Here is a 72,089-nt window from a genome sequence, read left to right as displayed (position 1 = left end):
AGACCCTGGTTTGATTCCAGGCTGTATCACAACCGGCAGTGATTGGGAGTCCCATAGAGCGGTGCTATCATAACTCAAGGCGAGACCTAGATGCAGACACAGGAAGCAAGGTTGGAGTCTTAAATGTTTAATAATCCAAAAAGAAGTAGGCAAGAGAATGGTCGTGGACAGGCAAAAGGTCAAAACCAGATCAGGGTACAGAGTGGCATGCAGGCTCGAGGTCAAGGCAGGCAGAATGGTCAGGCAGGCGGGTACAGAGTCGAGAAACAGGCAAGTGTAAAAACTGGGAGGACTAGAAAAAGGAGAAATAGCAAAGCAGAAGAACGGGAAAAAACACTGGTTGACTTGGACATACAAGACAAACTGGCACAGAGAGACAGGAAACACAGGGATAAATACACTGGGGAAAACAAGCGACACCTGGAGGGGGTGGAGACAATAACAAGGACAGGTGAAACAGATCAGGGTGTGACAGGCGCACAATTGGCCCAGCATCGTCCGGGTTAGGGTTTGGCTGGGATAGGCCGTCATTGTAAATAAGAATTTGTTCTTAACTGACTTGCCTAGTTATATAAAGGTTAAATAAAAAATAAAAAAAACTGTAACTTAAAGCGGGTACAGCCTCAGTGTTCACAGTAAATGAGCGCTGGAAGTTGCACAGAATTTTCACAATGTTCAAGTTTGCACTTAGTGGACCTAAAATTTGCTCTGCGCGAAAAATTTGAGGGAACATTGACCCCTAGTCAGAGTGTCAGAGTTATGATAGTGTCACACCCTGATCTGTTTCACCTGTCTTTGTGATTTTCTCCACCCCCCTCCAGGTGTTGCCCATCTTCCCCATCATCCCCTGTGTATTTATACCTGTGTTTTCTGTTTGTCTGTTGACAGTTTGTCTTGTTTGTTCAAGTTAACCAGCGTTTTGTGTCTCAGCTCCTGCTTTTTCCAGTCTGTCTTTTCTCTCCCTCCTGGTTTTGACCTTTGCCTGTCCTGACTCCGAGCCCGCCTGCCTGACCACTCTGCCTGTCCCTGATCCTGAGCCTGCCTGCCTACCTGCACCTTTGCCCCACCTCTGGTTTACTGACCCCTGCCTGCTTTGACCTGTCTATTGCCTGTCTTTGTTGGAATATTAAACTATTGTTAATTTGACATGGTCTGCATCTGGGTCTTACCTTCATACCTGATAGTACGAACTGGCCATGAATGACCCAGCAGACCCGGACCAGCTGCGCAACGCCAACTCCTCCCAAGGAGCGTCCATTGTTAGGCACGAGGAATTGCTTCGTGGGTTGATGGAGGGGGTCCAAACATTGGCTGAGCACCATGACCGGGCGTTGGTCATGCTGCTGGAGCAATTCCGCAGGTTGTCTGAGGGGCAGCCTGCCATTGTGGTAACCCCACCGCTCCTCAGCAACTTGGCGGTTAGCAGCGTCGCTCACCTGCCACTCCACCTTCCCGGAGCCCCAGTTACCTCCTCCGGAACGCTTTAATGGAGAGCCGAGCACCTATTGTCACGATCGTCGTACAGAGCGGACCAAGGCGCAGCGTGATTTGAGTTCCACATATTTTTAATCCAAAGTGAAACTACAACAAACAATAAACAAACACCGACCGTGAACAAACAGAGCGCACATCAGCACTCAACAAAACAATATCCCACAAAGCAGGGGGGAGAAAGTGCTTCCTAAATATAATCCCCAATTAAAGGCAACAATTACCAGCTGCCTCTAATTGGGAACCATACAACTCACCAACATAGAAATATAATGACTAGAACACCCCCCTAGTCACGCTCTGACCTCAACACCATAGAGAACCAAGGGCTCTCTATGGTCAGGGTGTGACACCTATCAAGTGTATCCAGCTCAGTGTGCCCTCATTTTCGAGCTTCAGCCCTCCTCCTTCCCCTCGGATTACTCCAAAATAGCCTACCTCATCAGCTGATGTCTGGAAGGGCTCTCACCTGGGCTAACGCCGTATGGGAACAGCAGCCGGCCATATGCGCGAGCCTGGAGGGGTTCGTGGGAGAGGTGAGGAAGGTCTTTGATACCCCGTTCTCCGGGAGAGAAGCTGCCCGAAAGCTAATCTATGCCCGCACTGTGGCCGACTATGCAGTGGATTTCCGTACGTTGGCAGCGGAGAGTGCTTGGAAACCTGAAGCACTGTTCGACATGTTCCTGTACGCCATCTCGGAGGAGGTTAAGGACGAGCTTTCGGCTCGGGAATTACCCACAGATGTTGACTCCCTCATCGCTTTGGCCATCCGCATCGATGGGCGATTGCGGGAATGATGGATGGAGAGGAAATTCAATTTCACTCGCACGTCCAGGGATTCCATATCGCTTCCGAGTCATCCCGGAAGTCCCCGACAGTCCCGTGGCCAAGAGCACCCGAGATTTCCCGACCTTCCTCGAGAGTCACCGATGAGGGCCGAGGCACTGTTTCCCGAGCCCATGCAACTAGGCAGGGCTGGGCTGTCGCCAGTGGGCCGGCAATACCGGATCAGCACAAGGAGCTGTCTGTATTGCGGGTCTTTTGGTCATTTTGTGTCCTCATGCCCAGTAAAAGACCAGGCTTACCGGTAGGAGCAAGTACTGCTTTTCTGCTTCCCTTACTCGCACCCCTTTTCATGTCATTCTGCTGTGGGGAAACCAGTCCAAATCTCTCCGGGTCCTCATTGACTCTGGGGCTGATGAGAGCTTTTTGAACGCCACACTGGCTTCCGAGCTGAACATCCCCACTCAGCCCCTCTCCATTCCCGTGGATGTTAGAGCGTTGGACGGGAGCTCTATAGGTCGGGTCACCCATTACACCCCTCCAATCAACCTACGTGTGTCAGGGAATCACAGCGAGAACATTCAGTTCTTGCTCATCAAGTCCCCCCAGATTCCCGTGGTTTTGGGATTCTCCTGGCTCCAGCGACACAACCCACTCATCAACTGGTACGGGTGCCACCATGGGCTGGAGTCCATTCTGCCACGTCCATTGTCTGAAGTCGGCGCAATCTGCCCTGGGACGTCTTCCTGGGTACTCTGAGGTTGTTCCGGATCTCTCCGCCATATTACTAAAAATATTTATAATCCTGCAATCACAAGTGAAATATACCAAAACACAGCTTAGCTTGTTGTTAATCCACCTATCATGTCAGATTTTGAAAATATGCTTTACAGCGAAAGAAATCCAAGCTTTTGTGAGTGTATCAATCAATGCTAGAACAGTTAGCCTTATATTAGCTTGGTTAGCTTGGTCACGAAAGTCAGAAAAGCAATAAAATTAATCGCTTACCTTTGATAATCTTCGGATGTTTGCACTCAAGAGACTCCCAGTTACACAACAAATGTTATTTTTGTTCGATAAATATTACTTTTATAACAAAAAACGCCATTTCGGTTGCACGTTATGTTCAGAAAACCAAAGCCTCGTTCCGTTCGACGAAAATTCCAAAAAGTATCCGTAATGGTCGTAGAAACATGTCAGGAGGACGGCCCCGAGGGTGAGGAGCGGGTCGGTCCGGACGGCAAATGGGAATTCTTGGATGATGTTGGGATCTAGAGTGTCGTCCAACGGAACCCAGCACCGCTCCTCTGGACCGTACCCCTCCCAGTCCACCAGGTACTGGAGTTGACCCCCACAACGTCGGGAGTCCAGGAGAGATCTAACGGCATAGGCGAGGCTCCCCTCAATGCCCAAGGGAGGCGGAGGGGTGTCGTGTGGGACTGCATCAGCCAGGGGACCAGGAACCACCGGCCTGAGGAGGGAAACATGAAGGATGGTGAGATCCGGTAGTTAGTGGGGAATTGTCGTTGACCCTCCGGAGGACCTTGAACGGCCCCACAAACCGGGGACTCTTCTTACAGGGCAGGCGGAGCAGAGGTTCCTGGTGGAGAGCTAGATGCAATCACCAGTATAGAACATGGGAGCCTCACTGCGGTGGTGATCCGCCTGCTCTTTCTGACGGTGGATGCCTGAGTCACTCATCCACCACAGGGCAGGGCCAGTATAGTTAGGCCCTGTCCAAAAGCAAACCCTAACCTCTTCCCCCTATGCACTTGTGTAAAATTGAACCAACTGTATAGGTGTAAGCAATAGGGTGAATGCACTTCGAAGTAAATCTCAGCTCTGTTAAAAGTACAATCAAGAAAAACTATTTTATATCGTGATTCAGGAGTAATATTAAAACAGGGTAAAATGCCCCACCAACATTAGATCACTATACAGAAAGCCCTAAAATTGCTGAAATGAGTAAATCAAATCAATGATGAGAGAAAAGTCAGATTAATTGATGACTGACACAGACATGGTGGCGTAGCAGTAAGATCGGAATGCCATGAACCAAGAGGTTGTGAGTTCAAATTCCAGGTGAGGACATGATGAAAAATAATTACTGTATAATTGAACATGCACAACATAATCATGTCAAAGTGTGTCAAATATGTAAATTGAAAACACTATGTTAAATGTACTGTGTGTGTGTCCCTAACCTTGCCAAAAGACAAAGAGTTGTGAATGGATTAGTGGTTCACCAATCAGGGCCTTGATGGGCTCAGTAATAAGGTGTGATGTGTAAGGGGAAATATTTATGGGGGAGGGGGGAATGTTTCTTTGGGACCATCAGGTGACGTCCTGACAACTGATATACAGAAATGTTCCTGCAACGTTCCCATGAAAAGTGTCTAGAACATTAATATCTTATATTCTGAGAACATGTTAACCATGTTCTGTGTGTGTGTGTTTGGTGGGACATTGATGGAATATTCTCCTAACCTTCAGAAAACTGGGCACAGGAATGTTCTTGCAACATTCCCATGAAGCGTGTCTCAAACATTAATGTTAGATATTATGAGAACATGGCAACCATGTTCTGGGTAAGTTCTGTTTGACATTTAGGGAATGTTCCCCTAACTCTAATGACAAAACATGCTTAATAGGTTCTCAGGAGGTTTTTGCTAACATACATAGAAAGTTCCCCAAACTAACGGAAAACTGAACACTCAAACATCTGGGGAACATTACGGATAACATTACAAAAACTTTCTCTCTCCCTAGAATTGTTAGCTGGGAGTCCAGCCGTCCACATTATAATGAAAGGAGGGATGTTGTGAGAGAGGGAGGAGGGAGACTGTTCTATTTCTCATTCGAATAATGATGTTGAGGAGAGCATTTGAGGCCCACACGACTAGCAAGCTTGCCTCCCTCCACTGTGTTGCTCTGACACACCGCAGGCTCAAGTAATACACTAGTCTCATATGCCTTGTCAAACCGCCTAGAGATGTGTCTCTTATCATCCTACAGCATAACTAATCCACAGCATAGCATCGCTCCAACAGGGTGACACAACACAGGCAGCCAGATATCACCCAGGCATGGTGTGCTGCAGATGAGCGTAGTGTGGTGTTTCACTGTGTGTGTAGGTGTGAAGGTGGGAGCGGTATCTATTCAGTAGCTCAGTGCAACCTATAACCTCCGCCATTATAATTTGAGTCAGTGCTGTTCCTGTGGGATTGTGCTACTCCTGCAGGAGCTGTGATATCCACGTGACTCACAAATTACAGTTCAGACACTTATCCTTAAAGCTGTGAGGAGACACAAAACCATCATAATGACACATACAGTGCCTTGCAAAAGTATTCACCCCCTTGGCATTTTTCCTATTTTGTTGCATTACAACCTGTAATTTAAATAGATTTTTATTGGATTTCATGTAATGGACCTACACAAAATAGTCCAAATTGGTGAAGTGAAACGCAAAAGAAATTACTTCTTTAAAAAATAAATAAATAAACGGAAAAGTGGTGCGTGCATATGTATTCACCCCCTTTGCTATGAAGCCCCTAAATAATATCACAATCACAAAAAATATACAATTACCTTCAGAAGTTAGATAATTAGTTAAATGAAGTACACCTGTGTGCAATCCAAGTGTCACATGATCTGTCACATGATCTCAGTATATATACACCTGTTCTGAAAGGCCTCAGAGTCTGCAACACCACTAAGCAATGGGCACCACCAAGCAAGCGGCAATATGAAGACCATGGAGCTCTCCAAACAGGTCAGAGACAAAGTTGTGGAGAAGTACAGATCAGGGTTGGGTTATAAAAAGATATCTGAAACTTTGAACATCCCACAGAGCACCATTAAATCCATTATTTAAAAAATTGAAAGAATATGGCACCACAACAAACCTGCCAAGAGAAGGCCGCCCACCAAAACTCACGTCCCAGGCAAGGAGGGCATTAATCAGAAAGGCAACAAAGAGACCAAAGATAACCCTGAAGGAGCTGCAAAGCTCCACAGCGGAGATTAGAGTATCTGTCCATAGGACCACTTTAAGCCGTACACTCCACAGAGCTGGGCTTTACGAAAGAGTGGCCAGAAAAAAGCCATTGCTTAAAGAAACAAATAAGCAAACACGTTTGGTGTTCGCCAAAAGGTATGTGAGAGACTCCCCAAAGATATGGAAGAAGGTACTCTGGTTAGATGAGACTAAAATTGGGGCCATCAAGGAAAGCACTATGTCTGGTGCAAACCCAACACCTCGCATCACCCCGAGAATACCATCCCCACAGTGAAGCATGGTGGTGGCAGCATCACGCTGTGGGTATGTTTTTCATCGGCAGGAACTGGGAAACTGGTCAGAATTGAAGGAATGATGGATGGCGCTAAATACAGGGAAATTCTTGAGGGAAACCTGTTTCAGTCTTCAAGATATTTGAGACTGGGACGGCGGTCCACCTTCCAGCAGGACAATGACCCTAAGCATACTCTACAAAGTATTGACTTTGGGGAGAGTGAATAGTTATGCACACTCAAGTTTTCATTTTTTTTGTCTTATTTGTTGTTTGTTTCACAATAAAAAATATTTTGCATTTTCAAAGTGGTAGGCATGTTGTGTAAATCAAATGATACAAACCCCCCAAAAATCTATTTTAATTCCAGGTTGTAAGGCAACAAAATAGGAAAAATGCCAAGTGGGGTGAATACTTTCGCAAGACACTGTAAGTTTACAAAAAAAATAACTTTTTGTTCATGATTAATCAAACTCATGAAAATATAATTTATCATTAGACTTTATTGATATAAAGATGGGGTTACTTGTCTAATAAATAATTACATAAAGCATTGTTGTAGTACTCGAGTCCGGTCTCGACCACATATTGTCTTGGACTTCTCTCTGTGTCGGATACATTTGTACTCGGTCTTGACTCGGTCTCGGACAGTGAGGACTCATCATTTCTTCCCAAGACCAGCAGAGTAAAACAACTCATTGTCAGCTTCTATTCAGTCAGCGTATAAAAACGCTTCGCCAGGCCAAATATCTACACTCCTTTCATGACACATAAATATGTATTGCCTATTGAGAGTGGTGCAGCAGTCTAAGGCACTGCATCTCAGTTCTAGAGGCGTCACTACAGACCCTGGTTCGATTCCAGGCTGTATCACAACCGGCCGTGATTGGTAGTCCCATAGGGCAGCGCACAATTGGCCAGCGTCGTCCTGGTTAGGGTTTGGCCGGGGTAGGCCATCATTGTACATAAGAATTTGTTCTTAACTGACTTGTCTAGTTAAATAAAGGTTAAATAAATAAATAAAAATAAATATTTTACTTGGGCTTCCTACTTTAATCGTAACATCAACAAAATTGAGCTTATGGCCGCCAACAGGCTAGGGTTGGCTCTGTTAAGGATGTGGGTAAGCAGACCCGCGAGCCACTGTGGCCCCCCATGATGAGTTCAGATGTTTTGTGCAGCCCCCATCAATGTTGCCCATCTCTGATCTAAACAATCCATATATTCTTCTGAAATATGAACACAGAAATACACAACATTTTGAACTCTCATTATGGTGGCGATTTGACACAATTACAATCATGGTCTTGAAGTGGACTCACATTTTTCTGGTCTCGGTCTTAGACCCCACGCCCCCCTCGCAGTCTCGGTCTTGACTTGATCTCGATTTGCTCTGGCCTCCAAGTAGCAGAGTTTACTTTCTCCCCAACAACCAGGATGGCAGAACAAAATGTCTTCATCTGCAGAGAATGTCTTGACTTGGTTACTGTGGGAGAGAGGGCCACGTTTTCAGCTTCCCCCCGAGGCAATGCCAAACCCAATCTGAGGGATTGCAATGAACAGAAAGCTTAGAGCCATATACTGTTGCACGGATTTATATTCATCTGGAAAAGCATCACTTTCAATGTAAAAAAAAGCAACCTACAGTTGTAGTTGGAATCAAGCACACGGATCCCGGATCCACCTATTTGCCCAGGACTGTTCTGTTTTGTCCATGAGAGGTGCAAGTGCCTTTCCAACAGCCTTGCCTTCGCTGCCTCTCTGTCTTGATTAGATGTGTGTGGGTAGACTGGGCTCTATTCATCAAGTGTGATGACCGAAATGAGGATTTGTCATCTCGAACGCTCCCCCAAAACTCCTCTCAACCTCAATTTAATTCCCTTACAAACCCTCCAGACCTGCCCGAGTGGCTGGCCCGCCTAATTACCTGATGTCTATTCAATTGTGAAAAAATTAAGCCTAGATTACATCAACAATTACTGTGGTCCCGGTAGCAATGATGGATGCCACACTGTGTATGAGTTGGAGGAGTATTTCTTCAACAGATCCGCCATGTGATAATCATAATGTTATTCAGCCTACAGACCTCATAATACTACAGTGTGCCTGCCTGATATAACTGCACCTGCCAGCTTTTTTTATTTTATTTAACCTTTATTTACAATGGGAAGAAATATCAAGAATTGTCTTTCGGGAACAATAAAGATCTATTGAATTGAATTAAACTGCCGCACTGAGCACAAACTGGTTGAATCAATGTTGTTTCAGCGTAATTTGTCAACGTATTGCGACATGGAATCTATGTAGAAAATATATTGGAATTGAAAAAAGTAATCGACGTAAACTGTTGTTTTAAGGGTGAAATTTCAACCACAGGATTATGTCATCATGGTAACCTAATTTCAACATAGAAAAACCTTGTATAAAATATGTTGAATTTGTACCTTTAAAACAACGTCAGATCTTCAACATTACAGTATATACACTATCAGAAAATAGCTATCATGAGAATGATTGTTGACAAATCTCCACCTAAAAACAAAATAAATCTATTTACTTGCTATCGGAGTCATTCCAAAGGGTAGGTTTAACAGAAAAAATGAAAAGTGACCACTCATATACAGTAACATCAATGATGCTATTTAGGCCTATATAGCATTTGCAAAGTCATCAACAGCTATTGTTTCAATTCAACCCAGAAAAAAAATAGACAATACAGTAAGAATAGGGTTTCAAGCTCTGGTTGATTTAAAATGTAAGTATATTTAGTGATATTGAATTGTGTTTGTCTTTAATTCCAGTTTGTCTACAAATGAATGCCAGGACAACAACCTCTCCCTCAACGTGATCTAGACAAAGGAGATGATTGTGGACTACACGAAAAAGAGGACCGAGGACGCTCCCATTCTCATCGACGAGGCCGCAGTGGAGCAGGTTGAGAGTTTCAAGTTCCTTGGTGTCCACACCACCAACAAACTAACATGGTCCAAGCACACCAAGACAGTCGTGAAGAGGGCCCTTTAAGACTGTTTAATGCACAGTCTCTAACACATAAGACTACTATTACAAGAGTTAATCAGTAACAATTGCCAGAAATTGTGATTTCTATCTACTCAATGAAACAGCTCCACCTGGTTATAAATATCTGGAAAATGGCAAGGGTGGCGGTCTTTCTGTTTTCCACAAAGACTGTTTTGAACTGAAAATGTTGCTTGTCCATGCTGGCTTATCATTTGAGTGCATGGCTTTTAAAATGAAGTCTCCCAGTCCCATCACTGTGATACTTATCTACAACAAACACAGTCTCTTTTACTACAGAGTTTTCTAAGCTGATCACCTCTCTGTGTCCTACCCTCTCCAATGTTGTTATCCTAGGTGATTTCAACATTCACATTGATTCAACAAAATGTTCTTCTGCCACTGACTTCCTGAATCTGCTTGACTGTCTCAACCTGGTACAGCAAGTCAACGTCCCCACACACAATCGTGGACATACACTAGACCTCATCATCACTGGAGAAGTTGCTGCCTCTGACCTGTATGTACATGAGATAGGTGTATCTGACCATAGGGCCGTAACAATGTCTGTGAGTACGCCTGCACTTCAGCCCCGCTCCAAGCGCGCAATTCAATTCAGAAACATCAAGTCCCTTGACACAACCGTCTCAAAGGAGTCTGTTTGCCCTACAAGCTGACTGTCACGAGTCCACCCCTGATGAGGTGGTTGACCTGTATAAAAGCGCTCTAAGGAACACCTTAAACAGCCTTGACCCTGAAAAAAACACGCAAAGTATCCTTCCAATGGTCCTCCCCATGGTTCACAAAGAAGCGGCGCAGCATGAAGACACATGATCGCAAGCTAGAGCATCTGTGGAGAAGTACTGGCCTAACTGTCCACCTGCAGGCGTATAAAGACCACCAGGCTTTAAAAGCAAAGCATTAAAAGCAGCCCGCTCCACCTTCTAATCTGCCATTATAGACAACGACCGAGGAAATCCCAGGCCCTTGTTTTCCACCATCAGTCGTCTCCTCCACCCTACAGACTCTGGCCCTCCCACAGCAACTACTGAACAATGCAAAAGATCTGCTGAGTCTACAAATTAATATTTAAAAAACCCCGGATAAAACAACACATCAAGGAACAACGCTGACTGTGAAGACACACACACACACACACACACACACACACACACACACACACACACACACACACACACACACACACACACACACACACTGCAACAGCCTAAAGTGTCAACATATCAAAGCACTTTAATCTTTGAGAATAGTGTTCTAAATTTTTCTTTGTTTACTCTCTCTTGTGGTTATTTTTTTAAGTAGTCCTGTTGTTTTTGGTCGTGGTGTTCTTAGTTTGAATTTGTGTTGCGGTTCTTGTCCACTAGTGTTCTGTATTTTGTCATGTTCTATGTTTTGTGTGGATCCCAGGAAGAATAGCTGCTGCGTCTTCAACAGCTTCTTCAACAGCTAATTGTCTCTGTTAAGGGGAGTGATGAGCTTGACAGCAGTCTCACAACTCAATCGCTTGTTGAAAACTGTTTTCTGCCCCTCCCAAAATATATAATTTATAGATAATTGGCCCTCTTTCTGGGACTCATACACAAATAAGACCAAGCATGGCCTTCTGAGGAGTGACGGACTCATCGTATCAAATAAAATACAATTTTATTTGTCACATGCGCCGAATACAACAGGTGTAGGCCTTACAGTGAAATGCTTACGTACAAGCCCTTAACCAACAGCGCAGTTGAAAAAAAATGTAAGAGATAAGAATAACAAATAATTAAAGAGCAGCAGTAAATAACAATAGTGGGGCTATATACTGTACAGGGGGTACCGGTACAGAGTCAGTGTGCGGGGGCACCGGTGTCGAGGTAATTGAGGTAATATGTACAAAAAAAGAAACATCTAATTTTCAGGACCCTGTCTTTCCAAGATAATTCGTAAAAATCCAAATGACTTCACAGATCTTCATTGTAAAGGGTTTAAACACTGTTTGCCATGCTTGTTCAATGAACCATAAACAATTAATGAACATGCACCTGTGGAACGGTTGTTTAGACACAAACAGCTTACAGACGGTAGGAAATTAAGTTATGAAAACTTAGGACACTAAAGAGACCTTTCTACTGACTCTGAAAAACACCAAAAGAAAGATGCCCAGGGTCCCTGCTCATCTGCATGAACGTGCCTTAGGCATGCTGCAAGGAGGCATGAGGACTGCAGATGTGGCCAGGGCAATAAATTGCAATGTTCGTACTGTGACACACCTAAGACAGCGCTACAGGGAGACAGGAAGGACAGGTGATCGTCCTCGCAGTGGCAGACCATGTGTAACAACACCTGCACAGGGTCGGTACATCCGAACATCACACCTGTGGGACAGGTACAGGATGGCAACAACAACTGCCCGAGTTATACCAGGAACGCACAATCCCTCCATCAGTGCTCAGACTGTCCGCAATAGGCTGAGAGAGGCTGGACTTGTAGGCTTGTAGGCCTGTTGTAGGGCAGGTCCTCACCAGTTTATGTCTCAGTTGTTGAATCTTGTTATGTTCATCCAAATATTTACACATGTTAAGTTTGCTGAAAATAAAGGCAGTTGACAGTGAGAGGACGTTTCTTTTTTTGCTGAGCTTAGGTAGAGTTATTAAAGTGACTATGCATAGATAATAACAGAGAGTAGCAGCAGCGTAGAGGGGGATAGCCAATTGATTAGCTGTTCAGGAGTCTTATGGCTTGGGGGTAAAAGCTGTTTAGAAGCCTCTTGGGCCTAGACTTGATGCTCCGGGTCCCGCTTGCTGTGCGGTAGCAGAGAGAACAGTCTATAACTAGGGTGGCTGGAGTCTTTGACAAGTTTTAGGGTCTTCCTCTGACACCGCTGGTATAGAGGTCCTGGATGACAGGAACCTTGGCCCCGGTGATGTACTGGGCCGTCAGCACTACCCTCTGTAGTGCCTTGCAGTCGGAGGCCGAGCAGTTGCCATACCAGACAGTGATGCAACCCGTCAGGATGCTCTCAATGGTCCACTGTAAAACCTTTTGAGGATCTGAGGACCCATTCTTTTCAGTCTCCTGAGGGGGAATAGGTTTTGTCGTGCCCTCTTTATGACTGTCTTGGTGGGCTTGGACCATGGTAGTTTGTTGGTGATGTGGACGCCAAGGAACTTGATGCTCTCAACCTGCTCCACTGCAGCTTTGTCGAGAATGGGGGCGTGCCCCGGTCCTCCTTTGCCTGTAGTCCACAATCATCTCCTTTGTCTTGATCACGTTGAGGGAGTGGTGTTGTCCTTGCACCACACAGTCAGGTCTCTGACCTCCTCTCTATAGGCTGTCTCATCATTGTTGTTAATCAGGCCTACCACTGCTGTGTCATCAGTAAACTTAATGATGGTGTTGCTTGGCCGTGCAGTCATGAGTGAACAGGGAGTGCAGGAGGGGACTGAGCACGCACCCCTGAGGGGGCCCCGTGTTGAGGATCAGCGTTGCGGATGTGTTGTTAGCCACCCTTACCACCTGGGGCGGCCCATCAGGAAGTCCAGGATCCAGTTGCAGAGGGAGGTGTTTAGTCACAGGGTCCTTAGCTTATTGATGAGCTTTTAGGGCAGTATGGTGTTGAACACTGAGCTGTAGTCAATGAATAGCATTCTCACATAGGTGTTCCTTTTGTCCAGGTGTGAAAAGGCAGTGTGGAGTGCAATAGAGATTGCATCATCTGTGGAACTACTCGTGCGGTATGCGAATTGGAGTGGGTCTAGTGTTTCTGGGATAATGGTGTTGATGTGAACCATGCCAGCCTTTCAAAGCATTTCATGGCTACAGACATGAGTGCTATGGGTCTGTAGTCATTTAGGCAGGTTACCTTAGTGTTCTTGGGCACAGGGACTATGGTGTTCTGCTTGAAACATGTTGGTATTACAGACTCAGACAGAGAGAGGTTGCCAGTTGGTCAGCGCATGCTCTGAGTACACGTCCTGGTAATCCGTCTGGCCCTGCGGCCTTGTGAATGTTGACCTGTTTAAAGGTCTTACTTACATCAGCTGCGGAGAGCGTGATCACACAGTCGTCTGGAAAAGCTGATGCTCTCATGCATGTTTTAGTGTTACTTGCCTCAAAGCGAACACAGAAGTTATTTAGCTAGGCTGATAGGCTCGTGTCACTGGGCAGCTCTCGGCTGTGCTTCCCTTTGACGAGCGTCGGATGCCGGTGTAGTACGATTCGATCTTAGTCCTGTATTGACGCTTTGCCTGTTTGATGGTTCGTCGGAGGGCTTAGCGGGATTTCTTATAAGCTTCCGGATTAGTCCCGCTCCTTGAACGCGGCAGCTCTACCCTTTATCTATCAACATAAACAGGGCTCTAACTCCTCTAGCTGCACAATGAGATAGGGTGCAGGCCAGGCAGCAGGCTGTTAGCCAGCCTGCCAGCTTAGTGGAGTCTGCCACTAGCACGGTCAGTGTAGTCAGCTTAGCTATCCTCATTGAGACCGTGTCTGTGCTTTGATCTAGGTTGGGCAAAACTAAACATGGCGGTGTTCACTTTAGCAATCTCACTGGAATAAAAACCTCTTCCATTCCTGTCATTATTGAAAGAGATTGTGATATCTCACATCTCAAAATAGGGCTACTTAATGTTAAATCCCTCACTTCCAAGGCAGTTCTAGTCAATGAACTAACCACTGATCATAATCTTGATGTGATTGGCCTGACTGAAACATGGCTTAAGCCTGATGAATTTACTGTGTTAAATGAGGCCTCTCCTCCTGGTTACACAAGTGATCATATCTCTCGCGCATCCCGCAAATGCAGAGGTTTTGCTAACATTTCCGATAGCAAATGTAAAAAAAAATGTAATGACTGCGTTTCGTCTTTTGATCTTCTAGTCATGAGATCTATGCAGCCTACTCAATCACTTTTTATATCCACTGTTTACAGGCCTCCTGGGCCATATACAGCATTCCTCACTGAGTTCCCTCACTGAGTTCCTATCAGGCCTTGGAGTCATGGCAGATAATATTCAAATTTTTGGTGACTTTAATATTCACAAGTCCACAGACCCACTCCAAAAGGCTTTCAGAGCCATCATCGACTCAGTGGGTTTTGTCCAACATGTCTCCGTACCTACTCACTGCCACAGTCATACCCTGGACCTAGTTTTGTCCCGTGGAATAAATATTGTGTATCTTAATGTTTTTCTTCATAATCCTAGACTATCGGACCACCATCTTATTACGTTTGCAATCGCAACAAATAATCTGGAGGGGGGAGAGAGAGAGAGAGAGAGAGAGAGAGAGAGAGAGAGAGAGAGAGAGAGAGAGAGAGAGAGAGAGAGAGAGAGAGAGAGAGAGAGAGAGAGAGAGAGAGAGAGAGAGAGAGAGAGAGAGAGAGAGAGAGAGAGAGAGAGAGAGAGAGAGAGAGAGAGAGAGAGAGAGAGAGAGAGAGAGAGAGAGAGAGAGAGAGAGAGAGAGAGAGAGAGAGAGAGAGAGAGAGAGAGAGAGACTTTTTGACTTTTTGTCTTTCTTTATTGAAACATTCTCATTTCATTTAAAACTCACCCCCCCCTAAAATAAAAAAACAAAAATATATCCTGTACTGCATACATGTACCATACTCACCTTTCCATCTACCACATGATACAAACCACCATCACCATACACAAAAACAATACCCTCTCCTACAACCGTATATCCAAAACATCTTCCCCAGCAATACAGACAGCCCCCCCAACACACCATATCTCCTCAAACATCTCCACACATTTGATCAGTTTATAGAACTCAAACTCAACCCTAAGGCGCGCAGAGACCATCCCATTAAACAGTAGTAAAGGGTCTGTTATCCCCCCACCTTTGACCCTGTTTCTCCTTGTTAGCCAAATAGCTAATTTTGCCTGAGCAAACAGAAAATTCAACAAAACACATTTTTCTTTCTCCTTACTCGAATACCTGTATCCCATTATAAACATCCCAACAGCAAAAACCACCCCCAACCTGTCACACAGACATTCCAACAGAGACATTAAAGGCATTAACCTGGTGCACACAGAAAACACATGAATCACAGTTTCTTTCATTTGACAGAAAGGACACCCCTGCCCAATTCCCGGATCAACCCGTGCCAACCAGCTGTTAGTGGCCAGGGCTCCATGAAGAACCCTCCACTGGAGGTCCCCTGACCTCTTTGGTACTGGGGGTTTGTAGAGCGCCCTCCATCTAAAACCCACCATACTCTCCGCCCCACATACCCCCTGCCACTGATGTGCCTTCACTCCTGTTAGGCTTCTAATGTTCCTAACCTTAACGCAGAGGTTGTAGAGGGCTTTACCTCCCACCCCCTCAAACTCCCCCAGGCTCGGAGTGTTAAAATCTAACAAGTCCTCCAGACCCCCTTGCCAGTCTCCAGTCTCTGCCGTCACCTGCAGTGGCGGAAACATTGGTGGCCCCTCTCCCTTTGGCCTCTCAAACACCCCCCTTACCGGCTCAGACAGTGCCTCCTGGACCTCCTCCAGGAATCTCTCCAGCAGCCTAAGAGACGTTATTCCTGTTTGTTGCGCCAAGACCTCCGGGGTTTTCCACCCCTCCTCTCCCAGCAGTCTCAGGTCACCTAGCCTTTGTAAACCCCCTGCCATCAGTTGCCTCTGCAGGGTGGCCGACTGAACCGATCTCAAAGGAATGGCTGGGTTGTGGAAAATAGGCTCCTCCCACACCCACTGCCCAGGCTCCACACCCCCTTCTCGTGTGGGCCTTAGCAGCTGCCAGGCCCTCAGCACCGCAGAGTAAAACTCTGAGAGACCTGCTGTACTCAGCCTCTCCAGCTTCATGAGGAACAGCTGCCGGTCCAACCCTAATCCGCCAGCTCTCCTCAGCAGCGCGCATGCTGGTTCCCTCCAGCCAACATCAGTATGGTACAGCAGTCTCTGCACCGCCTTTAGCCGGAAAGCAGCCATCCTGCTCTCCAGTTCCACCAGGCCCTGTCCTCCTTCGTGGACGGTCATGTACAACACTGCTGCCTTCAGCCAGTGATGGCCCGACCAAAAGAAGTCCACCAGCTTGCGTTGCAGGTCTGCAAGCAGACCGGCGGGGGGGTTGAGGACAGCCAGTTTATGCCACAAGGAAGATGCCACCAGGTTGTTGATTATCAGCACCCTCCCTCTATATGACACTTGGGACAGGAGCCACCTCCACCTGGCCAGTCTTGACACCACTGCCTGTGACAGCCCCTCCCAGTTCTTGCTGACCCACCTCTCCGAGCCCAGGTACACCCCCAACACTTTAAGCCCTTCACAACCCCACTGCAAACCCCCTGGAAGCAGAGGAGGAGCCCTATCCCCCCATGCCCCACATAACAGAGCTTTGCTCTTTCCCCAGTTTACCTTAGCTGATGAAGCTCCCTCGTACACCTTCAGACTGGTCTCTAGCTCCTGCATATCTTGCCCATCCCTGACCATCACAGAAACATCATCTGCATATGCTGAGACTGCTATTCCTGTCACCACCTCCATGCCTGTCCAGCACACTCCCCGCAGTTTCCTGCGTAGCAGTCCTAAAAAAGGCTCAATGGCTAGTGTGTACAGCTGCCCAGATAGAGGGCATCCTTGTCTAATGCCCCGTCTCACCCAGACAGGCCTACTGAGCGCCCCTCCCACCTTAACCATACATGAGGAACAGCTGCCGGTCCAACCCTAATCCGCCAGCTCTCCTCAGCAGCGCGCAATACAACAGCTTCACACAGTTCACAAAGCTCTTCCCAAACCCAAACACAGACATCACATTAAACAGATACTCATGATCCACTCTATCAAAAGCCTTCTCTTGATCTAAAGAGACCAGTCCAAAGTTCACATTAGAACCTCTCGACAAGTCCAACATGTCCCTAATCAAGAACAAGTTGTCCGTGATTGAGCGTCCCGGTACACAATATGTCTGGTCCTTGTGTATTATAGAGTCCAGATGGGACTTCAGTCTGTTAGAGAGGACCTTGGCAAATATCTTATAGTCCGCACAGAGTAATGCCACAGGCCTCCAGTTCTTAAGTTCACACAAGTCCCCTTTTTTGGGCAGGAGAGTCAGTGCCGCCCGACGGCAGCTCATCGGCAACTCTCCTACCTCGACGCATTCACGCAACACGCAAAAGAAATCCTGTCCAATAGTTCCCCAGAATTTTTTGTAAAACTCCACTGGAAGTCCATCGACCCCGGGTGCACGACCGGGGGACATCTGGGTTACGGCCTCTGCCAGTTCATGTGACAACAGAGGAATGTCCATTTCATCCCTCTGTGCCCGAGAGAGCTTAGGGAGTCCTGCGAACAAGACCTGAGCACACATAGGATCACACATTTCTGCCCTATACAATTCAGTATAAAACTCCACAGTCCGCTCCCGCATCTCCCCCACCACAGAGGTCACCCGCCCATCAGACAGCCGTAGACAATGCATACCCTTGGCTTCACTGCTCTGTCTTTCCAAACCAAAGAAGAAGGAGCTGGGAGCATCCATCTCCTTGAGCATGGAGAACCTAGCTCTTACAAGTGCTCCCTTTGCTTTAACCTGGAAAAAACTACCCAGGTCCCTACGTAATTCGGCTAAGTTAGCCTGGAGGCCTACATTGCCTTGCCCCACCATCTCTACCTCCATCTCACTAATACACCGCTCTAGTTCCCCCAATACTCTCCTAGCCTCTGAGGATGAGAGAGCTGTGTACTGTTGACAGAAAAGCCGAATTTGCACTTTCCCCACATCCCACCATTGACTCAGAGACTCATACTCCTCTCTTCGCTGCCCCCATCTTTCCCAAAAAGTCTGGAAACCTGAGCAAAAAGTGGCATCTTGTAAGAGCTTTACATTGAACTTCCAATAAGATGCCTGCCGGGGCCCTGGTGAAATAGACAGCCGAGCCATGGTTATGTGGTGATCCGAAAACCCCACTGGGAGAATGGTAGCACCCAGCAGCCTATTGCTCTGATTCCTGGACATGTAAAAACGATCAAGTCGAGCTGCACTCACCCTAGCCCCAAAAACCTTCACCCACGTATACTGTCTTGTGTTTGGATGTTTAGTTCTCCAAACATCCACTAGGTCAAACTGATTAAAGATGTCCCTTAACACTCCCACTGACACTGAATGAGGCTCTTCCCCATTTCTGTCTTTTGTAAAATCCATTGTACAGTTCCAGTCACCTCCGATCACCAGCGTCTCCTCAGGCGCTACTTGTGAGAGTTCCTGTCTAAGACTCCCAAATAGAACCCCTCTTTCTCTCCCTGTGTTAGGCGCATACACATTTATAAAGACAAAACCCATGTTGTTAATCTCTGCTTTAACAACAAGCAACCTGCCCCTACACACCTCCTTTGAGGAGCAAATTTTTACAGCCAGACCCGGTGCAAAAAGGACTGCCACCCCTGCACTAAGATTTGTCCCATGGCTCAACACACTTGCCCCTTTCCACCAGAGCCCCCAATCAACTTCATTCACCACATCACTATGCGTCTCCTGCAGAAACAACACCTGTACTTTCTTTTGTTTTACATATTCACCCAACACACTCCTCTTTCCCGCATCTCTGGCACCATTTATATTAAGCGAGCCTACCCAAAGAGTCTCCATAAGAAGTGGGAGAAAAGCCAGCAGAGAAATAGACCAATAGGAAAGCTCAAAAAGCCCCAGTGTCAGTAAGAAATTAAACATTTAAACAGTGTCTGAAGGTAAACCTTTACGCACTGTTGTGACCCACTTCCTCAACCTAAACCGTTTCTTGGGTGAGAGGACACCATGCCCCTCATTTCTCATAGCATGTTGTACTGATCTTACAAACTTTCTAGAATCAGGAACCTTGTCAGTTCTCTCAACGTGTACTTAGACCCCTCTGGTTGACTGGCTGTCAGCTCCGGGCCAATTGAAGAGGAGTCTGAAAAAAATAACTCCTCATCCTCTTCCTCAGACTCACTTTCCTCCTCTTCTCTATCTCCAAGAGAAGAGTGGCTCCAAGGTGGCTTAGCAGTTCAGACGTCTTTTTCTGTTCCGTATTGTTCGTGTCCTGTATATATATATATTTACACCTTTCTTCGCATATCTTTTATCTATTTTATTATCCAAGAACTCAACTACAAAAGCTTTCCTGCAAAAGCTTTCCTGCAACCCGCTTCACCAATTACAAAAAGTATTATTTACCTCAATCTGAAAATCCATCGTGGAAGCTAGCCAGGGGCTAATTCAGAAGCTAGCCTGAAAGCTAACCAGAAGCTACTCCGATAGCTAGCCAGAAGCTAATCTGTAGCTGCCCCGAAATTAGCCGGTTTGCTGGCTAGCGTTGGTGTTTCAGCTGCCCACGTTTAGTGGTCATCAGCTATTCCTTTAGCTCGATAATCTACCGGCACTTTTGTGCAACGCGACTCGGACCGGAGCATTCCGGGACTCTTTTTCTCTCAGTTTCCCCGGATTCCAGCCGCAGGCTCTGGACACTTGTACCTTGATTTCGCAGCTAGCTAGCTGCAAACCGTGTGACTATTGGCTTACGTCGACCCCGGAGCAAACTCTAATCATTCTGGAGCTAGCCAGCTGAGGAGTTCCATCACCATCCGGACCCGTTTCTTTTGTTGCTGCTGCAGATACGGAACCCCACCGGGCCTTCACGACTGACTGCCGCGACTGACTGCCGACGTTATCTGCCCGAGGGATTTATCCAACTGGCACCTCCGTCCCGACGTTACCTGAACGCTCATCTGAGGCCCGCTAATCGTTAGCTGTCTTATCGGCTGCTATTTGAACAAGTATATTGGACAACTATTATTATTATTATTATTTATTTATTTAATTTTTTCCTTGGGTCACTATATCTATTTTGCCAATTTGGATTGATCCCCTCTACCACACGGAACCCCACTACACGGAACCCCACTAACCTACCGACGGAAACGCACGAGGTATCTACAAACAGACCTCCATCCTATGCTGCTACCGATAGCCATATACCCGGCCAGCTGTCTGGATCGCCACGACCCCAACCAACCTCTACTCACTGGACCCTTATTGATCACTCGATTAGCATGCCTCTCCTTAATGTAAATATGCCTTGTCCATTGCTGTTCTGGTTAGTGTTTATTGGCTTATTTCACTGTAGAGATTCTAGCCCTGCTCTCTATACCATATCCAACCTCTCAGTTCCACCACCCACATATGCGATGCGAAACCATCACCTGGTTTCAATGATGTTTCTAGAGACAATATCTCTCTCATCATCACTCAATACCTAGGTTTACCTCCACTGTATTCACATCCTACCATACCTTTGTCTGTACATTATTCCTTTAAACTATTTTATCGCCCCCAGAAACCTCCTTTTACTCTCTGCTCTAGTAGCTCTAGGCGACCAATTCTCATAGCTTTTAGCCGTACCCTTATCCTACTCCTCCTCTGTTCCTCTGGTGATGTAGAGGTGAATCCAGGCCCTGCAGTACCTGGCTCCACTCCTATTCCCCAGGCGCTCTCTTTTGATGACTTCTGTAACCGTAATAGCCTTGGCTTCATGCATGTTAACATTAGAAGCCTCCTCCCTAAGTTTGTTTTGTTCACTGCTTTAGCACACTCTGCCAACCCGGATGTTTTAGCCGTGTCTGAATCCTGGCTTAGAAAGACCACCAAAAATTCAGACATTTTCATCCCCAATTACAAGATTTTCAGACAAGATAGAACGGCCAAAGGGGGCGGTGTTGCAATCTACTGCAAAGACTGCCTGCAGAGTTCTGTTATACTATCCAGGTCTGTTCCCAAACAATTTGAACTTCTACTTTTAAAAATCCACCTCTCTAAAAACAAGTCTCTCACCGTTGCCGCCTGCTATAGACCACCCTCTGCCCCCAGCTGTGCTCTGGACACTATATGTGAACTGATTGCCCCCCATCTATCTTCAGAGCTCGTGCTGCTAGGCGACCTAAATTTGAACATGCTCAACACCCCAGCCACCCTACAATCTAAGCTTGATGCCCTCAATCTCACACAAATTATAAATGAACCTACCAGGTACCACCCCAATTCCGTAAACACGGGTACCCTCATAGATATCATCCTAACAAACTTGCCCTCCAAATACACCTCTGCTGTTTTCAACCAAGATCTCAGCGATCACTGCCTCATTGCCTGCATCCGTAATGGGTCAGCGGTCAAACGACCTCCACTCATCACTGTCAAACGCTCCCTGAAACACTTCAGCGAGCAGGCCTTTCTAATCGACCTGGCCGGGGTATCCTGGAAGGATATTGATCTCATCCCGTCAGTAGAGGATGCCTGGTCATTTTTTAAAAATGCCTTCCTCACCATCTTGAATAAGCATGCCCCATTCAAGAAATTTAGAACCAGGAACAGATATAGCCCTTGGTTCTCTCCTGACCTGACTGCCCTTAACCAACAGAAAAACATCCTATGGCGTTCTGCATTAGCATCGAACAGCCCCCGTGATATGCAACTTTTCAGGGAAGCCAGAAACCAATATACACAGGCAGTTAGAACAGCCAAGGCTAGCTTTTTCAAGCAGAAATTTGCTTCCTGCAACACAAATTCAAAAAAGTTCTGGGACACCGTAAAGTCCATGGAGAATAAGAACACCTCCTCCCAGCTTCCAACCGCTCTGAAGATAGGAAACACTGTCACCACCGACAAATCCACTATAATTGAGAATTTCAATAAGCATTTTTCTACGGCTGGCCATGCTTTCCACCTGGCTACCCCTACCCCGGACAACAGCACTGCCCTCCCCTCTGCTACTCGCCCAAGCCTTCCCCATTTCTCTTTCTCCCAAATACAGTCAGCTGATGTTCTAAATGAGCTGCAAAATCTGGACCCTTACAAATCAGCCGGGCTAGATAATCTGGACCCTTTCTTTCTAAAACTATCTGCTGAAATTGTTGCCACCCCTATTACTAGCCTCTTCAACCTCTCTTTCGTGTCGTCTGAGATCCCCAAAGATTGGAAAGCAGCTGCGGTTATCCCCCTCTTCAAAGGGGGGGACACCCTTGACCCTAACTGCTACAGACCTATATCTATCCTACCCTGCCTTTCTAAGGTCTTCGAAAGCCAAGTCAACAAACAGATTACCGACCATTTCGAATCCCACCACACCTTCTCCGCAATGCAATCTGGTTTCAGAGCTGGTCATGGGTGCACCTCAGCCACGCTCAAGGTCATAAACGATATCGTAACCGCCATCGATAGGAAACAATACTGTGCAGCCGTATTCATTGACCTGGCCAAGGCCTTTGACTCTGTCAATCACCACATCCTCATTGGCAGACTCGACAGCCTTGGTTTCTCTAATGATTGCCTCGCCTGGTTCACCAACTACTTCTCTGATCGAGTTCAGTGTGTCAAATCGGAGGGTCTGTTGTCCGGGCCTCTGGCAGTCTCTATGGGGGTGCCACAGGGTTCAATTCTTGGACCGACTCTCTTCTCTGTTTACATCAATGATGTCGCTCTTGCTGCTGGTGATTCTCTGATCCACCTCTACGCAGACGACACTATTCTGTATACTTCTGGCCCTTCTTTTGACACTGTGTTAACAACCCTCCAGGCGAGCTTCAATGCCATACAACTCTCCTTCCGTGGCCTCCAACTGCTCTTAAATACAAGTAAAACCAAATGCATGCTCTTCAACCGATCACTGCCTGCTCCTGCCCGCCTGTCCAACATCACTACTTTGGACGGCTCTGACTTAGAATATGTGAACACCTACAAATACCTAGGTGTCTGGTTAGACTGTAAACTCTCCTTCCAGACTCACATCAAACATCTCCAATCCAAAGTCAAATCTAGAATTGGCTTCCTATTCCGCAACAAAGCATCCTTTACTCATGCTGCCAAACATACCCTTGTAAAACTGACCATCCTACCAATCCTCGACTTCGGTGATGTCATTTACAAAATAGCCTCCAAAACCCTACTCAATAAATTGGATGCAGTCTATCACAGTGCCAGCCGTTTTGTCACCAAATCCCCATATACTACCCACCACTGCGACCTGTACACTCTCGTTGGCTGGCCCTCGCTTCATACTCGTCGCCAAACCCACTGGTTCCAGGTCATCTACAAGACCCTGCTAGGTAAAGTCCCCCCTTATCTCAGCTCGCTGGTCACCATAGCAGCACCTACCTGTAGCACGCGCTCCAGCAGGTATATCTCTCTAGTCACCCCCAAAACCAATTCTTCCTTTGGACGCCTCTCCTTCCAGTTCTCTGCTGCCAATGACTGGAACGAACTACAAAAATCTCTGAAACTGGAAACACCTATCTCCCTCACTAGCTTTAAGCACCAGCTGTCAGAGCAGCTCATAGATTACTGCACCTGTACATAACCCATCTCCAATTTAGCCCAAACAACTACCTCTTTACCTACTGTATTTATTTATTAATTTATTTTGCTCCTTTGCACCCCATTATTTCTGTCTCTACTTTGCACTTTCTTCCACTGCAAACCAACCATTCCATTGTTTTTTTATTTTTTTTTATTTTACTTGCTGTGTTGTACTCACTTCGCCTCCATGGCCTTTTATATTTTTATTTATTTATACATATATTTGTTTGCCTTCACCTCCCTTATCTCACCTCACTTGCTCACATTGTATATAGACTTATTTTTTTATTTTTTCACTGTATTATTGACTATATGTTTGTTTTACTCCATGTGTAACTATGTGTTGTTGTATGTGTCGAACTGCTTTGCTTTATCTTGGCCAGGTCGCAATTGTAAATGAGAACGTGTTCTCAATTTGCCTACCTGGTTAAATAAAGGTTAAATAAAATAAATAAATAAATAAAAATATCTCCCACCCTGACCACCTGCCCTTTCTCTCTGGTTAGGGCCTCACCCACAGCAACAGGCAACATTTCCATGGTGCCTTTGTCCACACCCTTTTTCCTTTTCCTCTTGACACCCTCCTCCTCCCCCCCTAATCTCTTACACTTCCCCACTATACTCTCCTCATCCACTAGAATAACCTGACTAGACCCAGTATCATCTACACCACCCTCCATAGCATGACTCGGCCCAGCATCATCTGCACCACCCTCCATAGCATGACTCGGCCCAGCATCATCTACACCACCCTCCATAGCATGACTTGGGCCAGCCTCAGCTACCCCACCATCCATAGCTTGACTAGACTCAGCCTCTGCTATACCACCATCCATAGCCTGCCTAGACCCAGCACCCTCTACACCACCCTCCATAGCATAACTAGGCCCAGCCTCAGCTACCCCACCATCTCTAGCCTGACTAGACCCAGCCTGTGCTTCCCCACCATCTCTAGCCTGACTAGACCCAGCCTCTGCTTCTCCACCATCTCTAGCCTGACTAGACCCAGCCTCCACTACCCTACCATCTCTAGACTGACTAGGCCCAGCCTCTGCTGTCTGCATCTCCTTACCCCCTGCATTTTGACCTCGATTTCCCCCATTTGCGCTTGTATCCTCACCTTGTCTACGGCCTTTATGTGGGCACGCAAAGCTCTTGTGCCCCAAATCCCCACATTCAAAACACCGTAGACTATCTGTGCTGGCAAAACCTGCATAGAGACCCTCCCCATGCCTCACTTTAAAATGCACATTTAGCTGTTGCTCGTTGTTGTTCAGAAACATAAACACTTGCCTCCGGAACGAAACAACGTGTTTAACGGCATCTGCCTGAAACCCTGCTGACAGTACACGGAAACCGCTAGCAAACTTACCAAAACGACTCAGCTCTTTCCTAATTTGATCATCCGTGATAAACGGAGGCAAATTTGCCACTACAACTCTTGTTGAAGGGGTAGAGAGAGGTGAAATTGACACCAACACATCCCTTACAAATATTCCGCTAGCAATTAGCCTACCGACCAAATTAGCCCTTTTCATGAACACAACCACAGCTTTGTTCATTCTAGAAGCAGAATGTATAAACTCAGCTCCTACCTGTTCACCGACCGCGAGCAGAACCTCCTCCACCTTAACTCCGTTCTCAGGAACACACCTGAATCCATGCTGTATAGACAGCGTCTCCTCCGCGCTAGGCTGAGAAGCCATTGCGCACACTACACCTTCCAACCCCCAGGAAAGTTACTCTGTCCTCTTCCACCCTAACTTTGAAAAAAAAACTTTGGATACCGCCAAAAACAAATATTGCATTAACCCTCCACCATAGAAAATAACATGTAAAGAAAAGAATCAAGAAAGTTAGTTAGGATAGAGCTTTCCACACCAAACACTCAGACTCCAAAAACACCCAGCATGCACCGAGAGAGAGAGAGAGAGAGATGGAGAGAGACAGAGAGAGACAGAGAGAGAGAGAGAGAGAGAGAGAGAGAGAGAGAGAGAGAGTTTTCCTACATATGCATTGCTTGCAGTTTGGGGTTTTAGGTTGGGTTTCTGATGTAAAATTGGCTTCATAAATGCATTTGATTGATAATGGGGATCCAAATATAAAATATATATCCAGTACCAGTCAAATGTTTGGAGACACCTACTCATTCAAGGGGTTTTCTTAATTTTTTTACTATTTTTGACATTGTAGAATAATAGTGAAGACATCAAAACTATGAAATAACACATATGGAATCATTTAGTAACCAAAAAAGTGTTATCAGCATGGTATGGATATCTGTTCATCCAGGGTTTTTGGTTGGGCTTTGTTCGGATTGTTATTGTGGGTATAACATCAACACATTTCCAAATGAAGCCTGACCGACGATATACACTGCTCAAAAAAATAAAGGGAACACTTAAACAACACAATGTAACTCCAAGTCAATCACACTTCTGTGAAATCAAACTGTCCACTTAGGAAGCAACACTGATTGACAATACATTTCACATGCTGTTGTGCAAATGGAATAGACAAAAGGTGGAAAATATAGGCAATTAGCAAGACACCCCCAATAAAGGAGTGGTTCTGCAGGTGGTGACCACAGACCACTTCTCAGTTCCTATGCTTCCTGGCTGATGTTTTGGTCACTTTTGAATGCTGGCGGTGCTTTCACTCTAGTGGTAGCATGAGACGGAGTCTACAACCCACACAAGTGGCTCAGGTAGTGCAGCTCATCCAGGATGGCACATCAATGCGAGCTGTGGCAAGAAGGTTTGCTGTGTCTGTCAGCATAGTGTCCAGAGCATGGAGGCGCTACCAGGAGACAGGCCAGTACATCAGGAGACGTGGAGGAGGCCGTAGGAGGGCAACAACCCAGCAGCAGGACCGCTACCTCCGCCTTTGTGCAAGGTGGTGGAGCACTGCCAGAGCCCTGCAAAATGACTTCCAGCAGGCCACAAATGTGCATGTGTCTGCTCAAACGGTCAGAAACAGACTCCATGAGGGTGGTATGAGGGCCCGACGTCCACAGGTGGGGGTTGTGCTTACAGCCCAACACCGTGCAGGATGTTTAGCATTTGCCAGAGAACACCAAGATTGGCAAATTCGCCACTGGCGCCCTGTGCTCTTCACAGATGAAAGCAGGTTCACACTGAGCACATGAGCACATGTGACAGAGTCTGGAGACGCCGTGGAGAACGTTCTGCTGCCTGCAACATCCTCCAGCATGACCGGTTTGGCGGTGGGTCAGTCATGGTGTGGGGTGGCATTTCTTTGTGGGGCCGCACAGCCCTCCATGTGCTCGCCAGAGGTAGCCTGACTGCCATTAGGTACCGAGATGAGATCCTCAGACCCCTTGTGAGACCATATGCTGGTGCGGTTGGCCCTGGGTTCCTCCTAATGCAAGACAATGCTAGACCTCATGTGGCTGGAGTGTGTCTGTCCAGGAGTTGGCGGATGCTTTAGTCCAGGTCTGGGAGGAGATCCCTCAGGAGACCATTCGCCACCTCATCAGGAGCATGCCCAGGCGTTGTAGGTAGTCATACAGGCACGTGGAGGCCACACACACTACTGAGCCTAATTTTGACTTGTTTTAAGGACATTACATCAAAGTTGGATCAGCCTGTAGTGTGGTTTTCCACTTTAATTTTGAGTGTGACTCCAAATCCAGACCTCCATGGGTTGATAAATTTGATTTACATTGATCATTTTTGTGTGATTTTGTTGTCAGCACATTCAACTATGTAAAGAAAAAAGTATTTAATAAGAATATTTCATTCATTCAGATCTAGGATGTGTTATTTTAGTGTTCCCTTTATTTTTTTGAGCAGTGTATATTTGTCAATGTTGATGGAGTCCTGGGTGGACGATTCTTTGAACATAATGCAATCAATATTCTCAAAAGTCCTGCAGCATTGAGTCAGTCTCCTTTGTCCAGGCCTCATTGTGTTGGTGGCTTCCTCTTGAGTTGCTGCTTGTAGCCGGGGAGTAGGAACAGAGAGACGTGATCTGATAGTGATAACACATTGGAAATCCAGCTATCACAAACTTTTTGTTGGGTGAATATAGGTTCATGTCATTGATCAACATCTCAACCAATTATTACCAACTTATCCACGTTGAATTGACGTGGTGTGCCCAGACCGTCTGACTTTGGTGACCATTCTGAAGGCTGAACTCAGTTTGCTCTGGCTTTGTTTCTATCTCTTGTCCACATTACACTGTCCCCACTGTGGACTGAACTATGTCATTGTTCATGAGATACTGCATTGTCTCGCTCTCTCTTATCTTTCTCTCTTAGACACACACAAGCACTCACACGTGGACAAGTACACACTCCCCCAAACACAATATCTCTAGACAGCAGCCCACATCTCCAGGCCAAGGCTGCTCTTTGGGGAGAGAGTGAGGGAGGCTGGGAGAGATGAAGGCTCTTGTTGCTGGACTGAAGAAGCCTGCGGTTGGCGAGAGGGGTCTCGTCTGTCTCCTTCTCGTTCTCAGGAGGCTGATGTGAGTGCTTGTAACAGAAGTAATGAAAAGCGAATGAGGCAGTTTAACAAGGCACACGGTAGGGGCAGATTAGGCGGGGCGGGGGGGAGGGGCAATGGTAGACAGACAAACAACAGGTAGACACCATCTTCCCCTGATGCACCCTGTTACCATGGAAACCATGGCTGGCAGTGAGAAAATAGAGCACTAAGGATTTAGGCATAAATATGCAGTTTCCTATTCAGCTGCACATGACTGGAGTTAACTAGAGGCCAAAGACATGTGTGGATGGATTTACAATGCCTTCAGAAAGTATTCACACACGTTGACTTTTTCCACATTTTGTTGTGTTACAAAGTAGGATTAAAATGGATTTAACCGTAATTTCAGAAAGAAAACGCCATGGGGAAATACAGTACGTTTAACCATTAATTAGGCAATGAATAATGCAAGTCTTGGCGCTATAGGCTCTGCTCCTACAGGTGGAGGCTAGGGTGAAGCAAGAACTCAGCGCATAGTAGCAGCAGGATGAGTGAGCAGACCCGCGCAGTTTAAATAGACCACCAAATAAGGTAGGCGTGGTTGATATTAGCCTCTTAATTGATGCCATCTCAGCTGATGCGTCAGCCTGAGGCAGGGCATTTGGGTTTCGTTTCTGAACTGGCTGTACTTCATTTTTGGTCAACGATCTAAACAAAATTCTCAGTAATGTTACAATTATTGAAAATAAAATAAAACACTAATATATCTTGATTAGATAAGTATTTACCTTTCTCAATAAAATAGCGAACTGTATTCTGGCACTGGATGCGGGGAAGGCAAATCTGTTCCTCGGGAGAGGCAAATGTTCCGTCAGGTTAAGTAGAAATTGGTTACCTCAGTTCACAATATCAAAAAGAGACAAAAGTGAACGAGTTGTGGGTTTGCTTTAAAAGGTATGCAGTTCCTACTCCCTAAGTGTTTATACAGTACAGTCACAAGGCCAGGCAGGGAGATGGAATCAGGTCGACGGCTCGGTCATTATGGCTAAAGCTATTCAGACAGAATACAAATCGACGCAGCTCTCTTTTTTTTCTGAGACAGAGATGACCATGAAACCTTGAGGTTGCGACAGTGTAAAGGCTACTTTTAAGACCATCATAAAAATGTATACAACTATGACTCAGTGTGTGAACTTTCATGAACTTACATGATCCTAAAAAGGAAATAGTTACTGTTGAATTGTGAGGGCATGAATTCTCTGACAAAGGCTGAATCTGGCTTCTCAGGGTGCAGTCTACATTTACGTTGCCAGGTAACACAGGAACAGCAATCCGAGACAACCCACTAATGTGCAACGACTAGGCAGGCACCTCTGAATCACTGAGACACACAGTAGCCTCAGAGAGCAGAATCTTGCGACATCACGCACTCAGACACTATTCATCTCAGTCTGTCCCAAAACATTCAATTGTTCACATCATATGTGTCTCTTTCTGTTATTGTAATGTCATCAGCAGGGGAGATTATAAGACATCAGTTTAAAACGTGACAACTGTGCCTCTCTTGCAGAGGCTTAATCATTTAATAAAGTCTAGACTCTATTCCAAGTAGCGACTGCATATCAACTATCTATATCAAGTCAACTTGGTAAATACATGCGCCTATTACATTCATTGAGATTGGTATGGTCGGGAAAAAAACATGACGAATATGGAAATTGCATTAATTGAACACAGCAGGAAAAAGCCCTAGCCATTAAACATCGATCTGCTGACGCACCCTGGAAAACATTTCATGCATATTTCCCTGGCGTCCGTCTCACATCCGCAGCTCATTGACTTGTGCCTTTCATGACTGTGAGGTGCTGAGGTTTTCCGTGTCACATAGTTAATGGCTGCTCCCCTGTCATCCGGAGCAGGGCTGTTATTTGTTCACTGCTCTGAAAATGCCATGCGTTCTCGGTCCTTGTTGTTCTCCCAGCAGGGTACAACAAGCCCTCTAAATGCCACGCTCACTGGTCTAAGAATGAATTATACAGACCTGTTGGTAATCTGCTCAGATGGTGGTGGGGCATCTGTGACAGACTGACTGAAGAGACTTCAGTTTTAATGACAGCTCTGGCTTGATTACTCTTCATTAGGAGTCCCAGGGGCAGAACGCTAGGCACAGCGGATGAGGAGGCTGGGGCTGAGGCTGGGACTGAGAGGTTGGAGGAACAGAGAGGCTGAGAGGGCTGAGGGACTGAGAGACAGGGGAGTGGACGTTCTGGGGGGCTGGGAAGAGACTGACAAGTCAGTCTGTCACAGATGCCCCACCACCATCTGAGCCGATTACCAACAGGTCTGTATAATTCATTCTTAGACCAGTGAGCGTGGCATTTAGAGGGCTTGTTGTACCCTGCTGGGAGAAAAGGACAAGTATATTTGACTGAGAACGCATGGCATTTTCAGAGCAGTGAACAAATAAATCCACTTGAGAATAAAAGTGGCATATTGCAAGGGAAATAATGTAGCTGTTAACAGAAACTGAGTAAGTGGGTGGAATAGCAGCAATTACAGTGCAACCTACAATCAAACGTCAGACACAGCATGCATTTCCAGAAATGCAAATGTTCGTGTTGCATTTTGGATTCAAAAATGTAAAAAACGATCCTATATGTTCAGCCTGTTCCCTTCAACAGAACAGAAACGTTCAACCCTTGTACAAGGGGCATCACTTGTTTTAATGGAATGTCTGGACTTGAACCAGGGATTACTGAAAGCAATCATGCTTAATGTAGCGGCCATGCAACCCTACTGAGAGGGCCTGATCCTCTGGACACAGGAAGCAGGAAAGCGCCTTACCCAGACAGTCCACACCTCCCCCCTCTCTATCCCTATCTTTGCCTTTCCCCTGCCCACTCCCCCAGGTCCCCTGGAGTCACATTCTATCTCTGGTCTGGGAGGTCTGGATGGTCACAGTGACCATGGCAACCGCATCATCAGCGGACCACAGATTGCAGGTCCTTGGGACTGTTAACGGTTAGTAGAGGTGAGGTGGGTTTCTCAAAAATTGTAGTGGGAGATGAAGACTTGGCCCTGTCTCTCCACAGTAACAAAGTCATGACTCTCTGTAAAGTAATAGATTTGTTCTGGAGACTTGGTTGTGTAGGAGAGTAAGGGCTGCTTCTGGAAGCCTTTGTGTAATTCTTTATTAGACAAGTGACACTCTTTACATAAACCCATAAAGTTGAACTCTGAACCGAACATAAACTCTATTCTCATTCTATTTGATCTACGGCCTGTGTTGCCTTTACCATGCATTTCTGTATTGTATTAAATCATACTGAGAATACCTCCTATCAATGTCACCCAGCAGATTCATCTTACTGAGCTTCAGCATCAGCAACTACTTGATTCATTTCAAGCGTTATTATTGAGTCAATTTCCCACATTTCCTAAATCTATGACAGATGAAGGCTGTGGAGATGAATGTCTGGAGCTGAGCAGCAGCCCAAATGTCAAATAGAATCACCTCTCTGGCCCCTATCTTCCAGTCTGAAAAGTCCACATGGTCTAGGCTAATGTAATTCTCTAGTGAAAAAAATGAATAGATGGGAGAGAATTTTTTTTAACGTATATGTTCAGCTAAATTTATACCAACAATATTGCTAGAGGTATGACAGCAAATACACTGCCCCAGTTTTTCATCAAGCACATTTCTGAATTAGTGTGTCATTGCCTGCACACTCCACCAGAATTACCATTACTGTACATTATAAACTGGGTGGTTCGAGCCCTGAATGCTGATTGGCTGATGACAAAACACTTACTTTTACTGCACTAATTACGTTGGTAACCAGTTTATAATAGCATTAAGGCCCGAGGGGGTGTGGTATATGGCCAATATACCATAGCAAAGGGCTGTTCCTCTGCACGACAACAAGGAGTGCCTGGATACAGCCCTTAGCCATGGTATATTGGTCATATACCACAAACACCCGAGGTGCCTTATAACTATTATAAACTGGTTACCAACGTAATTAGAACAGTAAAAATAAATGTTTTGTCATCAGCATTCTGATTTTCCTGTCCTGCTCGTTACATTCAAATTGTAACGAGTACTTTTGGTTGTCAGCGAAAATGTATGTAGTAAATACTACAATATTTTCTTTAGGAATGTAGTGAAGTAAAAGTTGTCAAAAATAGAAATAGTAAAGTACAGATAGCCCAAAAAACGACTTAAGTAGTACTTTAAAGTATTTTTAACTTTACAACACTGCCAGTTAGCACAAGGCTTGCATCATTGCCGACATGAAATCACCCATTCCCACACTGATTACTAGTGCTGACATGCTCTGTTTGCCAGAGACCACTCTACAACTTGGTAATTTCTTAAGAGACTGCTTTACCAGCAACACCTAATTTACTGTTGATATCTGAAAAATAGTTGAATGCTGCCGGCACTGAAGGCAGCAGGGAATAATTGATAATGAAGGCATGATTGACTCAGTCCTTTATAGCCAAATTATACTTGAATTTATGGGAGATATGAAGGCATGTGCTTTGCATAATAATAACACAAATTACATAACTAAAGGACTCTACTGATTTAGCCACTTATCATAACAGGTAAATAAAAAAACAAACACTGGCAGTCATCCCCTAGCAACACTACAGTATGTTTTATATTCATAAGGGAGAATACTAAGGACAAGAGAAGGGAATCCACAAGAGGGTAAATATAAGAATTAATTCATATCCACTTCAGTGGTTCTTATTCTGCTTGAGGAGTTCTAGAGGGTCCTCTGAGCCCAAACTAAGTCCTGCCCCCCAGTGCACACTTTGGTTTTTCCCCTTGCACTACACAGCTGATTCAGATTACCAACTCATCAAGCTTTGCTTATTTGAATCAGTTGTGTAGTGCTAGGGCAAAAAAACTAAACGTGAACCGGGGGGGGGGGGGGGGGCAGGACCAAGTTTAGGAAACGCTGCTCTGAGCCTGTCAATCCATCCTCATTAAAAATCCATGCTCATTTTTTCACACATCTTCACTATGGAACAAGTCCACTCCAACCATGTAGAGATAGTGTTTTAGGCACCGTACGCAGCTCCAGTCCAGTTTGAGTTAAAAGAGAGTTGGAGTTGTTGACCCTGCTCTGACCGTAGTGTTTGTGCGGCCATAACAACATCCAGAAACCTGGCGGAGGTCCTGAGCTGACAGAATACAGGTCCTCTCTGCAGAGCAGAATAGCAGGGGATCAGACAAGACGACAATCCAACACAGAATACTAAAGACGTTTTATTGTTTCTTTACTTTGTGTGAAAAACACAACATAAATCGCCTCTCATGATTAAGTGGGGAGTCACAAGGCACTGGACCATCTCATGTTATTACAAAGGGAGAGCAAAATAATGAGCCGCCACCAACTCGTCTTTTATATACATACTCTAGCAGACCAATGATTGCAGAAACACTTGTCTTTTCCCAACACACTCAACAATAAAAAGCACTATAAAGCTAAAGTTCATAAAAAGGTAATGTCTGTTGTGTAACAGTTCATGTCTGTTTTCTTCTATGCTGATTTTCGGACTGAATGGCTGTTTAAAGCTTTGGAACACACCACAGCACTGGGGCGTTGCATGGTCAGCCTCAAGAGACCAGACTCTCAGGGTCATCTTGTCCGTCTCAACCCTGACCTAAACATTTGTGGAGTGTGTCCATCTCAATACTCCAACTGGTGACAGTGGGACCACAGCCATGGAGCTGACAGCCTCCTTCCTTGGTGTGTGTGTTTTACTGGGCCACAGACAAGGGGAGGTTGGAGGGGCCGGGGTTGCTCTGTGGGGCGGGTGAGGACACAGAGGAGGAGGGCTGGGGAACGCTGGCGGCTGCAGGCTCCATCTTGCTAGTGTGGGTGATGAAACGCAGACGGAGCTTCATGGCCGGACGCAGGGTCAGGATGATTTTCTCCACCTGGGAATACACACACACACACCATTAGACACAACACTAGGAGAGACAAGGGATAAGCTGGGAGGAGAATTCAACTAATCTATTCTGTACTAATACTGAGGAGAGAAGCCAACTTCAGCCTCAGACCCTGAAATGAAGTGGGACGTGCAGCAAGTGACTTCAAAGTAAAATACAAGTGGGAATGTTTGGAGGACAAACAAATTAGAATTTCAAATTCAGGGTGTGTTGATATAAATTAGAGGAGGAGGGGAGAGGAGGCGCAGAATACCAATGCAGGACATGACAGAAAACTAAGTGAGCAAACATTGAGGTCAAGGAAAGGCATAAAGTACACATTATTTAGGGGCTAAAGCAACAACAAAAAATCCCACAACTGAAACTTAAGTCAATCTCAGATCGATTGTCTGGGGCTAAGTTAACCTCCCCTTTCATGTAAGAAAGTCATGACCAACATGCTTTTAGGGAAAGAGGATCATTTAGTACATTTATTAAACTGCGAGTTTGACCAATTCCAGTCGCATGGCTTATGGGGTCCGGGATCCTTTAATTGTAGAAAGACTGAGAAGCTCAGTTCTGGTGACCTTTTAAAAGGACATGAAAAAGGACTTAAATATAATTTCCACCTCCAGAAATGGACCCAGTAACACATTTGTAATAATTCAGCAAAAAATATTAACACATTGGAACATTCTTATAGCCTACGCATGCTCTATATTATCAGATGTGCTATTAGCAATAAGCATTATCACCTGTAGCCCAACTGATGAAGCATAGCAACTATAAAATGTACAGTGCCTTCAGAAAGTATTCACACCCCTTGACTTTTTGTTGAGGTACAGCCTGAACTTAAAATAGATTACATTGAGATTGTGTCACTGGCCTACACATAATACCCCATCATGTCAAAGTGGAATTATGTTTAAAGAAATGTTGACAAATTAATAAAAAACGAAAAGCTGAAATGTCATGAGTCAATAGGTACTCCACCCCTTTGTTATGGCAAGCCTATATAAGTTCAGGACTAAAAATGTGCTTAACAAGTTGCATAATACGTTGCATGTACTCGTGTGCAAAAATAGTGTTTAACATGATTTTTTTCATGACAACCTCATCTCTGTACCCCACACACACTATCTGTAAGGCCCCTTAGTCGAGCAGTGAATTCCAAACACAGATTCAACCACAAAGACCAGGGCGGTTTTCCAATGCCTCGCAAAGAAGGGCATCTATTGATAAAGAAGAAAAAAATTATCCAAAACATGCATTCTGTTTGCAAAAAGCCTCTAAAGTAAAGCAGCAAAAAATGTGGCAAAGAACTGTACTTTATGTCCTGAACACAAAACGTTGTTTGTGGCAAATCCAACGCTTTATCTTTTTAGGATAAAAGAAACAGAATAGAGCTAAGCACAGGCAAAATCCTAAAGAAAAACCTGGTTCAGTCTGCTTTCCAACAGACGTTGGGAGACAAATTCACCTTTCAGCAGGAAACACAAGGCCAAACATACACTGGAGTTGCTTACTAAGTTAACACTGAATGTTCCTGAGTGGCCTAGTTACAGTTTTGACTTAAATCGCCTTGAAAATCTATGGCAAGACTTGGCTGTCTATATGAACAACAACCAACTTGACAGAGCTTGAAGAATTTAAAAAATAATGTGCAAACATTTCAAAAACATGTTTTCTCTGTCATCAATTTAATCAATGTTGAATTCAGGCTGTAACACAACAAAATGTGGAATAAGTCAAGGGGTAGGGATACTTTCTGAAGGCACTTGAAGAATGTCCATCTGCATTTACCCCATAGGACAACATCCTGATTGTTGTTGTTATTATTATTAATAATTAATATTTTATTATAAATACATAAATCATTATTCACTCGAAAAATACGTTTATTTTACAAAGTATTTAATTGTTCTTTTAAGATGACACCGCACCTTTAAAAGCTCTGTTGCGCAGCTGCGCCTAAACCATGCTCAAAACTCCGGTTGTAAAACTGCATTTGTAAACGATGCCACACGCTCAATTGAAGGAGTAGAGAAATAAACGTGGCAGCAGTGGAAAACTGGGAGCCCGCCCTTTCTTAGCAAAGGACAAAACTGTTTTCAAAACATATTTGCCAAAACCGCTTTCAAAAGTGTTTCCCCATGATTGCATAAAGAATTGTTGTGCTTTGACTGCTTATCAGAATACATGTTTCCCTCCTATGGCCCTCGCAACTTGAATGTGCCTCGAGGGGAATATTTATCTAGCATAGAACACACAAGCCGACTAGGTAAATAGGTGAACTATTCTACTATGGGGTTGTCCGATTTTTGGTTTAAATAACATTACATGGCAAAAATTGTTGAAGTGGAAAGTTACATCCTGAGTGATAAAGTATACGCTTTGAATGACTTTGCCAGCAGCTAAAGTAAGCTACACACAGCTGACTGACTGAAGCGCTGCAGTGGCGCGCATTACAGACTGTTTCAATCCCTTCATCTGAACATCACAGTGGCGAAGAACATTAACCGCAGAGTATTTCTCGAACCTGGTCTTTGACGCTGTCCCCGGTGAACATGTATTTGATGTGGTAGAGGAAGTCACAGATGGGGTCCATGTAGGACAGGTGTTGACTGTGCTGGTCCACAGCCTGTAGCATCTCATAGAACGCCACTCCAATCTGCAGTTCACGACACACACATAAATGCGTAGATCGTTAAGAAAGGCACAGACAAAATCAGTCACTGATTAATGGTGAATCACACATCTGATTAACACAAAGCCAGACTGAAAAACAGGATGAATGGCTATTTCTAAGAAAGGATATTTTTGTCAGAGCACTTTCCAGAGGGGTGGCAGGCTGGTCAACAGCAGAACTGCAGATACATTAGAGCTGTCCATGGGAAGCCACAGCACAGCCACAGCACAGGGCCACTGCCTCTTGGGAGAGGAGACCAAGGACCTTAACTCTCCCTCTCCACAAATAACAGGATTTCTCAGTGAGCCACCTAATCCCCCTTCAACCTAACCAGCTATTGTCCATTTCCTCTCACACACACACAGTTCTATTCTCTTTAATGGTCAAGGGAGTGTGAAAGGGAATTTAATTGACAGGCCTTTTGTGTGGGATTGTATGGTGTAATAGGGTTGTACTGGGAGATGGAGGAGAGGGGGATATATATTGACAGGAGTAATCAGTACCTCCAGCATGCAGCGGGTCCTCTCCTGTTGGAAGCGCTGGAGGAAGGGCCCCACTAGGTGGTACACATAGAGGAGCTGGAACTCTGTCTTTACTATGGGCTTCAGCACCTCAGACAGGAACCTGGGGAGGGAGGGGAGAGAATGTTACACTTCTCGTAAAGAGACAAAGACTGAAGAGGAGAGGACGGACTGCTCTCTTTCAAAGACATGCTGGGATGGAGGAGGAAAGATTTCTCCCCAGAAATGAAAGAAAGTGATTTGTAAAGCCAAGCACCCGATGTTCAAAAGTGACTAAGGCTCTAACTGTGAGAGCTGTATGCAAATGGAGGGAAGACAATGGAGGCACCGAATTTGAATGATAATTGACAGGGTTTTTCTGAATGAACACAGTGGAATATAAACCAGGTACAGCAGGAACAAAGCCTCAGTGTGTTTGTAGACGACAAGATGGATCCCACTGGGATCTTGTCATGCGTGATCTGTGTTCCAGAAGCTTCAGCGTGATGCATACACACTCGCTGCCCGAGCCTCAGGCGGTGCGTCTCGTCACCGGGCTCTGTTGTCAGAACGGCCCACACTGATGAAGACAGCTCGGGGATAGCAGCAACCTGCCTGTCACTGTCACAATAATGTGATAGAGCGAACACAAACACCGGCTGAGAGCCGTCACAAAGGTAATGACTGTCTTGGCAAGGAGAGGTCATCATATATATATATATATATATATATATATATCTTGCCCACTCATACTGATGGGCTTTTGAATATAAATTGCTTTCGTAGTATTTCTGGTTGCTTTTCAAATTCAATCTCAAAGACAAACAATATTGGGCCTCCCGAGTGGCGCAGCGCTCTAGGGCGTCACTACAGACCCGGGTTCGATCCCAGACTGTGTTACAGCTGGCCATGACCGTTAGACCCATGAGGCGGCGCACATTTGGCCCAGCGTCATCCGGGTTAGGGGAGGGTTTGGCCGGCCATGGATATCCTTGTCCGATTGCGCTCTAGCGACTCCTTGTGGCGGGTTGGGCAAGCCGACTCCAGTCGCCAGCTGGACGGTGTTTCCTCCGACACAAAGCTTTACCCGGCTTCCGGGTAAAGCCAGCAGTGTGTCAAGAAGCAGTGCGGCCTGGCAGGGTCGCGTTTCGGAGGACGCGTGGCTCGCAACTTCCACTTCTCCCGCGAGTCCGTAGGGGGTGTTGCAGCGATTGGAAAAGACTAACTGCCAATTGGATATTACAAAATTGGGGAGAACAAGAGGTAAAAGGTTACAATATTTCATCATCAGTGAAATCTGAGATACTATGCAGGTAGAACATGCACATAAATATTATTGGACCAAAGAGAATGAAGGCATATATGCACCAATTCCTGAAATTAGAATCCCCATGCTCATTCCAATTTAAGGGCACATTACTCACCAGTAGCATCACATAATGTCAGAAAGCTGTAGCCAGCCCAGTAGATAGTGTACCGTACTTCTGTCTAATTCCAAGGCATTTCCATCTGCTTCATAGTAATGTAATCCCAGCAGGCCAGGGCTCTGCTGTCATTTCACATGACAGTCCGGCAGAGACACAGGAGCACAAGGGCACTTGCTGACACATCAGGGAGCATAACTATTTGGGCTTGAAGTCCAGCGAAGCCTGAACACACAGTGTTATAGGGGAAGATATTCCCAGGCTAGATGAGAAGGCCTGCTAAGCTAAGCCTGAGCTGGGAGGCAGCAGGACTATCCCACTGTGTCCAGATAAAACACGGGGTAGGAGTGAAGCAGACAGAATCTTAACTAAACCCCATCTGATATAAGTCAGGAGTGAGCAGCTTGGGCTGAGGGAGGAGACAAGATGGTGGGGATGGAGGGAGGAGAGGTAAGAGGGAGCAGGCTAGAGGGGCTCTTTCCTCCCAAATTGTACACTTGTTCACTTCCCTTCAGTCATTTGAAAGTAAATGGCCTTTTGTCAATTAGATTTGCTCACCTCCTGCGTCCTCTCTCCCTTCCTTTGAAGGTCAAAGTTAATCGAGTAGTCGCTGAGAGTGAACCTGGATGAAAATACGCTTGCTTTAATTGAGATGGGTCCTTCTCCGCGTCGTTAGGAAAATGACGTTTACAGGGCTGGATCCCAAAATAAATGTGGAAAGTGATGGAAACAAATGAGGTTAGTAGTTCCAGATATTTTATAGATAAAAACGATATGCTACATATTGTTTTAAAAGAGGGCATGTTTTCTCCTCTGACAAAACAGAAGCTGATTCAAAGTGGGTGTGGCAGATTTCAAAAATATTCCCGCGGTAGGATATACATGAGTATCCTCGATGAAAGGTGGCTATTGAGGAGGGGAGGACACTCTTCCGTTCACCTACTAACGAATTAACACTTTCCTCGACCACTCTACCACAGGGAGATGCTGGTAGACCAGGACTAGAAGGCTGGAGAACAGCTAATCATGGGACTGCTGGTAGACCAGAACTAGAAGGCTGGAGAACAGCTAATCAGGGAGATGCTGGTGGACCAGGACTAGAAGGCTGGAGAACAGCTAATCAGGGAGATGCTGGTGGACCAGGACTAGAAGGCTGGAGAACAGCTAATCAGGGGACTGCTGGTGGACCAGGACTAGAAGGCTGGAGAACAGCTAATCATGGGACTGCTGGTAGACCAGAACTAGAAGGCTGGAGAACAGCTAATCATGGGACTGCTGGTAGACCAGAACTAGAAGGCTGGAGAACAGCTAATCAGGGGACTGCTGGTAGACCAGGACTAGAAGGCTGGAGAACAGCTAATCAGGGGACTGCTGGTAGACCAGAACTAGAAGGCTGGAGAACAGCTAATCATGGGACTGCTGGTAGACCAGAACTAGAAGGCTGGAGAACAGCTAATCATGGGACTGCTGGTAGACCAGAACTAGAAGGCTGGAGAACAGCTAATCAGGGGACTGCTGCTAGACCAGGACTAGAAGGCTGGAGAACAGCTAATCAGGGGACTAATGTTGGGTCTTACTTGGGGATGAGGGAGAGCTGTCCGATGCTGGAGTGGTGCCACACTGCGTGGGCCAGGGCCAGCACGTAGCTGCAGTACATCTCAGAGTAGGACTGGTGGCAGGCGGTGAAGTCCAGCAGCGCGAAGGGGTACCCCACCCACTCAGTCTCTGTGGTGAAGCACGGACTGCCCAGCACACTCACGATACGGTCCTGCAGGACCACCCAGTAAGGCTCCTAGAGAGAGGAGAGAGACAGGCAGACACGCACACTGTTTAGCTGACTTGTCAGACCTCAGACAGTTCCAGACAGTTCTCTGGAGTCTGCAGGACGGCTGAAGTAGATGTTTATTTGGGTAAAGCTGTCACTACTGTCTGGCTGCTCAGAATTCCACTGTGAGAAGTAAGAACAACAATTTATGGACCTTGTTTTTCATGGATAGTGGAAACTTGACCACGCGAATGGAAAAAACAGGTTTGCTGTGTGTCGTGAACTAGAGATTTCTGCCGCAATAAGTTGCTGATATGTAACAAAGCCTTTGCGCTAGTGTGTGTGAACAGAGAGGAGTCTTACAGGCAAGGCGGTGATCACCAGGCCGATCGCGTTCATCCAGGCGGTGATGTTCTCCCGAGGCACCAGTGGTTGGCTGTGAGGGAGGCCACATGACATCAGGACAATCAATCACAACGCCATACAGATACAGACCCTGTCATGTAGAGGGGCACACAGGTCTAACTGAGCTCTGCAGAAAGCCAACACACTGCAGTGATTCAGCACCACTTCGAGATGACTCATCGTCCATTCCTCGCACAAGAACTTCCGCATAATAATGGAACATTTACACGTGCATCAAGAGAGCACAGAAGACTGTGCTTGTTTACATAGCCTAGAGGCCTTTCAATCTCCCCTCTAATTGGCTGCTTACTGGCCCCCCCGTTTGATCTATGACCCCATTCTGACCTCTTGAGGACGACACTGAGCAGGGCGTTGCCCACGTCCTTGCCGGGCACTGCCAGGGCCATCAGCTCCACGCAGGTGACGTGGAGAGCGTGGGCGGCCGGGTTGGGGAACTCGTTGAACCTCCAGTCACAGTTAGGGAACGGCCCGGGGGACTTGCCAGCCATCGGTGGGACAGCAGGTCAAGGATGATACTGAAGATACTCATCACTGCGAGAGCAACACCAGCTACACAACAGTGTGTGAACACACCGTAGACTTTCATTCTAGGAAAGACCTTCTAGCAATCTTGCACATCAACTATTCCCTCGTAGATGTCGTAAGACTACTTTCATCAGTCTGAACATCCCGACAGAAGGACAGAGACATAGAAAACTGGCGGATAATGATTTGGACAGGTCAAATGTGCTCCGGAAATAAACAACAGCAAAGGATATTGTCGACGAGGCGTCCGATGAGCTTGCAGTAGTAGGTGTCATCGGGGATCCAGACGTTGTCTTCACGGGGGTTCATGCCACACTTGATGTAGGTCTCACTCAGGCACCAGCCTGGCGCCCGGTTGTCCTTCAGAGAGCTCATGATGGCGTGCACCAGCTTCCTCTTCAGGTTGGTGCGGTCGCGCAGGTGGCGCTCGTAGTAGTGGAGCGTGTTGTACAGGTAGGTCACCGGACGGTCTGGAGACGACACAGAGAAACACACAATTCAGTTCAATTAGACCCTCCATCTGAACTGACCTCATCACATAACATTTGGAATGATGTGCAAGCGTAACATTGATTCATAAAGGGGATCTTCTATCAGGGCTCTTTCGTGATGTTAGTATACCTCCAGGCTGTATAGACAATCAAAGCAACAGACCAGGACTTGTCCCCGTGGTCTTGTACCCTTTCCTCACCGTGGAACTTATAGAGTCCTCCCAGGTGGTCCAGTAAGGTCTCCAGTGACTTGGAGACGGGCAGCAGCTCCAGGAAGCGGTGGATGACGATGTCAAAGACGGGCAGGAAGCGCAGGCAGACGTTACCAAAGTAGATGGGCAGGTAGTGGGACTGCTGCTGCATGGGCGGGTTCACCTGCTCGGCCAATCCCTCAAAGTACAGCTTCTCCGGGTATTTCTGTTACAATAGGGAAGAAAACAAGAGTCCAAGTCAAATGGAACTGTATCACCTGCAAGCTTTATTAAAAGAGCAAGCTTGGGAGCAGTGAAACAGTGAGTGGAGGTCATTCAAATCACCACAGCAGAACAGATGGAGACTTAACCCAGCTAACTCCACAGAAAGCTCGGATGAGATCCCAGCCCAGCCAATGTAAATGTCACATTTAAAAAGGGCCAAATGTCAACAGGCAACGGTGCAGGCTGAGCTATAGTGGCCTCCCGTTGACATTTACATTTGTATCGCCTTGAGCCCCTCTCTGGTTCTTTTCAGACTGTCTTTCAGGCAGCGCTGCTCTTTCCATGCTGGAGCTGTCAGTCAGCGCTCCAGGGTTGGGGCCAGTACGGTACCTTGTGGTAGGCCATGTGCTTGGTGTGCCAGTCGCTCTGCAGCCAGTGCTCGGGGGCGTTCTCCTTCACGAAGTCAGAGACACGGTTGCGGAAGTCGTTGGGCTTGAGGAGGAGGAGCTGGATGATGAAGTAGCAGACCTGGGCCTCGTTACCCTCGTGACTCCTCATGGCCTGGAGAGGAGAGGGAGATAAGAGCGAGGGAAGCGATGGGAACGAGGGCGAGATTAGTAGGGAACTAAACATTGTTATATAACAACCAGTTTTATATTGAACAATGAGATATTCATGTACATGATCTGAAAACGTAATTATTCATCATGTGATTGAAGCTTTCAAAGGCTTCATTTGAGGTGAACCATATGACTGGCCCATAGCTTCATCTCATCCTTACCAGACACAGGATGAGTCTGTCCAGCGTGACAATGTTGTACTTCCACACCATGTCGTTGAGGATCTCGATACACTTGTTGAGCTGCTGGCCACCGGCCGACGTAGAGAACTCATAGACCAGGAAGTCTGCAAACGTCCTGACATGGGCCACCAGCGCCCGCGCCCCGATCCTCTCCAGAACCCTGGGGCAAGACAGGACACATGGCTGGTCAGGAGGATGGCCTTGTGTCACAACACACAGACATAATGACACATGCACAGTCACACACATGTCAAATTGACATAATGTACAGAACCATTGCTTGTTTACCATGAGTCATAATAACTAGTGAGTATTCATTCCTCTGAATTCAAAAGGCTATCTGTCAATAACATAATTACTTCATGATTCAATGCAAAGCTGTTCTCAAACACCATCAGCACCCTTACAGCAATCATCAACACAAACAACAACCAGCAAACAGCTTTCTGACACCATCTGCTTCAGTGTGTTCCCTTCAACAGCATCCAGAAGCTTAGAGCCAAGCTTAGGGCCCACAGCAGCCGTTCCCAGTGCTAGTGCCCCCTGTGGCAGCCTTCCTACCACCCCACCTGGCCCTACCACAACCACAACCACCGATCTCTCCCAATCTATTTAGAGGACAGAAGGAGAGCAGTTTTACTGTACTGGCTCTGTTGCATTAACAGGCTGTCATTACCAGCAGCCAGTTACCACAAAAGCAAAGTCCTTAGTCACTTCTTAAAAGCCCTGTTGCAAAATACCTTTCACTGGCGGTAAATCATATTACAAATGGTGGCGTGCGGTGCATGACTGCCCACTCGAGGAAAGCTATCACTCGACTGGGTAGTGACGTAAAGAGCCGGAGGCAGGTTTACAGTAGACGAGGCTATTCACATCCCTCACACTCAAACTCTGTTGGGGACAGAGGGAGAGGCCACGGATTCTTTCCTACAGACGAGAGACGGAGAGAGAAAGAGGGAGAGTTGGAAAGAAAGTGTCAGGGAGGGAGAGAGAGAGGGGTATAGAAGGTGCTTGGGAGAGAGTAACTGAGTGTTTAAGAACTTTTGCAGACTCCCTCCGGAGGGTTATGCAAACAGCAGCCCTTCACGGCTATTTCACCCCTCCCGCCTGGTGATAAGCAGAAGAGCTCTGCTCTTCAATCGCCTCAAACCCCTGACCTGCAGAGAGAGCAGACAGCAGATAGCCTCTACGGAACAGTAGCACTCATCACATATCCCGCAATCCGGCTCAAGGGATTGGTTGTGAGGCTGTGCTGATTTCCACACTAAGATGGAATCAGCAACAGCACTTTAGCAGCTTGGCACTGGCTACCGGTTGTCAGGTAGTCGCCACGACTTGTGCTTCAGAAAGCACTTTAAAAACTGCCTTGCTGGTACAGACTGTGTCTGGGGGGGAAAAAAACTAGGAGAAATAAATTAAAAAGACGAGATGATAGCGGCAGCGGAGCTGTATTGGTGTTGTCGGAGCGTGTAAAGATCATTATCTCTCAGCGCTCGTGATCAGAATGACAAGTGGGATGTGTGTGTGGGGTCAGGCATCTCCATCCACACAACTGTCTTCTGTCTGGAGGGAGCAGCTGCACCCCAGGGAAGCCACGCCCTCTGTTCCCCACTCACTTAACATTCACAGAGCTCAGCCAATCAGAATGTTGACCTCATTAAAATGGTCCCAGGTTACCTTATATTTATTAATGACCAAATATCAGCAGGATAATGAGAACAAATCCACAGTACGTGGCTCTGCTACCGTTAAATATGAATTGATAGCCTGATGTTGAACCTGAAACGTTGATTAATGTGCACTGTCCCTGGCAAATACATTTCATAAATGCACAAATAAAATGGTTAAGTGTTGTGCAACCGTAGAATAGAAAAGAAGTGAATACTTTGTGGTGTACCTGAAGCCGATCTGGTTGATGTGGTCAGTCTCCAGCAGCATCTTCCACAGCAGACACAGGAAGAGGGGCGGCGATCCCTGCATGGAGAAGTGTGTGATGATGTCGTTCTCGTTGGTCATGCTCTTCCACTTCCTGTATTCCTCCTCCACGTTCTTCTTCAGGTTGAAGCGGCTCTCCTGGGGAACGTTGTTCTGCTTGAAGAACGCCTGAGGGAACACGCACACAGAGATGTATTTTTTCTTTCCTTCTGTGAAAATGATAAATACTCATATGTTCCACTGGGACTTTGTGTCCGTCTGTCATCTGAAAAATATGAATGGGCTCAGTCTGTGTGTAGGTACCATTAATATAACATATTCACATATATATTGAAATAGGATTCTCTCAGTCAATAATTCTCTATGGCTGCCCCCTGTAGAAATAAACCCAAATCCCAATTGTCTCTCTCTCTGTACCTGAAGAGGAGCAGGGAAACAGCTCAGGGTGTGAGAGGCCCAGTTGTGAGGAGTAAAGTTCATGATGGTCTGCAGGATGTCCTTACACCACGTACCCTGGATGGAGTCGGAGCCCGTGAAGAAATCTGGACCAGAGAAAGCAGCGGAAGGAAAATTAGTCTTGGGTTAGGAAAACGTTTTGTTAATGCTGACCTACTAGTCAGCGTTACGCTGACCTATGATGAGTTTCACAGCCATTATCAGACACGTGTTAAATGTTGAACTGACATTACATATACAGCGCCAGTCAAACGTTTGGACACACCTACTAATTACAGGATTTTTCTTTATCTTTACTATTTTCTACATTATAGAATATTTTCTACATATGGTATCATGTAGTAACCAAAAAAGTGTAATATTTTTTATATTTGAGATATATATTTTATATTTGAGATTTTTCAAAGTAGCCACCCTTTGCCTTAATGACAACTTTGCATACTCTTGGCATTCTCTCAACCAGCTTCATGAGGAATGCTTTTCCAACAGTCTTGAAGTAGTTCCCACATATGCTGAGCACTTGTTGGCTGCTTTGTAAAAAAACATTTATTTTGTATTTAACCTTTATTTAACTAGGCAAGTCAGTTAAGAACAAATTCACAATGACTGCCTACCAAAGGCTTCCTGCGAGGACAGCGGCTGGGATAAATATATATATATATGACAAAACACAACACTACATAAAGGGAAACCTAAGATAACATAGCATGGCAGCAACACAGCATGGTAGCAGCACAAGACATGGTACACACATTATTGGGCACAGACAACAGCACAAAGGGCAAGAAGGTAGAGACAACAATACATCACGCTAAGCAGCCACAACTGTCAGTAAGAGTGTCCATGTTTGAGTTTTTGAATGAAAAGATTGAGATAAAACTGTCCAGTTTGAGTGTGTTGCAGCTCATTCCAGTCGTGAGCTGCGGCGAACTGAAAAGACGAGTGACCCAGGGATGTGTGAGCTTTGGGGACCTTTAACAGAATGTGACTGGCAGAACAGTTTTGGAGGATGAGGGCTGCAGTAAATATCTCAGATAGGGGGGGTGAGGCCTAAGAGGGTTTTATAAATAAGCATCAACCAGTGGGTCTTGCGACAGATATACAGAGATGACCAGTTTACAGAGGAGTATAGAGTGCAGTGATGTGTCCTATAAGGAGCATTGGTGGCAAATCTGATGGCCTATAAATTGCAATCACCATCACACTGCCCTATCCCATCTGGACAAAAAGAATACCTATGTAAGAATGCTGTTCATTGACTACAGCTCAGCATTCAACACCATAGTACCCTCCAAGCTCATAAAGCTGGAAGCCCTGGGTCTCAACCCCACCCTGTGCAACTGGGTCCTGGACTCTGACGGGCCGCCCCCCAGGTGGTGAAGGTAGGAAACATCTCCACTTCGCTGACCCTCAACACTGGGGCCCCACAAGGGTGTGTGCTCAGCCCTCTCCTGTACTCCCTGTTAACCCACGACTGCGTGGCCATGAATGTCTCCAACTCAATCATCAAGTTTGCAGACAACACAACAGTAGTGGGCCTGATCACCAACAACAACGAGACAGCCTACAGGGAGGAGGTGAGGGCATTCGGAGTGTGGTGTCAGGAAAACAACCTCTCACAACAAAACAAAGGACATGATCGTGGACTTCAGGAAACAGCAGAGGGAGTACCCCCCCCAATCCACATCGAAGGGACAGCAGTGGAGAAGGTGGAAAGTTTTAAGTTCTTGGGCGTACACATCACAAACAAACTGAAATGGTCCACCCACCTCAGGAGACTAAAGAAATTTGTCTTGTCACCCAAAACCCTGACAAATTTTTACAGATGCACAATCGAGAGCCTCCTGTCGGGCTGTATCACAGCCTGGTATGGCAACTGCACCGCCCTCAACGGCAAGGCTCTCCAGAGGGTGGTGCGGTCTGCACAACACATCACCGGGGGCATACTACCTGCCCTCCATGACACCTACAACACCCGATGTCACAGGAAAGCCAAAAAGATCATCAAGGTCAATAACCACCCGATCCACTGCCTGTTCACCCCGCTATCACCCAGAAGGGAAGGTCAGTACAGGTGTATCAAAGCTGGGACCAAGAGATAGAAGCTGTTTTTCAATCTCAAGGCCATCAGACTACTAAACAACAATCACTAACTCAGAGAGGCTGCTGCCTACATTGAGACCCAATCACTTGACACTTTAATAAATGGATCACTAGTCACTTTAAACAATGCCACTTTAAATAATGCCACTTTAATAATGTTTACAATTCTCTTATTACTCATATCACATGTATATACTGTATTTTATACCATCTACTGCACCTTGCCTATGCCACTCGGCCATCGCTCATCCATATACTTATATGTGCATATTCTCATTCACCCCTTTAGATGTGTGTGTATTAGGTAGTTGTTGGGGAATTGTTAGATATTACTGCACCGTTGGAATTAGAAACCCAAGCATTTCGCTACACTTGCATTAACATCTGCTAACCATGTGTATGTGACCAATACAATTTGATTTATAAATTACGTCTCCGTAATCTAGCATGGGTAGATTTTCCTTCCAAACCATCTCAATTGGGTTGAGGTCAGGTGATTGTGGAGGCCAGTTCATCTGATGCAGCACTCCATCACTCTACTTGGTGAAATAGCCCTTACACAGCCTGGAGGTGTGTTTTGGGCCATTGTTCTGTTGAAAATCAAATGATAGTCCTACTAAGTGCATACAAGATGGGAAGGCGTATCGCTGCAGAATGCTGTGGTAGCCATGCTGCGTTAAGTGGGTCTTGAACTCTAAATAAATCACAGAGAGCGTCATCAGCAAAGCAACCCCACACCTCCTCCTCCATGCTTCACGGTGGGAGCCACACGAGGAGATCATCCGTTCACCTACTCTGCGTCTCACAAAGACACGGTGGTTGGAACCAAAAATCTCACATTTGGACTCATCAAACCAATGGACAGATTTTCACCAGTGTAATGTCCATTGCTCGTGTTTCTTGGCCCAAGCAAGTGTCTTCATATAGTTGTCCTTAAGTAGTGGTTTCTTTGCAGCAATTCGACCATGAAGGCCTGATTCACGCAGTCTCCTCTGAACAGTTGATGTTGAGATGTGCCTGTTAATTGAACTCTGAAGAATTTATTTGGGCTGCAATCTGAGGTGCAGTTAACTCTAATGAACTTATCCTCTGTAGCAGAGATAACTCTGGGTCTTCCTTTCCCTTGGCGGTCCTCACGAGAGCCAGTTTCATCATAGCGCTTGATGGTTTTTGCGACTGCACGTTAAGAAACTTTAAAAGTAGTTAATTTCTGGATTGACTGACCTTGTCTTAAAGTAATGATGGACTGTTGTTCCTCTTTGCTAATATGAGCTGTTCTTGCCATAATATGGACTTGGTCTTTTACCGAATAGGGATATCTTCTGTATACCACCCATACCTTGTCACAACAAACACATTAAGAGGGAAATAAATTCCACTAATTAACTTTTACCAAGGCAGACCTGTTAATTGAAATGCATTCCAGGTGAGTACCTCATGAAGCTGGTTGAGAGAACGCAAGAATGTGCAAAGCTGTCAATGTCGGATGTGGCAGGGCTGGCAAACTATTAAAGAATTACAAAGGGAAACCTCGCCGCCAGCTGCCCAGTGACGCAAGCCTACCAGACTAGCTAAATACCTTTTATGCTCGCTTCGAGGCAAGCAACACTGAAGCATTCATGAGCGCACCAGCTGTTCCGGAGGACTGTGTGATCACGCTCTCCGTAGCCGATGTCAGCAAGACCTTTAAACAGGTCAACATTTACAAGGCCGCGGGGCCAGACGGATTACCAGGGCGTGTACTAAGAGCATGCGCGGACCAACTGTCAAGTGTCTTCACAGACAGTTTCAACCTATTCCTGACCCAGTCTGTAATACCCACATGTTTCAAGCAGACCACCATAGTCCCTGTGCTCAAGAATGCGAAGGTAACATGCCTAAATGACTACTGCCCCATAGCTCTCGTCAGTAGCAATGAAGTGCTTTGATAGGCTGGTCATGGCTCACATCAACACCATCATCTCAGAAATCCTAGACCCACTCCAATTTGCATACCGTCCCAACAGATCCACAGATGACGCAATGATGACGCTCATCACTAAGCTAAGGACCCTGGGACTAAACACCTCCCCCTGGAATTCCTGACGGACCGCTCCCAAGTGGTACGGGTAGGCAACAACACATCTGCCACGCTGATCCTCAACACCGGTTCCCCTCAGGGGTGCGTGCTTAGTCCCCTCCTGTACTCCCTGTTCACCCACGACTGTGTGACCAAGCATGACTCCAACACCATTATTAAGTTTGCTGATGACACAACAGTGGTAGGCCTGATCAATGACAACGATGAGACAGCCTATAGGGAGGAGGACAAGGACCTGTCAGTGTGGTGCCAAGCCAACAACCTCTCCCTTAAATGTGAGCAAGACAAAGGAGACGATCATGGACTACAGGAAAAGGAGGGCCGAACAGGCCCCCATTAACATCGATGGAGCTGTAGTGGAGCGGGTCGAGAGTTTCAAGTTCCTTGGTGTCCACATCACCAACAAACTACCATCATCCAAACACACTAAGACAGTCATGAAGCGGGCACGACAACACCTATTCCCCCTCAGGAGACTGAAAAGATTTGGCATGGGTCCCCAGATCCTCAAAAAGTTATACAGCTGCAACATCGAGAGCATCCTGACCAGTTGCATCAACGCCTGTTATGGCAACTGCTTGGTATCTGACCGTAAGGGGCTACAGAGTGTAGTCCATCCAGGACCTATATATCAAGCGGTGTCAGAGGAAGGCCCCCCCGAAAATTGTCTAAGACTCCAGTCAGCCAAGTCATAGACTGTTCTCTCTGCTATCGCACGGCAAGCGGTACTGGAGCGCCAAGTCTAGGTCCAAAAGGCTCCTTAACAGCTTCTACCCCCAAGCTATGAGACTGCTTAACAATTAATCAGATGGCCACCCGGATTATTTACATTGACCCCTCCCCCCTTGGTTTTTACACTGCTGCTACTCGCTGTTTATCATCTATGCATAGTCACTTTACCTCTACCTAAATGTACAAATAACCCCGACTAACTTGTACCCCAGCACATTTACTCGGTACCGGTGGCCCCTGTATACAGCCTCGTTATTGTTATGTAATTCTAACTGTGTTACTGTTTATTTAGTAAATATTTTCTTAACTATTTCTTGAACTGCACTGTTGGTTCAGGGCTTGTAAGTAAACATTTCACGGTAATGTCTACACCTGTTGTATTCGGTGCATGTGACAAACACAATTTGATTTGAAGGCAAAGGGTGGCTACTTTGAAGAAGCTCAAATATAAAATATATTTTCATTTGTTTAACACTTTTTGGGTTATTACATGATTCTATATGTGTTATTTCATAGTTTTGTCTTCACTATTGTTGTACAATGTAGCAAATAGTAAAAATAAAGAAAAATCCTTGAATGAGTAGGTGTGTCCAAACTTTTGACTGGTACTGTAAGTTAGATAGAGGCAGACCTGTGACGTGGGTGGCTCTGGCCAGAGTCAGGATGAGGGCACGGTTGAGCTCCTCAGATTCAGCTGACAACACCGTTTTGGGGTCACTGAGGAAGCGGGTGAACTGAGGCTGAACCTCGGAACTCCCCAACGCTGTGATCAACCTTAACGCTGTGCTCTCAACACTGAGGACACAGAAACACAAAAAAAGGTTACTTTTATTTCACAGTAAAAGCTCGTGGTTATGTACAGAGTTAAGTCTTTGCAAAACGCTGACCCATTTCTATGTTTATATGGAACGTTTTTATTGAATTGGCAATGATTGAATAACGTCCACTCAATAGCACATCATTCCTCTTATAGCACCTTGGCTTGCACTGGCTTGACCCAAGAGTATAGACTAGTACTAAATCCTTTCTGGTCTTATGTATCTGTGATTGTAATGAGCCATCCCTGCCTGCGCAAGAGCTCAAGGACTTGTAACCCCTGTGGTGCTGAGTTTTTACTGGTCAAATGACCTAACCAGGAAATATTCAGGCCTCTAGTTATAGTATATGACTACACCTAGGGTGTTGAGTGTTTCCTGGTCAGATTAAGGTTGCATAAAACATCTTAAGTGTTTCCCTTAAGGAATTATAATGTTCCCTTACCTAAGGGAAATAGGTTAAGGGTATTGCATAGAGCTCCTAAAATATTCCCTTACGTAAGGGCACACTTCAAGGGGTTTTATGGTGGTTTGAAAGCATGTACTGCAGAAAGAGTATCTGGTTACCACGGAGACGGCCTGATTCACTGACTAAACATCTTGTCAAAGAGATCGTATTTATTTTGTGAGATCGTAAAACAGGATAACCAAATTGCTTCAGATGATAAACCATTACTCTACTACTTTCTAGCACGTCAAGCTAGCTTACAGAGTAGCTAGCTTTGTAGCCATGGATTGTGCATCTTCCATTGTTTAGCTAAGTAGCTAGCTGGTTGATGGTTTTCTTTTATAACCAGAGCAGATGAAAGAAACCTTCACCTCCACAATGCTGTTTACATTGATATCCATACTGAATGAAGCAGTTCAGGGACCTCATGGGCACCCTTAACTTTTTCACTTCATTTAACGGGGAAATTCACCTTAAAATGTTTTGTGCACCTGACTTAAAGTTAAGGAAACTTTAAGGGAAAGGATAAGGGCAAAATTGACTTAAGTTGTTTTATGCAACCAGGACCTGACCCTAAAAATTGTGTCTGACTGTGCCTGATCTTGTAGTTACTGACCAGAGGTGCAGCTGGTTCTGGTTGGTCTGGGGCACGGCGGCTAGCGAGTGCAGGTGGCTGAGCAGCTGGACGCGGTAGTGGGGCTGGATGTGGTGCATACGGTAGCTGAACATCTCCAGCAGAGTGTGAAGGATGCCCCAGGCGTGGGACTTGAACACGTTGGGCAGCAGCTGGCCTGGTAAAACAAGACACCATGTTGTTGCAGTTAGAACATCTGTGATGCATTTGGAATACAGTTAATCTGGCCATGCTGCTCGCTCAGGCCAGGGTCGTGTTCAGCAGGGAGAAAAGTTTTTGTTATGGTGTGCCTTTCGGAACATGAACCAGGTCTCTTTCGGGGAAAAAATGCAGGCAGGGATTGATAAGCTCTGTAAGTGGATTCAGAGTTTGCAGGACTTACTGATGAATCCTTTGATGCCCAGAGATTCTATCTCCATGTAGACCAGCAGTCTGCTGTAGGTCTCCACCAGGGCTGGGGCCAGGGCGATGCTGGACTTGGCGTGGGCCAACTTGATCACCCGAGTGGCGATGCTATGGATCAGGCTTGAAGTACAAGGTACAGGGGAAATGTGAATAAGACTTGACCACTGTATGCAGTTTTCACCTTATATATTATGCTTTGATCACTAAACTGTCAGAATACTCCTTATGCAAGTGTTGGTATTTGCAGAGAATAGCTGAATGTTCAAGGCATTATTGGCTCAGAAATTGCAGATGGCTTTATTGTAAAATGAATAAGCACTGAATCCACTGTAAAGCCGCTAGAGCAGATGATTTTTCATTAGCGACAACATCTTGTCAAAAAAACAAAACCCACTCGTCGGTAAAAAAATTGCTTTTACGTTGAAATGGATGGATGCTGTTTAAACTCATCATTATCTCCATTCTCCATTCTTTTGATAGTAAATGGCAACTAACAGCAGGGAGAATAGAACAGTGATCAACAGAAGAGAAGAAGACATCACGCTGCAACGCTCTCATCTGTTCTTTGTAATTTAGCACAGAGCCATTTCATTTCATACACCCTGGGCTACACTAAATCCGAGCGAGGGAAAATGACTAGAGTTTAAATGTTATATGTTTAAATAAAAACAAATTATCCAAGCCTTCTTGCATTTTAAATAGGGCAGTATAAATGTGAATAAAATTGCATAATGGCGTGTCCTTAAAAAAAACATGGCAGGGGTCTAAAATAATGCATTGTAAAGTAGATTATTTTTAGCACAGCATTTCAAGCCGTTAAAAAAAAAAACTTAATTAAAAACATCATAGGACGCATCCTCAAGTTTTCCTCAGACTGAGGATGTTCCATTCTTAATTCAATAACCCCTAGTAAGAGCTCCAACTAAATTAAGTGTTACTGTTGATGTTGCTGTGATATCCTGACAGCACCATTGAAAGGAGCAGTAGTAGTCTTTGTAGGGACTATAGTATCTCTATGGTAAGTATAGCCCACCTCATCTTGGCGTGGACGGTGAGGGAGTCTAGGAGGTTCATGGGTAGTGGTGTGACGGAGCCTGATGCGGTACAGTTGGTGCCAGGCAGGGTGATGCGCATGCTGCCGTTGCCATAGATAGTCTCCACAAGCACGCCCATGGGCAGAGTGAAGCACTCCGAGTTCGTGGAGTAGGCATTACACAGCAGGGCGATCTTATAGTCTGTCATCCCCAGGGTCTTGTTCCTCAGGCTCTGCTGGAGAAACCTAAACACACATGGACAGGTAAAAATATTATAGGGGATAGGAGGGAGTTTAAATGCAATCGAATCCCAGATTTGAGATGTTGCTTTTATCTCAAACTTAAGGCATCACAAATCATGCATCTGTGTTATATTGCAAGTTGGTGACCACTGACTACAAACACTTTTAGACCGGCCTGCCTAAGTGATTACTTATGAGCGTTCTAGTAGACAACATGACAGACAAGAGCTGGTGTTAAGTACATACTGACCTCTAAAGGTAGAGCTGCTGTTTGACAGTCTCTCTTTTCCTGTGGGACCTGCTGCCTGGAACACTGAATACTCGGCTATGAAAAGCCAACTGACATTTACTCCAGAGGTGTTGACCACTGTGGTTGTTATTTTACCCTGCTGGTCTTTAAGAACACTCTGGCCTTAAATGGCCATGTACTCTTATAATCTCCACCCGGCACAGCCAGAAGAGGACTGGCCACCCCTCAGAGCCTGGTTCCTCTCTAGGTTTCTTCCCAAGTTCCTGCCTTTCTATGGAAGTTTATCCTAGCCACCGTGCTTCTACACCTGCATTGCTTGCTGTTTGGGGTTTTAGGCTGGGTTTCTGTACAGCACTTTGTGACAACTGCTGATGTAAAAAGGGCTTTATAAAATACATTTGATTGATTCAGACATTCTCTTACTCATGGTGCAGCTTGAGGGAGTGGGGGATGGGAATCTGAAGCTTGGAGTTGTCATTCTGAGCCTTGCGGTTCAAGTGGATCCAGATGCAAGTCATGGCGAAGGCGTGGGTCGACTGGGGCTTGCTGATGTCTGGCACCGGGATGCACTGTAGAGACACACACATCACGATGTCTCTAGTCATCCCAATAAAACCTTCAATAAATCATCAATTCATATCAATATCTTCGACACCAAGTAAATGGTTTTATCACCTGACTAGTAAAATGTATTATGTCACTAAATATTTCACTCATTCATTCACAATTGGCTGTATCATCATTGGTCAGAAAGCTAATAAATATCCACTTAGCTCTGGGCTAAGCGGGACAAGTAAGCCATGATTGTGTGTTAGCGCAGCGTAAGTAAACAGATCCAGTATTTGCATGCTAATGGAAGACTTGGCTGGATGTCAATTGGGGGGAGATGGGGCTGCAGATGCCTTCATTGCGTCCCCTTGGAGAGAGCAGCTCCAGATGCAGCTCAGAGTGGAGCCTCCTGGTTCCTGCAGCGATTCCCCGACAGATGGAGGAGCTGAAACGACAGACACACACACACAGTGGCTACCTCTTTCTCTGGGTAGAGAAGATCGAACAGCTTCATGACAGGGAGAAAGTCAGCCAGGGCGTTCTTCTGAATGCTGCCAGATATGAACTGGAGGAGGACCCACATGAGGTGGTCTCTGCCTTTGATCAGACCTCGACCGGCCAGCTGAGGAGCAACACACACAAGACAGACATTTTAGACATGGTCTATATAACAGTCTCTCTGTCTCACAGACTAGCAGCGTGGAACAAGAGAGCCAATTCAATCGCCAATGGTAAAAACGAAGCAAGAACAAGAATAGATCATTCACGATAATAGGACAAATGACTGTGTCCACTTCTATAAAAGTGTGTGTCTGTTTCAAATCAACACCACCTCACCTTCTGGTGAAGCGAGAGCACCATGTGCGGGAAGCTGGCGAACTGGAAGAGCACAAAGAAAATGAGCTGGCTGGAGAGGTGCTGCCACAGGAGCTGGCTGGTGCCGCCATCGTCAAACTGCTCCTCGGTCTCTGAGCGCTCCATGGCGTACACCACCAGGTCCACAAGCTGGTCCTCGAGCACCGGGCAGCGCTGCTTGTGCTGGGGGGGGAGAGCCCAGAGAGACGAGTGTCAGAGGTCAGAGAGGGGTGAATAAAAAAAAAAAGAATTAAAAAAAAAAGTCAAATGTACCTCATACAGGGAATTTAGCACTGGCCCATACCTCACCAAAACAAGTGAAATCTGCATACAGTTGATTCAGAATGTAGTTCAGTTAAAAACAAACAAAAATAAATTAAAAAAATGGGGCACTTGACTAGCCTCATTGACTGCTTCATTTTAGTTCCATTCCCTCTTACTCCACTCCAAACACAGTCTCACACCAACTTGACTCTAGACACTTGGCCCAAATGGGAGTCTCATAAATGTTGGGTACAAACAGAGCTTGTCCCGGGCACACAGAGGGTACACATTGACTCAAACACACACACACAAAACAGGGCATGACATGAAGACTACACCACTGCCAAAGAAAGCCCAGATCCCAGAGTAGCTGCACTATATCACCACATTGGTCACTTTTGCCATCATTGATAAAGTAATTTCAATATTCTATCCAATGTAAATGACCTGTTAAGACAATATTTACTCAACAGGTGGTGCTCTGCACATTTACAATCAGTCTGACACTGAATAATGGCTTGTGGTCAAAACGTTTACTGAAAAACAATGGTGATAGACTGAGAACAAGCTTCGATATACCCAGTCTGTTTGTTCTGAAACCACAAAAGGTACTCTCTCTTTCTGATATACTGCAGCTGCCCCTGAAAGTGACATGCAGGTATAGAACACACTGCCATTCATCTCAACACCACGCTGTGAGCAGAGGGAAGCATCATCTCCAAAGGGTGAGGGGGGGGACAGTGGTACAACACATGCTCTTCTGAAATGGGGGTTTCTTTACTGGATTAAGGCTGGTCTGATGAGTGTCCAACCAATGGAATTGGTTTATGGAATCTAAAGAGTTAAAGCCATTATGTATACAGTAGGTTCTTTTGAGCTTTTTTGCTGCCTTTTAGCACAATGTTCCGATAGAGGGCCGGGACCAAAGATAGGTCCAACTAATCATTCTTTTGAAATGTAATAAGGATCATTTTAGTAAGGCTCAGCCCACTGCATTAGGAAAACAACTCAAAATTCAGAAGATTGCTTTCACCATGACTTTTGGCTTACTCAAAGTAATTAGTCAGTCAGCACATGATTCATAGTAGCTTTTGAACCAAATCATCCCTGTTGTGGTGGATGTGTCAAAATCCAATAATGTAACCTCAATGGCAAAAGACAAATTTGATCATGCTCCTATGGGAACAAAGACATGGTCAATTCCGGACATTCCCAGAGTGCATTTAAATCTACTACCTTGCAACAACATAGCCTATCTAGTGTTAACATTCAAATGGAAAACTCTTGCAGTGCAAACGTCAAGATACACCTGAACCACAGTTGAAAACGGACAGGACTATACTACATTCCGGCATGCAGCAGATCAGGGCTTGAAATTAACATGTCATTCTCAGGTACGTACACCTCTAGTTTCAAACAGAAAATGTCCAATCCTCTTTGCTGATTTGGTAATGTTGTTGCATGTTTGAAATTGTAAATGTTTAATGATTTGTAACATGCTTTTGTTTCATTAAAAAATAATATACAGTGGGGAGAACAAGTATTTGATACACTGCCGATTTTGCAGGTTTTCCTACTTACAAAGCATGTAGAGGTCTGTAATTTTTATCATAGGTACACTTCAACTGTGAGAGACGGAATCTAAAACAAAAATCCAGAAAATCACATTGTATGATTTTTAAATAATTAATTTGCATTTTATTGCATGACATAAGTATTTGATCACCTACCAACCAGTAAGAATTCCGTCTCTCACAGACCTGTTAGTTTTTCTTTAAGAAGCCCTCCTGTTCTCCACTCATTACCTGTATTAACTGCACCTGTTTGAACTCGTTACCTGTATAAAAGACACCTGTCCACACACTCAATCAAACAGATTCCAACCTCTCCACAATGGCCAAGACCAGAGAGCTGTGTAAGGACATCAGGGATAAAATTGTAGACCTGCACAAGGCTGGGATGGGCTACAGGACAATAGGCAAGCAGCTTGGTGAGAAGGAAACAACTGTTGGCGCAATTATTAGAAAATGGAAGAAGTTCAAGATGACGGTCAATCACCCTCGGTCTGGGGCTCCATGCAAGATTTCACCTCGTGGGGCATCAATGATCATGAGGAAGGTGAGGGATCAGCCCAGAACTACACGGCAGGACCTGGTCAATGACCTGAAGAGAGCTGGGACCACAGTCTCAAAGAAAACCATTAGTAACACACTACGCCGTCATGGATTAAAATCCTGCAGCGCACGCAAGGTCCCCCTGCTTAAGCCAGTGCATGTCCAGGCCTGTCTGAAGTTTGCCAATGACCATCTGGATGATCCAGAGGAGGAATGGGAGAAGGTCATGTGGTCTGATGAGACAAAAATAGAGCTTTTTGGTCTAACTCCACTCGCCGTGTTCGGAGGAAGAAGAAGTATGAGTACAACCCCAAGAACACCATCCCAACCGTGAAGCATGGAGGTGGAAACATCATTCTTTGGGGATGCTTTTCTGCAAAGGGGACAGGACGACTGCACCGTATTGAGGGGAGGATGGATGGGGCCATGTATCGCGAGATCTTGGCCAACAACCTCCTTCCCTCAGTAAGAGCATTGAAGATGGGTCGTGGCTGGGTCTTCCAGCATGACAACGACACGAAGCACACAGCCATGGCAACTAAGGAGTGGCTCCGTAAGAAGCATCTCAAGGTCCTGGAGTGGCCTAGCCAGTCTCCAGACCTGAACCCAATAGAAAATCTTTGGAGGGAGCTGAAAGTCCGTATTGCCCAGCGACAGCCCCGAAACCTGAAGGATCTGGAGAAGATCTGTAGGGAGGAGTGGGCCAAAATCCCTGCTGCAGTGTGTGCAAACCTAGTCAAGAACTACAGGAAACGTATGATCTCTGTAATTGCAAACAAAGGTTTCTGTACCAAATATTAAGTTCTGCTTTTCTGATGTATCAAATACTTATGTCATGCAATAAAATGCAAATTAATTACTTAAAAATCATACAATGTGATTTTCTGGATTTTTGTTTTAGATTCCGTCTCTCATAGTTGAAGTGTACCTATGATAAAAATTACAGACCTCTACATGCTTTGTAAGTAGGAAAACCTGCAAAATCGGCAGTGTATCAAATACTTGTTCTCCCCACTGTATATAGGCTATTAAATTCAAGGACATTGGAATAGGGAAGGAACTAGTGTATTCAATAATATAACACACCAAAGTAGATCCTAATAATATCAAATTTGCAATTGTATCAATTGGTGGAAATTGATACAATTTGTCCACATTTTACTACTTTGTATACAACGTTTTTTTCATTGAGATCTCACGAGAGCTTTTACAATGCTGTTCTGCACATTCTTAGAATTGCAAAACGAATTCAACAAAATGAATTCATAGTCTAAGGCAGGGAGACTAAAGGGACAGTGGAGTTAGCCACCATAAAATGAGAATCTAAGTAAATTGCTTAACTAATTTTGCCACAGTGTACAGGCAGTTGAAAGAGTGTTTCAATTGTGTCTAGCTATGTATAGAGGTGACACTGAAAATTCAAGTAGAATAATCTATGAAAGACAGAGAAGCAAAATAATTGTCAAGCTGCTGTGTTTTTGGACTTGTATACAGGATCTTGGGACGGGAGATGGAATTCTGAAACCCAAGACCGAACACAACGCATCTGTGGGAAAGTATGTTCTTAAAAAACAGCTTTGAGAGATGTCTTGACAGACAGCAACAGCCACAGCATTAAAACTCCAATGAGATGTGAAGTCTACGGACCACACTACGTGGCCAACAAGGGGAGCTGAACTGTAGACCCTTGCACATCCTGTCAATGTGATGCATTGTCATATCAGCTCTTTCACATGCTCTTGGACATCGGTCTCTATCTAAGGTAATTTCAAGCCCTATGTTTTGCTTTATTTCTCATTTTTTTGGTTGTCTAGACGTGATCAGTGTGGCTAGGAAGCTGCGTCCAGTATCTGGTTAGTCACAATACAACAGGAAGATTGTGAACATACCTGAGCAATGTTCAAGGTCTAGAGCATTGGAGGATGGGCAAGACAGGACAGAACAAAAAGAAAGGAAGAAAAAAGGAGAAGACAAAACAGTGACTAGGAGGCCAGCTCCAAGTTCCCCTGTCAGTCAGTAAAGCCGCTGGACTCCTAAGAGACACATCAAGTGAATGTGACAGGGCATATTAACTGGTGTATTCCCTTACACCAATACTCGTTGTTGTGTGTCCCTGGGCCAAAGGGGCAGTCAGACAGAACTTGAAACACCGTTGATTTGAGCTGCCAAGCAGGGCTGGGGGTAAACATAGTGCACTGAATTGGCAGGGAATAGATTGGAGGCTGGCCTTATAGAAACAAAGCAATGCAAACCATCGTTGTTTGCCTTCATCTGGATTCTACAGGTAATCAGATGCACTAAATACAGTACAAGACACCTCACGTGATAGGCTGGTCATCTGGAGCATCCTTGGCTTGTGTACTGTACCTGTGTTACCAAGAGCAAGGGGGGAGGTAGAGGAGGAAGGGGAGAGCTGACAGGGCAGGAGAGGAGAAGTACCTGCTTGTTGAGCCCTAACATGTTGCAGACCATGTCTCGAGAGTAGGGCTGCTCCAGCACATATCGCAGCAGCCCTGTCTGTGGTTCAAACAGGTCCTGGGGGAGAAACACCCACATCCTTTGACAAAAGCGTTGACAAACAGGCTTCACACTGTCTGGGTAAAAGATTTCTATGGAGGTGATAGATATGATAGGTTTAGGAGTAGTACCTTGTCGAAGGGCAGCATGCCCCTGAGAGGGAAGCGTAATGTGGTGGGGTCCAGCTTCCAGGAGTTGCAGATAGCTCCAGAGTTGTTGACCACTGGAAGGAGGCTGCATCTCCCTACAGGTCAAACATATGATAGGTCACTTAAAGTTCTCTGAAAAATACTCCCAAATAAATATATGTATCTCACAACTGCTCAATACCAAGCAGGTTAGGTGCAAATGGTGGCCTTACCACAGATGGAGTTAATTCTTGCAGTGGGCCGAAAACTGTCAACAAAATCTGACATGAGACTGCCCAGAAGCTAGAATAAAAGAGAAGGATAGCGTGAAAGATGCTATGTATCTCAGTTCAAATCGATTCATCATCCACACAAATGACATGAACATAGCCTGGTTAAAAACATACCCAGTGTGACAACATCCCCTCAGGATAGAGTTTTCTGATCTCTGTAATGGCAAAGTAGGCAGGCAGGAGGCACGCGTTCCTGTCGAGGATGTACTCCACCACCTGTGAGAAGATATACAAACATTTCAGCAGGTTAATTCAACCGGATATCCCCAAACTCTTGTGAAAAAGCCCATGGCTGGAAAGGAGGCGTACCTCTCGTGCAGCTAGCAGCTGCTGGACCACAGCTGAGCTAACGGTGTTGGGGATGGTCTGAATCTTATCCAGCAGAGCCTTCAGTAGATCTCTAACTCCCTGCGATGGAACACAATGAAGCACATCATTCATGTTATTTAGTAGATAATATCCTATGTAATAATACTATTTACACTGTTGTATACGACTTCCTTTCCTCTATGCTATCCTACGATCTCTAGTCACGTTGATTGAGATCAAGTGCATTGTTTCTTCTTCTTTTATATATACTTTGGTTTATTGAATTTTCAATACCAGCATTTAGAAAATAACTGCACTTGTAAGTTATTTGGCAGTAGTATAAAACAACACATCAAAGACAACAATACAGCAAAAGAGAGAGACCCAAAAAACAATTACAAAAATGTAAATAAATAATAAGGAAAAATATATATTTTGATACAGTTGTTATAGGTCAACTAGTACAGATAATACCGTCCTTAACATCCGAGATGTCGTGTATGCACATACCAGGCCTCTTACTTCACCAATATATAAATATACATCACTCTGGAACTGCAGGGAAATGTATTCGTTTAACATAAGAAAAGAAGGGAGCCCACATTGCATAGAATTTGTCTACAGACCCATTGAGTGTGTGTTTAATTTTTTCCAACTTTATGCAATTCAAAACAGATTTAATCTAAAGAGCATGAGAAGGGGCTGCAGAGGATTTCCATCTAAGTAAAATGAATCGTCTCGCTAACAAAGTGACAAAGGCAATTTCATCCTTATTCATTTTGGTCAATTGTATTATGGGTAAGGAAACCCCAAATAGTGCAATAAAAGGGTCTGGCTCGATCTGTGTGCCACTTAATTCTGAGAGTGTGTTAAAGATGTCTTTCCAAAAACCAACGAGAGATGGGCAACACCAAAACATGTGTACATGACTAGCGGGAGACTGATTACATGATTACATCATACACAAATAGGGTTCACATTCTTGCAAATGTTGGATAATCTTGCTTTGGTCCAGTGGGCCCTATGAATGAGTTTGCATTGAATGAGGCCGTGTCGAGCGTAGATAAAAGAGCTATGTACCCTTTTGAGTGCCCCTTCCCATAGTTCATCAGATATTTCCTCACCCAGTTCCTCCTCCAATGAGGATTTAATATTGTTTAATGAGATGGTTTGTAGTGAGAAAATTTGACTATAGATTATTGACAAGGTGCCTTTCAGAGTAGAAAGTGGGATAAATGTGTCGAACTGTGTTTCATCAGAAAGGGAGGGGAATTCTGGATCTATGCTGCGGATGTTACTCTGGACTTGTAAGAACCTGTCTGGGGAGACCAAATTTAGCTGATAATTGTTCAAACGTACTAAATGTATTGTTAATATACAGATCTCTGAATCTTTTAATACAGACCATGTTGAGAAAGCACCATCAACCATAGATGGGGGGGGAGCTGGTTGAGGCTACCGGAGCCAAAGAGGTTGTTTGAAACCCAAAGTGGCGCCTGAATTGATTCCAGATCTTTAATGTTGTTTTGACACATATTTTTGGTGAAGGAGGAGTAAGGGCCTGTAACGGAGGAGTGAGCAAGGGAAGACAATGATGCCGGTATAGAGGAGGCAGCCTCCATCTCTAGCCAAATTGGGGGTGAGAATATCTCTCTGCTCTGCGACCAGTAATGAATGATCCTAAGGTTGGCGGCCCAATAATAGATTCTGAAATCCGGTAGAGCTAGACCGACGTCTGGTTTGGGCCTCTGCAAAAGCTGTTTTCGCATCCTGGAAGGCTTTTTGTCCCATATAAAAGGGTAGTATTAGGCCGTCGATTTTTTTGAAAAATGTATTGGGAAGAAAAATCGGAAGATAGAAGAATTTAGGGAGAGTATTAATTTTAATATAATTAATTATTGCAACTAAAGAGAGTTGTAGCAAAGACCAGCGTTCCAAGTCGTCCTTAGTACGGGTTAAAAGAGGAGCAAAGTAGGCTTGAAAAAAGGGTTTCAAATCTGATTGTGACATGTACCCCAAGATAAATAAAACTACTGTGAGCAATTTTAAATGGCAAGTTGCGCAAAGGGGAATTTTTTGCGGACAATTTGCTTTTACTGTGATTCAGTTTATACCCTGATAAGTGACCAAAGGATGCAAAAGTGGCAAGGGAAGCAGGAACAGAGACAGAAAGGTTGGATGTGTATAATAAATCATCTGCATATAAAGACAGTTTGTGTTCGTGTCCACATCGGACTATACCTTTGATGAGGGGGTTGGAGCGAAGTGTTATTGCAAGTGGTTCTATGGCGAGGGCAAACAGTAAGGGACTTAAAGGGCAACCCTGGCGTGTCGATCATTGCAAAGGGAAGCAGTCTGATTGAGTGTTATTAGTCCTGACAGAGGCTTGAGGGGATGAGTACAGAAGTCTTATCCAAGCCATGATTATATATAATATTAGATAATCGTCGAAGATTGAAGAATGACTGTCTATTTTTAATAAATCCTGTTTGATCCGGTGAGATAATTGATGGGAGGACTGTTTCCAGACGCGTTGCCAAAAGTTTGGCTAGAATTTGATAGTCAACATTTAGCAGGCTAATTGGACGGTATGATGCACAGTCAAATTATTTTTAAGAATAAGACAAATGGTTGCCTGAGTGAGAGTCTGTGGGAGAGAACCATTTACAAATGCTTCTTTGTACATTTCAATTAGAATAGGGGCTATTTTGGAGATAAACTTTTTATAAAACTCTGCTGAGTAGCCGTCAGGCTCTGAGCTTCTCCCGGATTGAAGGGATTTGACAGCATTAGACAATTCTTTAACAGTGATCGGCTGCTCTAATTTGTTTTACCAAATCCCGGGCTGACAGAAGAGACAGCAAGTGAGTGGAAGAAATCATCCAATTCCAATGTATCCGCATTACTTTCAGAAGTATATAGAGACTGGTAAAATCTATTGAACTCATCATTGATCCCCCTGGGGTCTAATGATATCCCAGACGATGCTCGAATTTTAGGAATCTGAAATTATGATAGTTTATGTAACTTGCGAGCTAATAATTTACTGGCTTTATCTCCTTGTTCATAGTAAGTGCTCCTAGACTTGACAAGCAGTTCAGTAACCTGGTCTGTTCATAATGTGTTAAATTCTGCTTGCAGAGTTAAACGCTCCTTATACATATCCGGGGATGGCGAAACGGCATAAATGTCATCTAATTGGGCAATACAGCGTGTTAACATAGATAGCCTATCCCTTTTCAGTTTGTTCTCATGTGCAGTGTAGGAAATCATTTCACCTCTGATATAAGCTTTCAAAGTTTCCCTGTGAGTAGACGCAGAGATGTTCGGGGTTCTATTTGTAATCATGAAAAATGTATTTGACTCAAAACAAAAATTGACAAAGTGTTCATTGCTGAGCAGTTGAGTATTTAAATGCCAAGGCGGTCGCAGATTGTCGACATTTTGAAAGGCTACTTCCATTGTAACAGGGGCATGGTCAGATACAACAATTGGATTATATGAACATTATGGAATGGAGGAGCCTGTCATCTACAAGGAAGTAGTCTATGCGCATAAAAGTGTGGTGAACTGATGAGAAAAAGAGTATGCTTTTCCAGCTGGATTAAACATTCTCCAAGGATCAGAAACTGCGAATTCAGACAAAGGTTCGGACAACTCTAGCGGAAGTTGATAAGGTGGTAGGTTTAGTGAAGGATCGATCCAAATGTGGGTCTAACCAACAGTTAAAGTCACCACCTAAGATCAACATATGGGAAGACATATCTGGGAGTGTAGAGAAAACCGATTTGAGAAAAAAAATTCACCATTGTCCCAATTAGGAGCATAAATATTAACAAAAAGTACCTATGTATTGAGCAGCCTACCACTGACAATTATGTATGTACCATGGGGATCTGCGATCACATTGGAACATGTAAACGGTACTGATCTGTGAAGTAAAATAGCCACCCCTCTTGCCTTACTCTGAAATGAGGAATGGAACACCTGACCCACCCATCTGCACCTAAGACTTGAGTGTTGTGATACCTTCAGATGAGTTTCTTGGAGAAAGATGTGAGCTTTCAATTGATGAAGGTGGTGTAGCACCTTACTACGTTTAACTGGGTTATTTATGCTGGGTTATTTATGCCCCTGCAGTTCCAAGTGAGAAAATTAAAGCCATTCCCTCCAGCAGGATGGGTCTACACTAGGCTGAGTCATGTCTTAAGAGAGAAAGGAAGTGTAAAGGACAAAGTACAATGTAAACTGAAGAGCTTAGTTGAACCTAAAAGCGCAAATTAAAAATAAATTTAAAAAAAGGAGGCACAAAAGAAATAGAAACTATATACAAATATAGAGGTTAAAACCCCTTCCCTCACACCCTCCCTTGCAGAAGCATCTCCCCAACTGAGATGCAAGCAAAACCCTAAATAGAAAAAAAGTTTAGAGCAAAGCATGATAACTCTTACTCTGTGCTACCTGAGATTTGTGACCATTTAACTAGAGTAAGCCAAACATACATAGATTGGTCCCCAACAGAGTCTAAGGAAAACGAACCTCGGTGAAGAGCGGTTTAACAGCAATACAGATGGTAAAACTACGACTGAGCCATGAAAACAGCCAGATATTGATATTAGAGGCGGCAACCTGGGTTAGAAATGAAAAAAAAAGTAAAGAAAGGAGAATGACATTAAAATGTCGATGACCCCAGCAAAATTGGCTTTGCTAGCAAACCATTCGGCCTGCTAACAATACCAGCTAACCAACCATTTTTTCCACACCATGCGGTACAACAAGGGATGCCTCTCCCGATCTCCTCAGTATGTCATTGCGATCGTGAAAGGAATGCACCCTGATAACAAATGGTCGCGGGGGTTTTCCATCCCGGGGTCGGCTACGCAGAGTGCGGTGTGCCCGGTCTAGCAGCGGCTTCTCCTCCAGACCGAGCAGCTCCTGAGGCAGCTGGGCCATGAACTCCGTGGGTCTTGGGCCCTCCACTCCCTCCGGTATTCCCAGTAGACGAATGTTGTTCCTCCGCATTCTACATTCCATATCTTCGCATCTATTGTCGAGGTATATCACCCTAGTTATTAATGAGCCAACGTTAGCCTCTAGCTCGCTAATGCGAGTGCTGTGGACTGTTGCACCTCGTTCCAAGGCCACTCCGTGTGCGTCGAGCTTATTCTGTAACGTTATACTCTCAATAGATTTGTTAAGCTCGTCTTTGACCATTGATATCTCTGACCTGAGATTGGTAGAGAGAGAGTCAATTTTGCCGAAAATATCGGTTTTGAGGGTGCCTATCACGGATTGTAGCATCTCCACAGTCAGTGTTTCCGTGGGGCCGGCATTAGCAGCGTCCGGTGGCGGGGGTGAATCAGGAGAAGGCGCGGGCTTGCTGCGGCCTGCTCTTCCAGACTTCGTTTTTGGCCGGGTAGACGACATTACAAACTTAAATTTCTCGAACTTGATCTGAATTGTTTATGGGTCTCTAGGACGCCTGGCCAAACAAAAATATTGTAATGAAACAGTCAGGGAGCAGGTCTCGAACCCTCGACCTTCTAGCCCGAAGTGCAGCGCACTATCGACTGTGCCGCAAAAGCATGCTCGTGCGGCAGAGTCGATTTCCGCGCTTATAAACCCAGGGTCGTTACACTACTCCCTTCTTTCAAAGAGCGCGTCCTCGCGCTAGCTTGCGACTCTACGTCTTACAGGAACGCGCTCACCGGCCAAGCACACGCACTGTCGTTGATGCAAGGTCCGATCACTTCTGACACCAATGTAATGAAACAGGCAGGGAGCAGGTCTCGAACCCTCAACCTTCTAGCCCGAAGTCAGGGAGCAGGTCTAGAACCCTTGACCTTCTAGCCCGAAGTCCGGCGCGCTATCGACTGTGCTGCAAAAGCACGCTCGTGCGGCAGAGTCGATTTCCGCGCTTATAAACCCAGGGTCGTTACAATATGTACAATTTTGCAAGGTTAAATATATAAATTTGGTCACTAACTAAGGAGCGATAGGGAAACGCGTTCTACATCCTTGGCTTCCAACAGCACCCCCAAGTGCATTGTTTCTTACCTTGTAATCCACACCACCGATGATTTTGCGTATGAGTCGAAAAGTCAAGGCCCATAACTGTGTCCGCTCCCACTCCAGGTTATCTGAGCTTATGAGAGCCTGACACACCATCCTGAGAAAACATGACATTTAATTTGTCTGTCCTCAGCACAGTACACAACACTAGTCATTCTCTCACAGAGAAAAACACATCCTTACCTGGGAGGTAACAGACTGGTTTCCACTGCCATGGCGAGGCAGTCGTAGAGAAAAGAGATCCGTTTGGGGCTGTGCTGGCCATGAATGAATCTGACAATCCACTGCACACACTGGTCATGGGAATCCTGAAAAAAGCATCAAACTGTCTTGTTACTACTGAGGAATTACAGAAACAAGTGCAATGTATAAGGTTTGGATGATGTTTGATGCTGCATGTCTCAAATCTTGGGCATCTCTCTCACCGGAGGAAGAGTGTTCCAATACTGACGAAAGGCACCTAGACAACTGATAAGTTTTGTTCTCTCATCCTCAGGTGTGTCCATAAACATGCTGAGAAGACAGATGAGAAGTCATTAAAGACAACTATGAAAACATAACTCCTCCACAACAAATTGTATGACACTGAATAGTGTTTTTTATACTGCACTTAATCTTTAACTGGGATGCAGACAAGTCTGCTTCAGAAGTCATACCCTGCAAAGGCTTCCTCAATAACTTCTGTTTTCTGAAAAATAAAATGATGTATTCAGTGAATAGACAATCAATGGAGTAATGGTTAGAATGTTACACTAAACAAATTATCTAGCTAGCACATTTAGGGTTAACGACCTGACAAAACGTGCACGATCTAAGGGTGTATTCATTAGAAACCGTTTGCCGTTTAATAGCCAAACGGAAGCAAACGGAACTAAATTGGGAGGGACCTACCTGAATTTGTCAAATATAACCTCTCGTTTGCGTTTTCGGGTTGGAGTAAACGGTTTCTGTGATTACACCCCTGCTGTCATAGGCTAACGTTATATAGCTAAAGTAGAAATGTTGTATAAAGTTAGGGCATTGCTATTGACATATATCATTAGCTTGATCAACATGAGGCAGCAAATATTAGGCTAAGTAGAATGCATGCTGAGATTGTTGTAAAATGTGGCTAACCAAAAACTATTCAGCCATAAGTGAATTAGCAAAAAAGCTAGCTCAGCTAGTAACGTTAGCTGCTAACAAAAGGTAAGTGGCTAACGTTAGCTGGCTATCTAAAGTTAGCTGTCTGATACAGAATGCACATACCACTACATCCTCGAATATACTCTGGAGCTGGGTTTCCATTGAAATCGCCATGCTTCAACGATGAACACTACAATTTACCAATTAATGTCAGAAATCACATAGACACATTGCTCCGTTCAATGAGTATGGATTGTTTCTACAGCTATACGGCTAACGTTTGTTAACCGGAAGTTGGTGCAGCCTTAAAAACAAACCGATATGGCACAGTACATTGTTCCATGTCTGTGGTGCCATTTCATTTAATAAAACAATACGATCTACGTTTCAATGGTCTGTGGCATATCTAAAATGAAACTATTAATCATACTGATACATTTTGATACATTTAATATGTCTAGACCAGATTAAACTAAGTAATGTAAAACGTCAACGTCATCAAGAACCTCAAGTGGAGAGTTGCCATTTATGCCACAAGGTGGTGATCTATGACAATTAAATAAACTATTCACACCAGTCAAACAAGTCTTCAAACATGGAAATATTTGCAATGTGGCCTATACAAGTACATTAATCACTGCACTGCCATCTCAAGAATGTTGTGGGCCTGTCAAAAGTGCTATGCTATGGTGACCCAAAACAAACAAATATGTACAAGTTATTACAACATTTTACACAAATCTGACAGATGTACAAGTTATTACAACATTTTACACAAATCTGACAGATGTTCCCTACCAGAAAAGTGTTTTTCATATCCATACTTTAAATGTTAAAACATTGAATCATATCAAATCACAGAAGGTATCATCCCATAACCTGGGTTTAAAAATATATGGAAAAACACTTTATAACGTCTAGGCCTAGTTTATTTTCCCATGTGCACATGTGCTAGTGTTCCGAATTCCTAATTTCTTACAGTAAATAACTCCGCCCATATCACTTGACTAGGCGACCTGGCCAGTCAGTGTAAGGTACATCAGATAAGAATACCACTCTGCGTGAGCAACATGGAAGCGATGTGGAAGAACGGGATCCTAGAACTGAATAATTTACTTTAGCCAATCGGTTGAAATGTCCATGAGCTCAATTCTCCTTTTAAAGTTGTCAAAACTTTTGTTATGACAATGTTATAAACTATTTACCAACAATTCTACGGGAAAGAATGGTCAAATATCTCTACATTATTTCTCTATGGACCGCAGGTAGGCTTAATTTTCATTTGCAGCTCATAATCAATTTAAGAAAATGTTTACTACTGCTGTGCAGTCATGTTTATCACATATCACCTGGCAATGTTTTTGAGAACACCATTGGCTTGGTTTTATGCCCTATAGACAGTATACTCAATATTTTGCAACTACAATGTATAATTTGCTACTGTCACGCAACAGGAATAGTTCAGCTATCATTGTTCAGCTGTCATTGTTCAATTTGTTTCCCCCTTTCTCCCTTAAAAAGTCATTTTAAGCATGTTTAACCAATGTAATAATTTTTTGTCACTTTGGAACTCACTTTCTCCCTTAAAAAGTCATTTTAAGCATGTTTAACCAATGTAATAATTTTTTGTCACTTTGGAACTCACCCAAACACGTTCAACATTATGTGGGTGGCATTTACTTTGGTTTACTTTTGTTTTCACTCACTTTACTTGTGCTTGATGTGGAACCTCACTCTAACTGTATTTTCCATCAGCATACCCAGCAGATGTAGATAGTGAGTAGAAATGGTAGAGAAATGTGTTACATTTCATGATAAGTTGATACTCAAGGCATTGATCAAAGCTATTTCAAAAGGTTGTTGGCATGCATACAGAAAAACAGCGCTCAATGACATTTATGATGCACTGAACAGGGTTCATTTTCTTTTATCTAATCATGAGGTGTCCTTGAATTACGTGATTGTGTGGTATTCTGAATCACACAGGAAACAAAGATGTGGTCTCGTGCAGTCAGAGGGAAAGAAGGGTGTCTTTTTGAGGGTTTATGAAATCTTTTATTGTTCAAATTTCATCACAACAACATCCTGTTCTATACAAAAATTATGTTCAGTCTCCAAAAGAAGAAGGGTCTAAATCGCTCTCTTCATTTCTCTATAATATAATTGTATTATTTTAGAACTGTTTACTGTTTAAGGAGTGATGCTCCAGCAGTCATTTTGAAATGACCTTGATCATCTGCTTTCTGCTCTTTCTCCTTTCCTAGTGGTCTCACACGTGTCCTCTGTAGTGCGTCCCGAAGGAGTACACTTCAACTCCATGAACCTGAGGAACATTGTAAAGTGGCATCCTGGGAAAGATGCACAAAATGACACCAACTACACAGTGGAATATGCCATGTGAGGACACTTTAGACTTGATCATGATCTCGGCACCCAGAACCAAATTAGCTACTCGGTTTTGTCACGAGAGACTGAGCTTTCCATGAACTACTTGTAAATAAATGTCCATGATCCATGGATTTAAGGATACATCTCATTATGTGTTTATTTGTTGTCTCATAGCTATGGTGACCGTATGGATGGTGGCGCGAGACGAGTGCGCTGGAGGGTGAAGAAGAAGTGCAGAGACATCCCTCAGACCTGGTGTGATCTATCCAATGAGACAACTGACCTGGATGAAGGCTACTTTGCCAGAGTCAAGGCTTTGGCCAAAAACAGGTCCTCCAAATGGACACTCACACAAAAGAGTTTCGAACCCAAAGCTGACAGTAAGTTGAGATCCTGTTCAAAGATAATTTTCCTTATCTATGAAAGAGGAGCCAAAGTGAAAGAGTCAATCAGAGAATGTGTCAGGCCACATATGATAGGACATTTTTATACCTTTCTCAAACAGCAACCTTTGGACCTCCACTTGTCAAACTTGTGGTGAAGGAGAATAGTGTTACCGTTAAGCTGAAGGGTCCAATGAGATGGAAGACTGGGAACATTACAAAAGATTACTCCTTGTTGAAATTCTACCCTCAGATGACTTACAACCTGTCTGTGAACGACAACAGAAGCAACAAAACGGTTGGTGTTACTTAGGTTACTGTAACTCTGTGTAAAGAATTAAATGACATAATATGTAGGACTGTCTGCAGGGACTTTAATCAGTGCAAATTGCTGCATTAATAGATTGTAATCTACAATTATATATTTTTTGTATTATATATTTAGCTAAAATGCAGATTAATTATGATTGTTAGTTCTATATTGTGTATTTTAACTTTCTGTATACATTTTGTCTTTCAGCAACACTTCACTGTGGAAAACAGATCCTTTGAATATAGGCTGCTTGCCTATGAAACCCAGTATTGTTTCTCTGCTAAG

General features: G+C 44.9%; 2 protein-coding genes across 5 annotated transcripts in view; one reads left to right on the top strand and one right to left on the bottom strand.

Annotated features, from left to right (window-relative positions):
* Positions 1 to 33,640: 33,640 nt before the first annotated feature.
* Positions 33,641 to 69,023, bottom strand: med23 (mediator complex subunit 23). 4 transcript variants are annotated; one of them, XM_071413620.1, is made up of 30 exons: positions 68,844 to 69,023; positions 68,252 to 68,283; positions 68,021 to 68,108; positions 67,779 to 67,903; positions 67,581 to 67,692; positions 61,524 to 61,622; positions 61,329 to 61,430; positions 61,155 to 61,224; positions 60,925 to 61,037; positions 60,716 to 60,811; positions 60,166 to 60,183; positions 55,881 to 56,081; positions 55,522 to 55,665; positions 54,918 to 55,063; positions 54,002 to 54,247; positions 52,946 to 53,088; positions 52,546 to 52,720; positions 51,298 to 51,461; positions 45,713 to 45,837; positions 45,246 to 45,463; positions 43,340 to 43,520; positions 42,949 to 43,119; positions 42,343 to 42,559; positions 41,885 to 42,121; positions 41,451 to 41,616; positions 41,064 to 41,136; positions 40,513 to 40,727; positions 37,515 to 37,635; positions 36,862 to 36,993; positions 33,641 to 34,328 (listed from the first exon to the last, which is right to left on the bottom strand). In XM_071413620.1, exons 1-30 carry the CDS (start codon positions 68,892 to 68,894, stop codon positions 34,149 to 34,151), a joined length of 4,161 nt encoding a protein of 1,386 aa, XP_071269721.1. In that variant the 5' UTR covers positions 68,895 to 69,023; the 3' UTR covers positions 33,641 to 34,148. The 4 variants fall into 4 exon arrangements, with proteins under 4 accessions (XP_071269721.1, XP_071269723.1, XP_071269724.1 ...); XM_071413622.1 differs by having other exon boundaries at positions 45,258 to 45,463; positions 68,844 to 69,022; XM_071413623.1 differs by lacking the exon at positions 60,166 to 60,183 and having other exon boundaries at positions 68,844 to 69,022.
* A 779-nt stretch (positions 69,024 to 69,802) lies between these two features.
* Positions 69,803 to 72,089, top strand: part of LOC139583010 (interleukin-20 receptor subunit alpha-like) — a 4,628-nt gene continuing 2,341 nt past the window's right edge. Inside the window, exons 1-5 of the mRNA XM_071413619.1 lie at positions 69,803 to 69,985; positions 70,985 to 71,117; positions 71,283 to 71,488; positions 71,614 to 71,789; positions 72,012 to 72,089. The exon at positions 72,012 to 72,089 is cut by the window's right edge and continues 67 nt beyond it. Coding sequence (XP_071269720.1) covers positions 69,946 to 69,985; positions 70,985 to 71,117; positions 71,283 to 71,488; positions 71,614 to 71,789; positions 72,012 to 72,089 — 633 coding nt within the window. The 5' untranslated portion in view covers positions 69,803 to 69,945. The remainder of the gene's footprint in view (positions 69,986 to 70,984; positions 71,118 to 71,282; positions 71,489 to 71,613; positions 71,790 to 72,011) is intronic.

The sequence above is a fragment of the Salvelinus alpinus genome, chromosome 8 (assembly GCF_045679555.1).
Source record: "Salvelinus alpinus chromosome 8, SLU_Salpinus.1, whole genome shotgun sequence".
Lineage (NCBI taxonomy): Eukaryota > Metazoa > Chordata > Actinopteri > Salmoniformes > Salmonidae > Salvelinus > Salvelinus alpinus.
Note: the sequence above shows the minus strand (reverse complement) of the source record. Positions and strands in the feature narration are given on the sequence as shown.

Excerpts from the sequence above, each read along its gene's own strand:
- med23 (XM_071413620.1), bottom strand. The coding sequence starts at position 68,894 with ATGGCGATTTCAATGGAAACCCAGCTCCAGAGTATATTCGAGGATGTA. Across the intron at positions 67,693-67,778 it reads ACCAGTCTGTTACCTCCCAG|GATGGTGTGTCAGGCTCTCA; the intron begins GTAAGGATGTGT and ends ATGTTTTCTCAG. Across the intron at positions 55,064-55,521 it reads TTCTCTACCCAGAGAAAGAG|TGCATCCCGGTGCCAGACAT; the intron begins GTAGCCACTGTG and ends GTGTCTCTACAG.